Consider the following 72,089-nt stretch of genomic DNA (forward strand, 5'->3'; position numbering starts at 1 on the left):
CGACGCCACCAGCTAGGAAGCCGTACTTGGGAGTTTACCCCATGGTGGAAGTGATGCAACCGTCATCATTTAAACCTCATACCCTGCTCCAAATGTACCTACTGTGGACGGTTGGGACATTTGATTAACATATGCCGCTTTTCTATCCAAAACAAAGCTGTTGCAAACCTTGCTGCTACCCAACTCCAAGTCAACCCTAGTCAAGCTCGTTTCCCGTCTGGTACTTGCTACAACTGTGGTGAGACGAGCCATTTCAGGAACAAATGCCCGAAGATTGTCAATGCAAATCCAACCCTTGGATGAGCATTTGGCCAAGCAAACGATGTTGCTGTCTTATGCCTTTGTTTCTTTTTTTTCTTATATTGTGAAACAATCTGTTTTGTTCATAAATAAAAGTCGTTGTTCGCAATTCTGATATACAAATGTAGTTACATGTGTGTATGGCATTTCCCTATGATACCTACATCAAGGAATTATGTTCTTTATAAACTACTCTTGTGATTCTCCCTTTCAAGTGATCGCTCATGATTTCCTTGAAAATTTTAAGTACTCGTTTCATTCTAGGAGACAAAGTACAAGAAATAAAGCGAAATTTTGAGTAATCGTGCTTTTTGCACATCTGTGCCTTTGAATCCTTGGTTAGATAACTAAGGGTATTTTCAAATCTCATACCCATTACATTCTGATTTTTCAACATGCATAACATAAGTTTTCAAAAACAACCTCCATGATTTCAAAAACATTTTATATAGTCGAAAACATTTTTAATATAGTGTATTTACTTAATATATCAAATGCATGATTTCAAAAACATTGTCTATATTTTCAAAAACAACCTTTATGATTCCAAAATATTATTAATACAGTATAATTACTTATATCAAGTGTATGATTTCAAAAGCATCATTCATGTTTTCAAAAACCTTATACATAATTTCAAAATTCATCTCGCATGATTTTAAAACATTTTTATAAATATACCTACCTAATACACCTACTTTATGATTTCAAAAGTATTATATATATATAAGGTTTTCAAAAACATTAAACACATTTTAGAACCCCATGCATAGTTTTTCAAAAGTATTTTCCTCATACATTGACTTAACCTTCAAATTCCGCTTCATATGTCGCCTTGGCATATCTAGCATCTCAACTTCATAAGCATTTTTACTTCATGTTTTGACTTAAGCACATCCAGTGCAAGTTTTCAAAACATCTTCAATTCCCAAAATCCATATGGGATCTTTTATCTTCACAATTAGATCCTTGTGGATAATTGTCATTCAAATCAGAGTCCTTAATTGGATTCCTTGTATACCTTAATTCGAACATTTCGGTTCCTTACAATTGAAATGTAATTTTCTCTTTAAGATCTTTCTATCTTCATAGTTAGATTCTTGATAACGTTTAAAGTACCAAATGAAATCCATGTAATGGATTCCTAGTGTGCTTTAAATACTTGTGCGCAATTAACAAAATGATAACAAATATTAAAATCAATTTAAGCAATTATATGATTATGTGTTTATGCATTTTGTGTTTTCTTTTATGCATTTTGTGTTTTTGTATACTCTGGATATTCGTTATCCAAATCCTCGTAGAACCTTTCATATCTTTATATGAGGGATTCGTAGTAGGATATTCAAAAAGGCACTACCTTAAATCCTTATTGGGCTTCTACATGATAGACAAGACCCTTGAATTATATAATACCATTCCATGATTCAAAAAGAGACCCTTTGAGTGGTCTAGTCAAAGGATTGATTCAGAATCCGTTTGAGAATGACATGTGATGATATAAGCTGAAAAGACTCCTTGGCGGTCTGGAGATCATTTATTGACTCAATTAAAAAGGACCCCAGTATGGTCTAGTCACAATCATCACAGGCTCGTTCATTGTTTTCCTCCCCTACACATTATAAGATGCACTACATGACTATGCAAGGAATTACGTAATACTGGATGCATACATAATTACGAAGTTCAGTGCACAGAAACCACGGTAAGACTTATCATGTGTAAGAACCAATAGTGGCAACCGTAACAAAATGTGAACAATGTAATAGAGGTACGGTGGACGCACCAATAACGCTTCATATACTTGTATATAAGTGACCCTCTCACATTGCAAGCATGATGTTATTTAAAGTTACTAGAAGTTCAGGACTCTAACCAGTGTTGTTCGATCTTTTCAACCTCATATTTCAAGCTCTCACAAGTTTCCTCTAAGATAAATTTCGGGACAAAATTTCCAGAAGTTGGGGAGACTGTGACACCTGTGTCACTTCAACCATCAAACAAATACCAAACCAATGAAATATTGTATTTCATACTTCAGATTTGTAAAAATATGTGTATCATTTGCACATATCAACTCTTGTTCGATTTCGGGCTCTAAATCGCTTTCTGGAAGGTTATACGCGCACTGATGCGTAATATAACCAGTTTAATGCAACAAACACTCCGGAATAGTGACATAGGCTTAACATACCCTAAATAACCTTTATATAACTTAGAAATAAGTTTTGGAAGGTTTGGTGTGCCGAAATCAAGTTTATTCGCTTACAGGGACTAAATATGACAAACTGCGAAAGTATGCCAATTTGAACTGTAACGAACATTCCGGAACTTGACCATAAGTTAAACATACCCTAAATATCCTTACATTGCTTAGAAATAGGCTTTGAGGTGTTCAGTGTGCTAAAATAAACTTTTTGGTCACTCAGGGACTAAAAGCGTCAAAAAGTGCATAAGTTTGCATTTTCGTGCATGACTTACGTTCTGAATAGATCGGGACATCCAGAAATTTATGCAAGCATTAAAATATTTTATTTTAGTGTTTGGCATGAGAAAAATCCATTCGTCGCGCAATTTGGATCGTTTTTCGCGCTTATGCGCATTTCGTCGTAATTAAGCGAACATCGCGATCATACGACCAAACGAACCAACATCCGGCATATTTTTGAGCATGTTTCATGTCCACAATGTTTAGGCATCATTTTAGGCCCTTAAAGTTGGCTTGACGGGCCTTAAACATGTCGGAAATGGCTTTAAACACCAACAGGGACTGAAACTGTCATTTTTCAAACTTATGTGCAGACCAGAAGGCTCAGGCGGCCCGCGTAAGCCCCCATAAAACCATACGCGGCCCGCGAGAGCATGTCAGATATGCAAAAATCAGTTTTTCCAGCTGTTAACAGCTGTTATACTCTTGTAACCCACTTGCAAATGGTTTTGGGGCATTTCTATGGGCTCTAATGGTTTAGTAAAACGATAGGCACAAGTGTAAGGTTGAGATCAAAGCTCGGATATCGACAAACTATCTTAACGGCTCTCCGAAAACTATAAATACCCCATCCCATTCACTTGCAAAACCCACTTGATTTCTGAGATTTCTTTAAGTTGGGGTGTTTCATCACCTCATACCAGAGAATACTTGGAAAATCAATCTTGCGGGGACCCTTTGTAAGTATTCTTTCGCGTTTTTCATTCGTTTTTGCGTTAAAGTCAAACTGCGTTTGACTTTCTGCATTGACCAGTTTATGGTCAACACGAAGTTCGTTTGAACTTCATAACGTGAGCGTAATCACGATGGTTATAGTCCCTAGTGACTATACCTACTGATTTCCACGTTATCTAGGCTCAGTGACGAGTCGTAGTTTCGGCCAAAATGCGTTTTATCGCGTATTTTGTAACCAAACTACTCTAGGGTATTAAAACCGTTTGTTTTAATACCAAACCTGTTTCTAACCTTACTAAACATGTTCTAGCATGTTTAGCTCGTCGCTTTTAGATTTGTGCTTGTTTAGGGTCGTAAATGTAAGCGATCTAATCAATCGCTTATACTTTCGAACCCGACCCATTTAGTCGATTATTAGGATCCGACCAAACACTTTAGGTGACCATAGTGTATAGGGAATAACCTTCCGAGGTTATACCTTATGGTCACGTCGTTTAAAGAGTTGTGTGATAAGTAGTTTCTATGCCTTAGGAAAATTACCAAAATACCCTTTTGTCGCCAAAATTCATTTTAAGCCTATGCAACGTAACTTTTGATATCTAAACTGATTTAGCAACAATATTAAACATGTTAAGGCATATTTCACTTGTCATAGGACTAGTTAGGCGGTCAAAACGCGTTTTACGCAAACGACGCGTTAAAGTAGCATAAGCTACCTAAACGGGTCATAATGGGTCGTAAGCACTTAGGTTAGGTTTCATTTTAGTATGTGAGCTTTGTTTAACCATATCATATGAGTTGCAATACTCATTTGGTTTACGAAACCTCATACTATCCAATCCCCCGATTTAGGTCCGGTTATTTATGTAGTTATCTATATAGGGTGTCGTTTGATTCCGTGATCCCTCTAGCCTTGCTTGGTTGTTGTTCAAGACTTCTAAGCACCCTCAAGTGAGTACATAGTCCCCTCTTTTACTGTTTTCAAACTGTTTTGGGGTGAAACACATGTGCTTACTTGTTACTTTCGTGCTTTTTCATGTTTTCCTATCATATACTTGCTATGTTCATTAGTACACTATTAGTACATGATTTCATTATGTTTTTGCTATGTGTGCCCATTGTGTGCATACTTAGTACATCGTTTTACATGACATTTTATGCTACGTATGTTCGTTTAGCGCATACTTAGTACATTGTTTTACATTACCTTTTCATGCTATGTATGTTCATCATACTTAGTACATTTTTCATTTCATCACATGCTTACATTTTGGGTATGACATTTGGTTTGTTTAAGTGGGACAATATACATTCATTAACTTTGATCACACCGCTCGTTAGTAGGTAATGGTACCATAGGAATTGACAACTCCCGTTCCTGACATCCTAGGTATGTTTGGATGGAAGGAATGACCGAATTTGATTAAAACATAAAACAGGTAGACCTTTAATTTGTTTAAAGGTTTATCACCACAGTCACAAGGCTTGGATGTATTTATTTTAACAATACCGCATAAATGTTTGTATTCAGTATAGCATGCATTTCCACAAAGCATAACGTTGATTTAAACCACGTTTTCCTTCAATACATTGTTTTGTGCATTTTTACCTATGGTTTAGTTGATACATATTTCACTAACCATACATGACATTTTGTTTACACATTACATTATTGATATTTGACATAGACATTTTGATATTGATATTCACATTTGACAACATTTTGATATAACATTTTGACATGGTTTTCACAAAGATATTTGACAGTTGATTTAGACATGGGCAATTTACATTGGTGGTTTGTTTGGGTAAGTGATTTAAGTAACAAGACGTGTGTAATGTGATACAAGCATGGTGGATACGCCGCTGGTACTTCCTATATATAAGTGTTTGTATTACATTACATGTCGTAGCGTTATTTAAATCATTCAATTTGGACTTATACCTTTTTACAAATAACATATTTTTCACAAGACATTGTTTTACAAAAAAGTTTATTTTATACAACTTATTTTACTTGGTTATTCTTTTAACCATACATTATTCTTTTACTTGTACATATACATGTCTATCATCGTTTTTCAAATGATTTATAAAACAAAACATTTTACAAGGATCATGACTGACTTTTGTTAAACAACTTTTTTCTAAACCTATAAGTCATGAATCCTAAATCAATAAAACCTATGTACTCGCCGTCATTTTTATGCTGGCGTACCTATTTTCACATGTGTTTCAGGAGATGATGCATAGGATTGATCAAGATACACATAGGTGGACTTGGGCCTTAGTGACAATAAAAGATGCAAGACTAGTTAATTATGTTATTTTTCTTTGTTGTTATGACATTGTAATTCAGTTAATCAATAAAACAAAATTTTAAATTTCCATGTGTTATGAGACAATGATTCTGTTACAACACTCCCCGACGATTCCGCCACGTTTTGTTGTTTTACGTGGTCGGGGTGTGACATTTAGTCTCAACTAAGGTGTTAAGATATTAGCGACTGATTATCAGTCACTAAAATATGCCACGTAGAAATCAGTCTCCAATGTTATTAGTAACTGATAAATCAGTCCTAGATATTACATATTTAAGACTGATATATTAGTCCCTGAAAATTTAGTCTTTAATGGTCACATTTCTTGTAGTGGTGTTTCCTGAGGAACTTCCTGGTTTACCTCCTCACCGTCAGGTGGAATTTCAGATTGATCTTGCACCAGAGCAGCCCCGATAGCTCGTGCTCCTTACCGTTTAGCACCTGGAGAGTTGCAGGAGTTGTCTAATCAACTGCAAGAGTTATTGGACAGAGGCTTTATTCAACCCAGTTCTTCATCTTGGGGAGCCCCAGTTCTGTTCGTAAAGAAGAAAGACGGGTCCTTTCGCATGTGTATTGATTATCGGGAACTCAACAAGGTGACTGTCAAGAACCGATATCCATTGCCACGCATCGACGACTTGTTTGACCAGTTGCAAGGGTCATGTTTTTATTCGAAGATCGACTTAAGGTCGGGCTATCATCAGATGAGAGTCTGAGAGGAGGACGTTCCTAAAACGGCTTTTCGAACGCGTTATGGGCACTTTGAGTTTTTAGTTATGCTGTTTGGATTGTTGAACGCGCCAGCTGTCTTCATGGATCTCATGAACCGAGTATGCAAACTATATCTCGACGACTTCGTTATCGTATTTATTGACGACATCCTGATCTACTCGAAGAGCAAGGAAGATCACGAGTGGCACTTACGACTTATCTTGGAGCTCCTGAGGATGGAGCAACTCTATGCGAAATTCTCTAAGTGTGACTTCTGGATTCGGGAGGTACACTTCCTTGGGCACATTGTTAATGAATTGGGGATACACGTGGATCCTGCAAAGGTTTATGCTGTTAGAAATTGGGCGGCATCCAAGACTCCTCCAGAGGTGCAACAATTTCTTGGACTCGCTGGGTACTATCGCAGGTTTATCAAGGATGTTTTTAGAAGATCGCCCAACCTCTTACTTCATTGACACAGAAAGGCGTTGTATACTCATGGGGAACGAAACAAGAAGAGGCTTTCCAGTTGTTAAAGAAGAAACTTTGCAGTGCACCGATTTTATCTCTACCTGAAGGTACAGAAGATTTTGTGGTATATTATGATGCTTCTATTCAGGGTCTTGGATGCGTGCTAATGCAACGTAACAATGTGATAGCTTATGCCTCTCGACAGTTGAAGGTTCACGAGAAGAATTATACGACACACGACTTGGAGTTAGGAGCCGTAGTATTTGCGCTTAAAATCTGGAGGCATTACCTGTACGGTACTAAATGCACTATTTATACCGACGACAGGAGCCTTCAGCATATTTTCGACCAGAAGGATTTGAATATGCGACAGTGTCGCTGGGTAGAACTTTTAAACGATTATGATTGTGCAATCAAGTATCATCAGGGTAAGGCCAACGTTATAGCTGACGCCATCAGTCGGAAGGAAGCGAAACCAAAGCGTTTTCGCGCTCTGTAGCTCACCATTCATTCTAACCTACCTGACCAGATCCGTTCTGCACAAACTGAAGCATTGAAAGAGGAAAACATTGAAGCAGAGTACTTAAGGGGCATGGATAAACAACTTGTAGAGAGATCAGATGGTATCCTCTACTTCATGGAGCGTGTATGGATTCATGTATTCGGTAACCTTAGAGAACTTGTGATGGATGAAGCACACAAGTCTCGATACTCCTTTCACCCAGGTTCAGATAAGATGTATCAGGATCTCAAAGTCATGTATTGGTGGCCGAAGATGAAAGCTCACATCGCGGCTTATGTGAGTAAATGTTTGACCTGCTCGAAGGTTAAGGTGGAATATCAGAAACCATCTGGATTGTTGCAACAACCAGAAATACCCATGTGGAAATGTGAGCAAATCGCAATGGATTTTGTCACTGGGTTACCTAGGACTCAAAACGGGAACGACACAATTTGGGTGATCGTGGACTGTCTTACGAAGTCAGCGCACTTTCTAGCAATCAAGGAAACGGAGAAGTTCTCACAGCTAGCAACTGTCTATCTTAAGGAAGTGGTTTCTAGGCACGGGGTGCTGACTTCTATTATCTCTGACCCGCGTTTCATTTCGGATTTGTGGCGGTCGATGCAAAAATCGTTTGGCTCACAACTCAGCATGAGTACTGCTTATCACCCACACACGGATGGTCAAAGTGAACGAACCATCCAGACACTAGAAGACATGCTGCGGGCGTGCGTTATTGCTTTTGGCAATGGTTGGGAGAAACACTTGCCTTTGGTAGAGTTTTCATAAACCAATAGCTACCATACCAGCATTCAGGCAGCTCCGTTCGTAGCATTGTATGGACGGAAATGTCGTTCACCTCTCTGTTGGGCTGAGGTGGGTGATAGTCAGATCACAGGTCCAGAACTTGTACTTGAGACCTCCGAGAAAATTGTACAGATTAGGAATCGTATGGCGGCGGCGCGTGATCGTCAGAAAAGCTACACAGATAAGCGTAGAAAACCGTTGGAGTTCGCAGTTAATGATCATGTTATGTTGAAGGTCTCACCCTGGAAGGGTGTGGTTCATTTTGTAAAACGCGAAAAGCTTAACCCTCGTTATGTAGGGCCATTCAAAATTCTGGAGCGGATTGGTAAAGTGGCCTACAAGTTGGAGTTACCTGCTGAGTTGGGTAACATCCATAATGTGTTCCATGTGTCGTAATTAAAGAAGTGTTTGTCTGATGAAACGCTGGTGGTACCGTTTCAAGAGCTGAAGATCGACGACAAGTTACAGTTTGTCGAGGAACCAATAGAAAGTATGGACCGTGAGGTCAAGGTCCGTAAGCACAGCCGCATTCCAATCGTGAGAGTTCGTTGGAACTCAAGACATGGACCGGAGTTCAAGTGGGAACGCGAGGATCAGATGAAGCTTAAGTACCCACATTTATTCCCAGAGGACAAGTCCAAGCCTGGCAAATCTAAATCTAATGCAACTAGTGAATTTCGGGACGAAATTCCCATTTAAGTTGGGGATGATGTGGTACCCGCGGAAAATCCACAGTCATCCTGAGTTAACATCTTGCGATTTTGGGTTGCTTATCAAATTTTGGGACGAAATTTCTTTCAAGTTGGGGATGATGTAACAACCCGAGTTTCCAAGACCTTTCCTTGACATGTTACTTGTTACAAACTCTGTCTTTGAAATTTATTTGAGTATGTGTGTTATGTGAGTATGTGTAAATTATGGGTTGATTAGTTGTTACAAACTTATTATAAACTGTTAAACTATTCACAAATTACAATTATACCCGACGAAACATTAGTGCAACAACCTCAAACTGTACTCGACGAAACATGGAGTTTCGTCATCACCACTAGTCGACGAAACTTAGGGAGTTTCGTGGTCCCATGGATGTTTCGCCAAAATGGGCTTTCGGCCCAGATAAGGCCCAACATCGGTCTATTTTGTATTTGCTCATTATACGCAAAACGTCAGTTATCAAACCCTAGTGCTCTCTATCTTCTTCATTCGACGGCAACATGTAGGCTTTCCCTCTTTCTGTTCGAGCATCATCTTCCTCTCATTCTTGTGCAAAATCTCAACACTCTCGGTTAGTATAAATTATTCCTTGTTTGATTTCGTGTGTACATGTTTAATGATATCGTTCTTATAAATCCGAACATGTTAATGAATATTGCCCTAGTAATAGGGCTGTAAACGAGCCGAGTCGAGCCGAGCTAAACCTAGCTCGAGCTCGGCTCGAACTCGATTCAAGCTGGCTCGGCTCGAGCTCGAATTTCAAATCGAGCTGAGATTTGAGGCTCGAGCTCGACTCGATTAGAATTCGAGCTAGCTCGACTCGACTCGATCTAGCTCGAACTAACAAAAAACCGCAAAATTTACTACTTAAAAATGAATTTCTTCATATCTAAGGGCCATAATTGCCATTTAATTTAACCATATGGCTAAATATGCAAGTATAAATAGTTAATTCACTTTGTACATTGTCTTTATCTTCTTTTATAGGGGAAATAATCCCTTAGTTTTTGTTTTCTAAGCGATGTGGGACAAAAAAATGAAGCATGTAAACCTTATCGAGCCAGCTCACGAGCCGAGCCAGACCAAGCTCGAGCTCGGCTCGTTTACAAATCGAGCCGAGCCGAGCTGGCTCGTTAACAACCGAGCCAATTTCGAGCCGAGCTTTCTTCGAGCTTTTTTCGAGCGAGTTTCGAGCGAGCTATGAGCCACGAGTTTTTTGAACACCCCTACCTAGTAACGATTATGTGTACGATTGATTAACATGATTGCGATGGTCTTGATGATTGTTGTTAATTGATAAAAGAATGTTGGTAATCATATGAATTTCTAGGGAATTGATATATAAGTAGTTTTATCGGTCCAATATAATTGAAGGTATATGGACCATGTGAGATCTAATAGTGTTAGTAATCATATAAAGTTGTTAATCTTGAATTAGAACTGGCGGCCCATGTGAGATCTAATCAAGCAATGTAGTTATTTTAATAGTGTTGTCAGTAAGCATAGCATGTGTAATAAATGATGAGATGATGCTTTGTTTGTGAAATCGAAATTTGTGAAGGTAGCGACCCAATTCTTGATTAGAATGCATGATGTAATCTTAGTGCACAAAGACTAATGATGATGATGGGATGAACAATGGAAACTGGGAACATTAGGGTTTGGGGAATGTTGAAACTGGAAGGGTAGCTGACGGAACATAAGTCGACGAATCATAGGTCGACGAAACATGGAGCTTTTCATCAACAAACATCTCCGACGAAACATGGGGGGTTTCGTCGACATACAATCTGACGAAACATGGGGGTTTCGTCATAGGAATGTTTCGTCGCTTGGGTTGTTTATCGGGCACAGTGAACAGTCTATGTGTGTGAATGGATGTGTACCCCTTGTTTATACATTATGATAATTGCATGATAACTATACTCTGTAATGGTAAGTGACATGTGTAAAAGATGTGGACTGTTATGATAATTCGGTACATGCTACATGATGACAATGATCTTAATGCTAGATGTAAACTGTGTAACTATACGTGACTTACCGTGCGCAAACATGTGATTTGAATATCGATGAAACTGATGTTGTTTGGAAACCACGGTAGGGTTTGGGTTGAACAACTGGACAGGTAATTAAAATATACTGAGCAAACCGAGGTGAGTTCACTGCTCTTTTTCAAAGCATGCATCCCGGGGAGGGATATCGGGTAACGTTCCGGGGAGGAATATCAGGTTATTGGGATGTTTGTTATTAAACTCATTTCTATCATATAAGACCCCTTACATCTACCGTTAGTTACCGGGGAGGCAACGAGGTTATTAGTTGATAGCGCTATTAGGTTTGGCACCCTCACACCGTACCGGGGAGGACGGGCATGAACTAATTACCTTAAAGCATGACCAATGTTTTGATAGAGACATTGGGGTTGGGCAAATACATCTTGTAGACATCTGCGGTAATCGAGTTAATAACAACATCAAAGCAAATCATTGTACTGTGTTATACTCATATCTGGTAACTAAACGCGTTAACAAAACTTTAAACTCACCAGCGTCGTCTGACACACTTGTCTGCATGCTTGTAGGTCGTTAGATTCTTGATATGGACTTGCTATCTGGGAGTGCTAGAGTGGTCATGGGTCGAGGCTCTTGGATATATGCTCGCTGATTATGAATATTTGTATTGAAGCAATTGATTTACAATTTACCTTATGCTTCCGCTGAACAACTACTTTGGTTTAACTTATGTCTTAGAATTATATTTTGAAATTAATGGAATGTTTTATTTAAATATTATGCGCAGTTCATTGTGATTGGTGGCTTGGATTCTAGTACGTCACACATCCCGCGGTGATTACGCATGTGGTATTTTGGGGGTGTGATTTAAAGAAACGGAACATAATCCCAGATTGTCTAAAGAAGCACTTTTATCATGTGTGATCCAGAGGTCGGTCTCGAGTGGGCCTAAGATCCGTGGGCGCTATTGTCGGATTATTGAACCAAGAATGTCATTGGACTGCCGCAGATGAACTCAAATGTTATCAAACTTGGACATCAGATGTAAATCTTGAAGAAACGGAACATAATCCCAGATTGTCTAAAGAAGTGCTTTTATCATGTGTGATCCAGAGGTCGGTCTCGGGTGGGCATAAGATCTGTGGGCCCTATTGTCGGATCTGTGACTCCATGGAAGATGTGATTAAGGTAAGCGTTCCGTATCATGTGTCATAAAACGGAACATAATCCCAGATTGTCTAAAGAACCGCTTTTATCATATGTGATCCATAGGTCGGTCTCGGGTGGGCATAAGATCTATGGGCCTTATTGTCGGATCTGTGACTCCATGGAAGATGTGATTAAGGTAAGCGTGCCATATCATGTGTCATAAAATGGAACATAATCCCAGATTGTCTAAAGAAGCGCTTTTATCATGTGTCATAATAGAGTGGTATGAGTCTGAGTCCATTGTAGTTCGTGAATGTTTCAAATCATCATAGAAGACGTATCAAGTGAGTTGTGGTTGATTTATAGGAGGATGTTATGAAACGAATATATGTTTATGCGAATTTAAAAGACAATACTGACAGAGGTGCTGGTCTTTTCTCCCACTGTGCAAATTGAAAAATCTCACCATAGCACATCTAATATGACACATGATAAAAGCGCTTCTTTAGACAATCTGTGATTATGTTCCGCAAATTGGGAACCACATATCCGTGTGTGAAAGCTTGGAAGATGACGAATAGAGATCTGTATCTATCATATCATCGACCAACTACTCGAAATCCCTTTCGTTTCTCGGGTTCACATTCGACACAACACAACAAAAAATAAATTCAAAAAAACAGTGGGCTGACCTATACGATGCGTATCAAGCCCGCCGCCAGACATAACCTGCACCTATTAGTCTGCTATGTCTTTTACTTTATTTCAATATGCATCGTATAGGCCTATACGATGCGTATTGAATTGAAAAAGTGTGTAGATAGACATGGGTGTGCCATTAGAAAATCCCATCATTTATTTATGTACTAGTTTATAACCCTGTGTATTACCCAGGTTGAATAAATAAATTTTATATACTAAATAATAAAATAATATATCTTCAAAACTTCCTTTATTGCATGGGTTGAATTAATGTAATTTTATATATTAAGTTTGGAAATGAGACGAGAAATCATAAATTAAATTACTATAATGAACGACAGGTGCCACACATTAATGTTTTATTATATAGTATAATATAGATTTAGATTGATATAAATAGATTATTCTGTTATAGCAAAATTTGTTAACGAAATTTAACACTTTATTTAAAACTCTGTAAATGTATAAATGATAAATAATATTAGCTAATTTTATTTTAAGTTTAAAATCTATTTGATACAAAACTAAACAAAACGTTCACATATATAGTTAATAACAAATTAGATAACTAAGTTTGAATTTGAAGTAAATAGATAAATATAAAAATAATAATTAAATTAAATAATATTTAATAAAAAGGTTGTCTATAAATAATTAGAAAGAATTAAACTAAAATAATAATTATCCATAAGACATAGCCTAACGTGACGACAAATGTCAATAAAAATGTTTTTTTTAATTATATAGTATAGATTTATGGATGGAACAAAAAATTAGGATTTTTAAAAAGGTGAAATATGACAACTTTAAAAGTTTTTATTTTGGAAAGTGATACCAAAAGTAAAAGAGGGAATGCAATTAGCTAACCCTTATACTGAAACCCGTTTGGGTTATTTTAAAAATAAGGATGTATTAGGATAAATTTGAAGATATTTATTTAAAATAATACACGAGTCAGAAATAAAGATGAGTCAGGATGAGTTTTAAGATATCTATTTAAAATAATTCGTGAATCAGAATGGACATTACGTTGGGTAAGTGAGTAACTCTAAAAAGAGCATCAAAGTCATTTAGTCACACTCTTCATCTTGTTCGAGTATTAGTAGACGTTAGCTTTCACAACTCTAATTTCACAAAGAACAAAAACAAACAATCCAATGTATTAAAAATTACAAAAAAATGAATTTTAAAAGAATCCAAAAATAATAAAAAGAATTAAAAAATCCAAAATATTAAAAAAATAATTTAAAAAATCAAAAAATGAATTTTTTTTTAAAAGATCCAAAAAAATAATTAAAAATTTAAAAATATACAACGAAATCATAAAAAAACAAAAAATTCAGAATTTAAATAACTACAAATATAATAAAAAGTTAAACAAAATAAAAAAAAACATAAATATATCATACAAATTAAAAAGGACTTACAAAAAACACAAAATCCAAAATATTAAAAATAATAAAAAACAAAATCCCTTTTCAAGTGTTCGTGGATGTTAGCAGTCACGACTGCGACTTTACATCGAAAAAAAATACACAAAATCCAAAATATTAAATAATAATAGAAACAATAAAAAATTAAAGAATAAAAAAATCAGAAAAATAAAAATAATAATAATTAAAAAATAAACAAGTAAAATATAATAAAAATAAAAAAAACGTAAGAAATGTAAAAATATCCAAAAAAATTAAAACCTTTAAAATAAAAAAAAATCAGAAAAAACCTTAAAAAATCAAAAGTAATGAAAATAAAAAATAAAAATAAAGTTTTGGTTTTTATTTTATTTAATTTTTGAATTTTTGAATTTTATGATTTTTTTATATTATTTATTTATTTATTTGGGTATATTTATTTAGTTTTTATTTATTGAACACACTTTCTCCATCACCAGCCACTCTTGAAACGCATATGTTTTAGTGTTTCTTTTTTTTATTTTTATTAAAGTTTCTTTTTTGAGTATTTTTATTTTTGTTTTTTTATTTTTTTCAATGTTTCTGATTTTTTTATTTTTTTAAGTTTTTTTTTTATTTTTTGTCTTTTTTTTATTTTCTATTTTTTTTGTTTTTTAGCGTTTAATGACCGAACCTTATCTAGACCCAAACCCATCTCGACCCAAACTCTATCCTAACCCAAACTATTATGACCCAAGCCCATCCTGACATTTTTCTTTGAAAACTCATCCTAAACCAAACTAATTCTAACCCATACCAATCCTAATCATTGCCCAAACCTGCCCAACCCACCCATAGGTAGACCGTATAGTGATTTAGTGTTTTTTAATAGGATTTCATCATAATAACAATGTATAAATTCCAACAGCAAATTTAAATTGCAGTCTTATGACCGCTATTTCATCAAGTTTTTCCTTGATAATTTGGGGAAAAAAAAACATAGGCAAGATAAGCAAAGTACAGCGGAGTTCATATGTTTAAGTATGTGTTTATTTTACATCCATGTCCTAGGCTAGCAAGTAGCGAGGTACATAAAAGTTCACAATTATTACACAGTAATATAAGATATCTTAGTTTTAATCCTTAATATCTAACAAATCTACGGAGCTTAATTGATAAGGTTATTTAGCTGGAAGCAGTTTATCTAGCACTCAATATTGAAATGCTTAGCTCATTGTTAGAAGATGTTCCATGTGAGCTTGAAGATTGAGTAGCATCTTGCTTAGGGTTTCCAACGTAAAATCCTGGTTCATTGGGTAAGGGCAATGGGCCCTCAGTCCCTAACATCAGGAGCACAATAGTCATAGTCGGTCTATCCTCTGGATCACGCTGAACACACAACAAACCAATATGGATTGACCGTAGAACCTGAGGCACATTGATTGAGTCACCTAGGCACTTAGCAACTAGTTGCAAGGATCTACCTTCGTTATGGAGTCTCCATGCCTGTAAAGAATAATGACCACTAGTCATATGTTTTGTTGTTTGTCAAATTGCATTAAAAAAGAGATCAACTTTCTTCGTAATTATATTAAGGCAATTAAGTAAATTTGGGAATATTGTTAAGAACCTTTATTTTGAATAGTCTTGGCAAGTGTTTAATTTGATTATTGTTAAGAGTGAAAATAAAGATAGTTAAAAAAACGGCAAAGTTTTTCGATTTTACACTATTATACAATTTAACTTTAATATTAAAAGGCCCAAACTTACATGTCCAATAAGGTTGTTCCAAATTTTTTTATGGTCAAACCCTCTGTTTTTCTCTCCACACACGATCTCTAGGACTAATACGCCAAAACTATATACGTCTGATTTTATTGAAAAGATACCATCTCCTGCATACTCTGGCGCCATGTAGCCACTATGAGATATCAAAGATAACGTAAGTGATTTACTAAATAATTTAAAATTTAAAATGAGTTTAAGGAAGATGAATCTTACTATGTGCCAACCACTCTATTTGTGTTTGCTTCTATCTGATTTCCTCCAAAAGTTCTAGCCATGCCAAAATCTGATATCTTCGGATTCATATCTGTGTCAAGCAAAATATTGCTGACTTTAAGATCTCTATGTATGATTCTCAACCGAGAATCTTGGTGAAGATATAGAAGTCCACGAGCAATTCCAATGATTATGTGGTAACGTGCAGGCCAATCAAGAAGTTCGCTTTGTGTTTTATCTGTAAATAGTTTGATTTCGAGTTTAGATTTTTCTAAATTATATAAATTTGAATTGATTTTTTTTCTTACTGTACTTACCAAATATGAGGTAATCAAGACTTTTGTTTGGCATGTATTCATATATTAACATCTTTTCTGTTCCCTCTATGCAGTAGCCCAAGAGCTTGACCAGATTCCGATGTTGTAGTTTAGATATCGAGATGACTTCATTCTTAAACTCATGAAGACCTTGAGTGGATTTTTTTGCTAAACGCTTCACTGCTATTTCCTGCCCGTCTTCGAGTACACCCTGGAAAATAAATTTTTAAGATACGTATTGCATTAAAAGACTTCTATACATCCCCACCCACATATTATATGTTATATGTCTTATTTCCTTTCACCATTTTTATTGTAATCATTGAGTAAAGCACGACCCGATTTTGATCTCAAATCATATAAGAACAGAACTATGGTACACTAAGTGAATAAGAAATAATAAGGATGACATGTATATATAGGGTTCAATGGATTGATATGATGAATCTATTCCATGACTACAATGTAACAACGATCTTGGATCACCTGTGACTTGTTCTCACGATAACAGATGTATGTCAATGACTTATGTTGCAACAATTTTGATTTAACTATAGGATTTATAACTTCAGCTATGAATCATCTTATAGTACACATGAACACCATATGTGTTAAATAGAAGAATATGGAGTGATATATTACCTTGTAGACAGGTCCATAACCGCCCTCTCCAAGTTTATTGTCCATTGAAAAGTTGTTGGTAGATTTAAGTATTGTAGACAACCCAAATAGTGGTAGCTCTAGATCTTCGTTACCACTTCCATTTTCAGGTTCATGTCCCAATGCATTTCTAGGTGTCCCTAAAAAAAGATAACCATAACTTTTAGATAACCACAACATTTCTTGGATCATGTCCCAAAATGTTGGGTGAGATTATATAAATTTACTTGCATACTTTATGATCAAGTAAAAAATAACCGAGGATGATTATATTGTGAGGGTATGGATTGATTGCTTGTCTTGAGTTATAAAATTGGATCGAACAACTTAGGTGATTCCTTTATTTTTAAAATGTAACACCAATGAATTGCATAGTTTGTCAACCTCTTGCCTTTGTTAGTCAAGGGAGTCAATATTTGTGATTTGGGGTTAGGAATAGCATCGACTTGAGAATCCAAGGTTACATAATTTTCCAAAGATTGTTTAGGGACAAGCAATGGTTAAGTTTGGGGAGTTTTAATGTGTCTGAATAACAACAACTTTTCAAATATAAAAAAGATCCTTATTTAGTATCGTTTTGTGCATAAATCCTAGTGGAATAGATTAATGTTCATTTGATGATTTGCTGGTTTGGATGAAAAGGAAGGATCTTAGATGTAGACGAGGTTGAAATTTAGAAAGATGAAGAAATCTTGAGAAAGTTAAAGAGGGTATGAGTCGTACCCAGTGAACCGGTATAGATCGTGTCGATAGTCGGCAAAGAAAACAGTCAAAACCCTAATGGCTGTGGACGATTGAAAAAGGAGGAGGAACCAGAGGTTGAAGTTGGTTATAAATACACCGCGGTGGCTGAAAAAGGTGGAGGCAACAAAGGTTGTAATAGACGATTGTAAGGTTTATCTAATGCAAAACAAAGGGACGAAACACAGGGAAAGCGGATTAAGGATCTGGTCCACAAGAGTTCTATCTTATTCGGTTTAAGAGTTTCTCTATTATCAAACTAAGTTTCTATTCATGCTTGGTTTGTTTTGGTTCATCATTTTTGGCTAAATGTTAGTAGCTTTCTAGATGTGATGATTCTTAGGATATTTGAAGTTTAAATGTTTGATTTGTTTATGTAATGTGATTTTAGTAAAGTTCTGTGATACTTGTTCATATGATGTGTATGTGTATGATTGCATGTTAGATATTAGTTATGATGTAGAGTATACATGATTTAAGTGCCCAATTATCGATTATTTAACGTTGCTATTAAGGTATGATTCAAAGAATTACATATTGGACGGCGACCAAATAATGATATTTAATTATTAAATATTATAAATCACAAAAGCGGATTAACTGTGGATATTGAGTATTTGGTGAAATACTATAGATATCAATTGTTTTGCGAAACAGTGAATTCGGCGGAAATCACTGGTGTGGTTTAAAGAGTTAACCAAGTAATAATTTATTGTTTAGATAATAAATTAAAAGGTTTTTAATTGAGAATAAAATAAAAGTCAAGGCGTTTGACTAGTCGTTTTAATTTAGCGGTGAATAATAGTTATTCGAAAAAAATATGGGATTAGTTATTATAACATAACAATTAGAAAGAAGTGTTTTTTTTTATAAAAACAAGTTCAAGGGTTGACCAGTAAAGAGTAAGGAGTTAAGTATTAATTACTTGGATGGAAAGTCAAATGTTGATGGGCTAGAGTGTAATTAGGGGTTCTATGAATAGTACTTTAACCTGAAACCCTAGTTACAACAAGTCACAAAAGAAACTGAACAAGAGAGATCTGGCAAAAACCCTAGCCCCTCTTCTCTCCTTTTGCGACACCGACGACTCGCAACACACTTTTATCGGCCACCATCGCCTCGTCGGCCACCTCCGTCGCTCCGCCGAGCCACACTGCCGCGCCAACCACCATCTCCACCCATCGTCTCACGTCTTGGTGATTCAGATGCGATCTTCGCGTGTGGAATCTGGTGTTGAGTGTTGTTATTGTGATCAGTTTTACTAGCAGAGCCGTTCTTTGCATCCATTGTGCAAGTCTTCTATTCTTGTGTAGTTGTAACCTAAATTCGTTGTCGCTGTGTTTATATATAATTATCTGTGTAGATTATAACTGGATCGCTCGTGGGATAAGTATATCTGTAAATGTGTTTTATCACGCTTCCGCATTTAATTAACATTAAAAAGTAATTATTATTTTTATTTCAATATAAAACTACATTTTATAAATTAAAACGTATACCCTAGATTCCTTACAATGGTATTAAAGCCACTTTTACAACAATTCATATATTATTGTTTAAATTGATCTTTTATTTGTTAAAACTTTTCTTTGACAAAAAGAGCAAGCCTTTATCGTTTTGATGTGACTGTGATTGCGATTGCATAAAGCAATCTCTAGAGACTCGTGTTTATATTGGTTTGTTTGTAATTTCTGTTTGGTTTCAATATTTGTACATTACGGGTTATCTCGTTGTAAGAGTTAGATGTATTTTATGTAAAAGTTGTTTTATTATAAAATTGTAAAACTGGACGAAACAAGATATTGAAGATCGAAGATTGAAGCAAACAAAATCAAAAAAAAATTTATAATAAAAAGTTGTGATTTTAATGAAATATTAAAACATGTGTTTTTTAAGTAGTTTTGGTTATGTTCATATTGGTTCTTGTCATAAATGGTGGTTCCTAAATGCTATATAGGGTCACGCTCGATGAAACATGTTAAATACATGTTAGAAAAGTGGAGAACATGGGAACAGTGCATTTACCATGTTAAATGTATAATAAAAATTCAATTGAACATGCTAAAAATTATTTTTTTTTCAATTTTAAAAATGGTAAAAAACAGTTAAAGGTGGTAAAAAACTATTTTTTTTTACAAAAATGATTTATTTTATTTGAATAGCTTCTATGTATTTTTATATGTAAAAGCTTCAATTCAAAAAAAAAGATAATTTAGCATTTTGGATAGAATTTTATGAGATATATATATATATATATATATATATATATATATATATATATATATATATATATATATAGGGGACCACTAAAATGAAAACCACCTCCAGTTGTAAGAACCGAGAGAACCACTTTCTAGCCATTATATCTTCAAGATCAATGGATGAGATTAAAAGTAACTAAAAATAATATTAAATAATTTTGTCTTATTATGTCTTTAATATTTTAAATTAAAAGGGTAATTTAGTAAAATGACTCTATTTTGTCTTTTTGTCTTTATTGTTTTTTATTAGTTTTTTTGTATTATTATATTAGTTTTTATTTTTTAAACATAATTTTTTAAAAGCATTTTTAAATTCAGATTTTTTTAAAGATTTTTTTATACTATTTACATTTTAAGTTTTACGTTAAACTTTTTACGTTTTACGTTTTTACGTTTTACGTTTTTATGTTTTACGTTAAAAACTTTACGTTTTACGTTAAACTTTTTACGTTTTACGTAAAACATTTTACGTTAAACTTTTTACGTTTTTACATTTTACGTTAAACTTTTTACATTTTACATTTTTACGTTTTACGTTAAAAAGTTTACGTTTTACGTTAAAAAAATTACGTTTTACGTTAAAAAAATTACGATTTTAACTTTTTTTTAAAAAAAAGTTTTTTACACAAAACGAAAGCACTGAGAAATCGCAACACACTAGGTGTCTCAGAAATCGTTGTCGATTTTTTTTATATTTCTCCAAATCCACTAGATAGTAATAGAGCATCATCAAAGCACATCAAAATATGAAGCAACCAAATTTTCACATTAATATTTATACTAACTGGCATATGGAAAGTGTCCTATGAAAAATAATTTAAAAAAAAAAAACTAGACTACATTTGGATGACTTTAATTAACTTTAGTACAAAGCTTCAGTGGCAATTCCAAAAATACGACAATAGGCAATAGGGGTGGATGAAAATTAAATGACTTGGATGCCCACCAACCGAAACCACCACCACTGCCGTTCCATTACTTCATCATCTCATCAGTTATCATCTGTTAAACATCATCATTATCGGAAACCACACCCCCTTCCGCCTGAAACGATCAGTATTGGCCAAAAAAAAAGAAAGAAAGAAAGAAACATGGATCTGGGAATATCTTAAAGAAACGAGGAAGTCGAAAAGATTTACCCGGTTACACAGCTGTCGGAGCTTCGACCCACCTCCGCCGCTGCTCCGATCGGCGAACCAACACCGCCGCCCGTCGATCTATCCCCTCCTCCGACGCGTCTCTCTCTTTCTCGAATCGCATGGGTGTGCTTGTCTCCATCATCACTGTCGCCGGCCCACCACGACAAGGTGGCCGGCTGTCTCATCTCTTGGGTTGTCGCCGGCAGTCTTCAGGTGTCGCAGGAGGAACCCGGTTACCGGAGATCGCCGTCGTCCACCTACCTCTGCCGGAGATCGCTGTCGGCAGCCCTGTTCATTGGAGGGTGAGGGAGGAACTTGAGGAAGAGAGAGAGAGGTATTTGGGTTAGGCTTTACAGGAGTAAGAGAATGAGAGGAGTTATATTTTTGAAGAAAGAGAAAGGGTTGAGAGATTTTAAATAATCTCTGGTGCATTAAATGGAGAGAGAGGGGTGGATTTGACATTTGGGGTAAATGACCAAAATAGCCTTTATGTTGGCATAATCTGATTGGTTAAGAGTGGTTCTCGCGGTTCTTACAACAGGAGGTGGTTTTCATTTTAGCGCTCCCATATATATATATATATATATATATATATATATATATATATATATATATATATATATATATATATATATATATGATAATGTAGCATATAGGGTCGGGATTTATGAAAAACGGTGAATAGTGTGAGAACGGTGATAACGATTTCGGTGTTGACATGTGGCATTAATGCTAAATTACACTAAGTTAATATTTTCAGAAAAACCCACTCACATGAACAACTGGGTGTTCAAATAAAACGCCATAAAAACACCCCATTCAGAAAAACGACATAAAAATACCCGGTTAAAAACGTCATAAAACACCCGATTCAGAAAAACGCCATTAAAAAACTCAGTTGAAAATGCCATAAAACACTTGGTTCAGAAAAACGCCATGAAAATACCTAGCTAAAACGCCATAAAAACACTTAGTTAAGAAAAACGCCATGAAAATACCTAGTCTAAAACGACATAAAACACCCGGTTCAGAAAAATGTCATAAAAACCCAGTTCATTTTTTCGAAAAGTATATCAATAATATACTCGATGGAAAGATTAAAAAAACGCTGAGTTTTATGGTGTATTTTTTAGAAAAATAATCACGTATAAAAAAGTTATTGGCGTTTAAATATGATGGGGGGAAATGACATGTGATTAGCATGTGCACCCTTACTTGGATCTTTTAATTTTACCCATCCTGGTAGTTATAAGGTTCCCATTATTTACAAAAATTTCACCGCATCATCTTAGCCTCAAATCACAAAGATCTTACGGCTGAAAATCATTCTCACTGTTCTCACACTTCAAATCGTTTTCTCTTGATCCAATTCCTATCTATATATATATATATATAGAGAGAGAGAGAGAGAGAGAGACAGAGTGGAGGGTTCAAATTAGAAGTTCTTTGTAAGAAGAAAAAGAAAAAAAATTCAACAAATAAGAATGTTTCATTTAATATTTGCATTTAGCGTTATTGTAACGGTATATTGGAAAATTATATAAATCACTAATTTGTAATCTTCCTCAAAATATATATGTAAGATAAAGTAATTTAGAGTGTAGAATAAATTACGAGTGAGTATGCTAAATTACGAGTTATGTAGGATAAACTGTAAAATAAATTTCGATTTGTGTAAAATAGATTTAATATGTGTAGAATAAGGGAAACAAATTTTGTGTAGATGATGCTAGTCTTTATAACTAATTAATTTGTTAAAGATAATAATAAATGAAGTGAGAAAAGAACTATTTAATGTTTTACAATTATCAGATTTATTTTTTTTTCTTCTCCTTTCTCAAATAATCCTACATCTCTCCTCTCTCTCTCTCTCTCTCTCTCTCTCTCTCTATATATATATATATATATATATGGTGGAGTTCTAGAGTTAACACTAGTGTATTTGTGAACTGAGTGAACAAATCTTAGCCATTAGTTTACATCATCAAATCATAAAATACACTAGTGTATTTTTATCATCAAATTCTGGCTATTAATTTACACTTGTGTATTTATAATCAAGGGTTATGATTAGTTTACTAGTCTTCACAATCAAGGGGTTTCTCTCAAATAAATCTAACCCTGTATATATATAGGCCGGTTATTGTAACGTACGTTACGTACGAGATGCAGTATCAATATGCGATTTTGATTTTTTTTCAGCAACATGCGATCTTTGGTTTTTTTCAACATGCGAGATTTTCTTTCTAGGGTTATAACATGAGAACTTGCCATAACGTACAATTTGTACGTTAAGGCATTGTGTACCATACACTTTATATAGGTTCATTTGGGAAGAAAAAATAATTGAGAAAAAAAGAACAAAGAGTATAATTGTAAAACATTAAATACTTTTTCACTCATCTCACTTATTATCATCTTTCACTAATTATTTAGTCATAAAAACTATCATCCTTTACACTAATATTTTTTGATTACACACATCAAAAGTTACCCTATACCTTTCCAAATTTACATTACACATGTTGAAATTTATCCTACACAACCCGTAATTTATCATATACATATTGTAATTTATCCTACACTCTAAATTATTTTATTTTATTTTTTTGACAAAATATTTATTTTGAAGATAAGTTTCAAATTTCAATGTAGTTAGCTACTAAAGGGAAATGCTACTAATTAATGATCTTTGTAGGTTTACCATATTACCCTTATAGTAACATTAAATACTTATATTAAATGAAGTAAATGAAACATTTTGAAATTTCTTTTTTTTTTTCCTTCTTAGGGTGTAAGGGGTGCTCACCTAATAGGTGAGTCCCCCCTCTTACACATAACCAACCAGAATAAGCCACGTCAACTCCCCTCTAACACTCCCCTAATACCCTTTTTTTGATGGCGGCACTCCCCTATTAGGGGAGTTGATTTTTTTTTTTTTTCTAAAATGATGCATGTTTACAAATTAAAAAAAGATTAATAAAAATAAAAATTAAATAAAAGACATTTCATTAAATTAAAAAAAAACATTCGAACTAGAAAAAAAAATACATTCAAACTAGAAAAATATAAAAACAAACTACTCGTCGTCCGAATCAACTTCAAGGTGAGGCAAATCTAAACTTCCGAGATGCTCAACGAGATCGTGTTTTAGCCTCCAATGCGTGTCTTCGTCAATGAGCTCCGTATAGGCTGTATCATCGAAGACGGGTTCGACTGGAGGATCTTGAATATGTACCGGTGCTATCGCCCTTCCGTCGTCTTTTATAATCATGTTGTGTAAAATAAGGCACGTATACACGATGGACCTTATCTTTCTCACCGTTTTCGAACGCATTGGACGATTTAGTATTCCCCACTTCGACTTTAACACACCAAACGCCCGTTCCACATCTTTTCTTGCGGCCTCGTGTTGCCTCTTGAACTTTTTTTCATTCGGGTCGTGTGGATATGGAAAAGACTTCACAAACACGGACCAGGTAGGGTAGATCCCATCAGTAAGATAATACCCGCGTTTGTATAAGTGGTTGTTCACTTGAAATGGACAATTTAGCGCCGTTCCGTTTCGTTGAGCAAGAAATAACGGAGATTGTTGCAGCACGTTGATGTCGTTTTGTGAACCCGCTGGCCCACAAAAAGCATGCCAAATCCACAAATCTTGAGACGCTACCGCTTCTAACATAACCGTCGGGTATTGATGATCGCCTCTCATGTATTGTCCACGCAATTCTGTGGGGCACATTCTCCAGACGAAGTGTGTACAATCCAGACTACCCAACATACCAGGTAGGTGATGCCTCTCCTCATGAGCCTGATACAATAGCGCGATGTCGTGGCTCGTTGGTCTACGTAGGAATTCACCGCCATACCTTTTACATACCGTCTCGCAGAAATATTCAAGGCACTCACGAGAGGTCCTTTCAGACATATTTAAATACTCGTCCCCCTCGTCTGGTGGGTTACCGGTTGCAAGTTGTTTAATTGCCAAAGTAACCTTTTGCAACGGTGTAAAACTTTTCTTCATTCTCCCGTCTAAGCCTTCTTGAAACCACTCGTCATACGCTTCCACGTCACTAACAATTTTTAGGAACAAAGACTTGGACATACGAAACCTGTGACGAAAAGTATCTTCATTAAATTTTGGATTTTCATCAAAATAATCGGCCATGAGTGTCTCGTGGCCCCCCACACGATCTCGACGGACATAATTTTTTTTACCAGACGATGCCGTGTCTAGTAGCTCCGCTTGTTGGATGAGATTTTGGAAGAAAATTAAGCTACTATCGCTTGACGATGCATCTCCATCGTCGGGAAAGTCGGGTAGGGTAGAAAGAAACGGAAGCTTGGAATCCATTTTGTGTTTGAAAGATTTGAGTTTGAGAGTTTTGGTGTGTGTTTGAGAGTGGTGAGTGTGGTAAAAAAAATGATTTAGGTTGGTTAGATATATATTGTTTAAAAAAATTGAATTTTTTTTTTATAAATTTGACCGTTTGTCAACGGTCTCTTTCGAAAAATGTGCCATCTTCACGCGGTGAACCCACACCCAAATCACACCCCGACTCGGGACCCCGCAGTGATGGCGGCGGTGTTCCCGATCGGGGAAACCCATCACCAAAACCCCTCCCCGCTTACACCCCGTACACCCTTACATAAAGTATCTTCTCATTTGAACTCTCCACTATATATATATATATATATGTAGAGAGAGAGAGAGGGAGAGAGAGAGAGACAAACACTTGTCATAGATGACCCTAGGTAAGAATATTTTTAGGGGCCCATTTTTACTAGTCGAACAGGACCCTGGAATACTTAGAAATGGTGAAAAAAATTAGGATACCCCTGATTTTTTCTTCTAGTTCCGCCACTGATCTCCACTAACCTGTCAACACCATCATGCACCATTAGTATTTAGATTAAAGCATCACTATTGCAGTCAGAGCTAACCAACACCACAATTATCGGACCTAACCACCACCGCCGTTGCTGGAAGATCTTGTAATCGGTCAAAGTTTGTTGTGATTTCAGATCACATCTTTTTTAGATTTTCAAATCAAATTCGCAAATATCATATATGATTTCAAATCTCGTTTGTAGATCAAGTTTATTGCTTCAAATTGAGTTCATAGATATGGTGTGGATTTTGTGGATCTAAATGGATTTATGATTTCAAATCGAGGTTATAGATCTCTGTATCATCGCCACTTTGAAGATTTAGTGGAGCTAGATCTTGTATGGGGATGGAGGGTTTAGGGAAGATGTTGTTGAGTGGTGATGTGGTTCGGATATGGGATTGTTCCATTTTGTTATGGATGGTAGGTGTTATTTTTGATAGAAGTTGATGTTTTTTTATGTTGTTGAGTTTGTTGGCTTTACTCGGGTTTGTTCGTAGGTTGTGGGTCACAGTTCGTTAGTAGTTGATTTAAATGCATCGAATAAGCTAATCTTCAAGTGTCACGTTTATGCATGGCTGGATATTTGAAGACATAGGGATTTATTATTTTAGTTTATTTAATCATTTTTAATAAGTTAGAGTTAGTTTGACCAAGATGCATGGAAGAGACTGTTGTGTTTTATACACGTGTGGTAGAAGAAGTCATGGTTTAGCAAGTATTTAGGAGGAATATCTTTTATTTGTTTTTTTTTATTCCGTAGGGTTATGTAAGGCTATATATAGCCATTATCAATGAATAAATTATGCAGCTTTTCATTCACTTTTATGAAATTTCTATTTCTTAGTTTCAATTATTCACACACAAATATTCATAGAGTTGCAGTAAATATATATAAACATATATACGAGACTTGTGAGGTCCTGTACCATACCTAAATTTGGTATTAGAGCAGAGCTCGAGTGAAGCTGGGTTGAATTCTGATCGCTAGAAAGAGTTATCAGAGGTGTTAAGGCTACAGCAATCAGAGGTTACCGGTGTTCAGTGATCAGAGGTGACAGATCAGCAGCGATCGGAGAGAACAAGGTGATCGCAGGTCAGCGGGTTCGAGGGTTTATGTTCTAAGGGATCAATTGGGTAGCAGAGACGAGTCGTGATTCAGGCCAAATCAGCGGGCTTGTTAACCCAGTTCTTGATCGAAGAACGAAAGGACGGATTAAGTGACCAGAAGGTAATAATCAAGGGTGTAAAACAGTAGGAGAAAGGTAGCAAAAGGGGTTTGCAGGTAAAACTTTCAGCAGTGTTTTAGTTGATTATTAATCTTTGGTAGAGCAAGATTTTACAACTATGGCTAATACGGAGAATCAATCTTTGGTCACCGTTAAGGAGAACAACACCCTTTCTCTTCAATGCCCGGTGTCGTCATCCACGAATTATATGGTATGGGCCATGAAGATGAAGGTTATCTTCAATGTTCACAGGGTGTGAGAGCAAATCAAACCCGGAACCAACATGGATGCGAAGAAGAATCATGTTGCAATATCTCTTTTATTTCAATCTATTCCAGAGGAAAAAACGTTGCAAATAGAAAATCTCAAAACCGTGAAGGAGATGTGGGTGGTATCAAAACCCGTCATTTCGGTGCGGAACGAATTCGAGAAGCAAGACTTCATACTCTTATAGGAGAGTTTGATAATCTGAAAATGAAGGATCAAGAAGTTGTTGATGACTTTGCTATTAGATTGTCGGGATATACTTCGCGAGCCGCCGCACTCGGCTCGAAAATAGAAGAAACAAAGTTGGTGAAGAGATTTCTTATGGGGTTACCTAAATGGTTCATTCATATGGTGGCGTCTATAGAGCAACTTGTAGACTTGAAAACCATCGGCTTTGATGATGTTATGGGCCGGCTAAAGGCATATGAGGAACCGGTCAAGGATGAGGAGACTCAAGCCGAGCATCAAAACCAACTCTTGTTTGCAGGTTCAGAAGAGAAGGCAAAAGAAAAGGAGCACAAGTGTGAGTATTGTGGTTGTAGTAAATCGAACCGCGAAGACTATTGGCATGGCCAAGGTGGAGGTCAGGAGTCCGAGAGAGGTTGAGGAGACGGTCAATTACAACGGGACAAGAGCCGTGTTAAGTGCTACAAGTGCAACCAGATCGGGCATTATATATCGCAGTGTCCAAAGTGAGAGAAAACAGAAGAGCTCAACTTGAACCAATGTGAAGATGATGAACCGACATTGTTGTGAAGAAAGCGGTACGAACAAACACCGATTAAGGGGGTGATTGTTGGCTTTACTCGGGTTTGTTCGTGGGTTACGAGTCATAGTTAGTTAGTAGTTGGTTTATTTGCATGGAATAAGCTAATCTTCAAGTGTCACGTTTATGCATGGCTGGATATTTGAAGACATACACATTTATTATTTTAGTTTATATAATGGTTTTTAATAAGTTAGAGTTAGTTTGACAAGATGGAAGTGACCATTGTGTTTTATGCACGTGTGGTAGAAGAAGTCATGGTTTAGCAAGTATTCAGGAGAGAATATCTTCTATTCGTTTTTTATTCCGCAGGGTCATGTAAGGCTATATATCGCCATTATCATTGAATAAATTATGTATCTTTTCAATCACTTTTATTAACTTTGTGTTTCTCAGTTTCAATTGTTTACACACAAATATTCATAGATTTGCAGTAAATATATATAAACTTATATACGAAAGTTGTGAGGGCCTGGACCAAACCTACGGAGTTGTGATGTTGTGGTGGGTGTTGTTTTTTATGGCAGGTGTTGGTTGGTGTTGGTGGCAGGTTATTGTGATGGTTGGTGTTGGTGGCAGGCTATGGTAGCTATTAGTGTTTGTGGCAGATGATGGTAGTTAGGTGTTGTTGGTGGTGGCATGTGGAGAGCGGTAAGATAGAAAGAGTTAACGAATTTTTGAAAGCATATAGAGATATTATATATATATATATATATATATATATATATATATATATATATATATATATATATATATATATATGGTATATGGGTGGGAGTTGGCTACAAAGTCATTTTTCCTACAAAGTGTAGGAAGTGATCTTGTGATGACATGTGACATCTAGAGAATTTTAATAAAAGGTTACAAAAGTAATTTAATAAATAAGTTATTTTTGGAAGTGATAATATTAAAACAATAAAATGAGATTTTTAAGGAAACTCATTATCATTAACAATTCAAATATATCAGTTACGTAATTAATCATTCATGCATTATTCTATCATCATTCAACGATTTTGTTCATTTTCACATAACATGCCAGTTGATCATTTATTAACAATTTCTTAACCATGTGTTTTACTACTTACAAGTTCACTCACATGTGTTATAACAGTTTATGTTTTAAGAAGGTCATGTAGACGATTTTTGTTCAACTTCACCTAACACGCTAGCTGATCCTTCATTAACAATTTATTGACGATGTGTTTTACTAGTTACAAGTTGACTCACAATATGTTATAGCAGTTTATGTTTTTAAGGGGGACATGTAGTTATAATTATTGGCGTTGTGTTTAATCAGTTGTTTGGTTTCGTCACGATGTGCTATAGCAGTTTATGTTTTTAAGGGGGACATGGTGTGTTATATTGTATATTCTTGACGATGTGTTTTACCAGCATGTTTACTCACAACGTGTTATAATAGTTTATGCTTTTAAAAACATGTAGTTGTAGTTATTGACGTTGTGTTTTATAAGTTATCGGGTTTCATCATGATGTGATACGAGTTTTGATTCACGAAGGATATGTCTTTGTATTTTCCTGACGTGTTTTTATAAATACTAAGGTTCTTCTTGATGTGTTATATTGTATAATTTTATTTATAGATACTAGTTCATCAAGATTTATCAAATGCTCTTAGAATGTGTCATATCACAAAAAAAGCATTACTACATCATGCAATGGCATCTAATAACCTATATTTAAATTTTATCATATTAAATTACTAGCAATTAAATCCGTAGTTAAATTTATCATATTAAATTACTAGTAATTAACATTTTTTCTAATTAATGAGAGCAATTGATAAGATTATATAGTAATGATTAAGCACGACTTACTAGTTTGTTCTTCCATTACAAAATATAATAATGTTTAATTAATGCCATATGAAATTGTTATGACAAAATTTATCAATTATACTAAACCTTTACATGTATATACGTATCTGTGTTTGAATTACCTATTGTTGGTTTGGTATATTTGGTTGAAATTTTAGAAGAAATATGTGAATTAGGTGATATTTGCTTATGGTATATTTATAATATCGAAAAGGTGTTTCAAAGACCTTTTAAACAAAATTTGGATTATGGCTTTTTATTACAAGTTAACAACACTTATCTTTACGAAGTTAGAGAAAGAGAAAGAGAGAATTGTGAGAAAGATGTTATGTGTTATGACTTAATGGTTATTACCTTATTTAAAAGAAATATTTGGTTGAAATTTTAGAAGAAATATGTGAATTAGGTGATATTTGCTTATGGTATATTTATAATATCGAAAAGGTGTTTCAATGACCTTTTAAACAAAATTTGGGTTATGGCTTTTCATTACAAGTTAACAACACTTATCTTTACGAAGTTAGAGAAAGAGAGAGAGAGAATTGTGAGAAAGATGTTATGTGTTATGACTTAATGGTTATTACCTTATTTAAAACTAGTTAAATGACTCATTTACCCTCAATCAATCATCCTATTTTTAAAACATTCACATCACCAAAATACCATCAAGATGATCTCACTATTAAACACACTCATCTAATGGTCAAGATCACTTCCTACACTTTGTAGGAAAAACACACTTTGTAGAGGAATCTCACCTGACCATTTTAGTCTTCATATACATATATATATATATATATATATATATATATGAAGACTAAAATGGCCAAAATACCCTTATAATGAATTGTCATTTTGGACAAAGTTTATGGCGGGGAGCAAACTTGGAATAAAATGGAAACCAAAGAGAGGAAAATAATAGTTTCTAAACTATTAGGCAAAAACGTTAAAATAGACAAACCACAAGTAGCAAAAACGAAGTTAACTCTTTATTTTATTAAAGTGTTGTAGTTTTACTAATTATATATATATATATATATATATATATATATATATAGAGTAAGGTTAACATACAAAAAGCCTTATCATACATCACGTAGGAGACAATGGTAACCGTTGGATCAGGGGTATAATCACGCATGGGACCACATAATCACGCATGGGACCACATAATCACGCATGGGACTATAATCACGCACGTTCTATGATAATAACGCACGTTATATTTTTTGTCATGTATGTTAATGTAGGTTAAGCCTTGAAGTACATTATACTTTCTCTATATATATATATATATATATATATATATATATTAATGATAGAAGCTAATGAATAGTGATTGAAATATTTATATATAAATATATATTGTAATTTTAAATACTTTTATTATTTATCATTTTTTTGTCAATAATTTATTTTATTTTCCTTAAACTTTTATAAAATTTAAAATTATTCTATAAAATTAATTACTATAACTGAGGGGAGTTTTGTCGGTAATCCGTCGCTACATGGTTGTGGCCGGTCCACTAAAAAAGTAGCCATTTTGCTACCAAATTTTCCTACGGAAAAAATGTGTCACAAATTCGTACAAAATTGTGACGCATTTATGACAACAAAAAAAACCCAAAATTTTGTAACAAATTTGCTACACAATAGTGACAAAAAACAAAAAACACAATAATTTTGTCACAATTTCGTTTCAAATTTGTTGGATTTGTTTTGGAAATTATTGACTAACTAGTTGGTTTATCAATATTAACAAATTTGTTGGATTTGTTTCGCAAATCTTCATGTGCGGCGGCGTGTGTGCGCGTGTTTGATTTAGTGTTTCGAGACTGTAATGAATTAAATTCCGTCTGAATTTGATAATAGTTGTGTGGTGTTTGTGATTAATTTAAGGTCTGAATTTATGGTTTAATTTGTGGTCTGTATTCTGTTATAGGTTTCTGATTACAGATCTACTCGCAGAGGAGATCAGAGATTATTATTTTTTGAGTGAGATATCAAGGTATATTTCGGTTCGAAGTTCCATTTATGTTGATTACAGCTCGTATTTTGTTAACCTAAGTCATCTTTACTGGATTTATTATCGATCATCGTGTCTAACTGTCTATGCAACTATGTTGTTATGTATCTGAACATGCATAGTTTTGGCTTTGATTGTTGATATTGATACGAAATTCGTTCATTTGTTGTATTGAATTATGTTCAGTTTATGTTGATTAGAGCTCATATTTTCCTAATCCAGGTCATATATTTTGTTGATATTAATACAATATCCGTTCGTTTGTTATTTTGTATTTAATCATCTATAGTTTTTGTTGATATTAATACAATATCCATTCGTTTGCTATTATGTATTTGATCATGCATAGTTTTGGTTTTGATAGTTCATTTTGGTTTTGGTTTTGATTATTGATATCGATACGATATTTTGTTTTTGAAGTTGAATTGTTTTGGTTGTTGATATTGATAGGATATTCATTATTTTGCTGCACATTCATGTTCATAGTTTTTACTTAACTTAAGACTTTTAGAAGCAGTTGTATTGAATAAGCTTAATTGTGTTGTTTAGGGCTCTTATTTTGCTAACTTAGGTCATAATTTTTCAGGATTTTTCATTGATCAACGAGTGTATGCTATTCTGTATTTGATCATGAATAGTTTAGGTTTTGATTGTTAATATTGATATGGTTGTTCTATATCACTCGTATCTCTTTCTGAAGACTTTTAACCCTAATTATGCATTAAGTAATTTGAAGACTTTTAGCCCTAACTATGCATTAAGTGAATCAAACTTCTTCTGAATTTGATCATGGCTGCTCTATATCACTCGTATCTCTCATTCTTGAATCTTGACAAGAATGAGCCTCCAATTCTAAGTCATACCACATCTTTATCCACCCTTCTGTATTTGCATTCCGCTCGGTTCATTTTACCTGTTTCTAATGCAAGTATAATTGCAAAATAGATCGACAAAAATATCTCCCGATAGAGACCAGATGTACACGAAGAGAACCACTAGTAATGGTCTTTTTAACCCGACATTTCAACTATATGTCAATGATTTCTTGGATTTTGCATTCACCAACCCACCTAACATCCAAAGAGAACTTGTAGAAGGGGTTGAGATTTTTAAAATTAGATGCCCATGTGGCAAATGCCAAAATCTCCGTTTCAAGAGCAGAGATGAGGTTGAAACCGAAGTCTCTAACGATGAAAACATGGAAGAGCATGACTTCCTTCAAGTTAATGAACGATTTGAGTTGCCAAATGTAGTAACTAATAGTGAACGCATGTGCTTAGTCACAAATACAAACACATCAAAGCACATGACTATTGAGGATGATGAAATATTAGAAGGTGAGCAATTTGAAGAGGAAGAATTTGAAGATGAAGAGGATACATCTCATGATGACGATGATCAAATGTTTTTTTTCTGACCACTCGTCAGATGAGGACGATTGTTAGTAACATTGTGTTTTGTTCCACACTTTAAACTATTTGTGATTTATTATATGGTATGTCAACTTTAAATTATATGCAATCATAAGTTCTATCAATGTTTGTTAATTTTATATTATTTATTTGACAATTCTTGTTCTACTAAATGCAGGTGTATATATAGCATGGTACGTTGTCGTGGTGGTAATAGTAGTCGTGGTGGTAATAGTAGTCGTGGTGGAAAAGCGACGATATCAATTGCGCTCGCACATCATCTCGACACACAGGTGGATCAATGGGCTTTGATGAGTATGGTGACAATTGGGTATGCTAATATATATATCCGTTTCACTAATTGTTTGTACTTCAACACTTATAACATTAGTTATTCTCTATGTTTTGTGTAGAAAAGGACATATGATTGGGAACCTAGTTGGAAAGAACTCTTCCTACAAACCCACCTCACCAAAAAGTGCAAAGAAAAGTTAAGGAAATGGGATATTAGCATACATGACATGAAGAATTTGGAGTTTTGTACAGACGAATCCAGAGAAGCATATGTAAGTTATCTTATACACTTAAAACATATTAAAAATGGGCAATTTTTTCGGGTCTTGGGTTGTGTTTTTTTTTAAATTTATATATTATATTGTATTTTATATTAATTTTCTAAACAATTCTAAATTCAGTTGCCATGTATCGTACAGATTAATATATTGTATTTTAGCGGAGATTCTCAAAAGCTAGTTATCGTTGAGTATCACTGCCACTGTCCTTTCACATTCATCGAGTACAACTCACAGTTGCGTTATTTTACTATATTTTAGGGTGGCTACTTGGAGGCGATGCATGATCTTCACGGGTCGGACTTCACTTAGGTTCCTGATGACCCTGAGGTGTGGGCTCGTGTGCAGGCAGGAGGTCGCAGGAATCGGGTATATGGGGTAGGATCTTCGGATTTGCATTACATGGTGAACGGGACGTCATCCTCTTCTAGCGGGCATCATCATCTATTGATTACCAACGGTCCCAAGAAGAGGTAATATAAACTTAAATAAACTTCTCAGTAATTTTATGAAATATTACCTCTGTATTGCCTGTTTAGGCACAATTCCTAACAAAACCTTAAAAAGCATGTTCATCAAAACCATCAATTAGAAGACTCATAAATCATACTAAAAATATTATTATTTTTTCTCATTGAAGTAGTTTTTGATGATGAACACCACATTTAAAGCAAGAGATTTTGAGGTGGACTGGCAAATGCAACACATAATAATGTTAAAAAGTATATGACTTTAAAGTCAGGTATTAGTGGGCTCCCTTTTTCTTGCCATAAGAAATGCCTTTGAATACATTGTTGATGCAGATTTTGTGTCCGATGCTTGTCGAATAGATTAGTTATTATTTTATGCTGAATTTGTAATAGTTAGTGAAACGGTCAAACGAACGTGTATAGACCCGCTCGTTTGAAGTGGTCAAACGAGAGGGTTGTTGGTTTGACTGTGTGTGTGTGTTGCTAGACAAAGTTGCTGTGTTGTCATTGGTGTCGAAGGATAAGGCATCGAAGGATTATGAATATCCTTCGATGAGCTCGAAAGATACCCATCGAAGGATGGACCTCGAAGGATATCGAAGGATATCATTCGAGGTATGTGAGTATCTTTCGAAGACTGTCTGATCGAAGGATGATGTTTCGACCAGTCAGTCTGATCCTTCGACCTGCAGTGTTTGTTTTGGTATAAATACCAACACTTTGTCATTTGCAACACAAGAGTGAGAGCACAAGTGTGTGCTAGAGAGAGAATGGAGGTCTGGGACCTCACCGGGAGAAATCACCACTTGGTTTCTCCCCGGATGTATACTTCTTTGGTATTAGTTCGGTTGTCATGTAACCGGGCCGACTTGTAATGTTTACTACCGGATTAATACAAAGTTTGTTATGTTTATCCTCTCTTATCTCTTCCATCTTTGAACATGAACATGAAAATCACGGGTTGGATCCCGAAACACGGACCTACAATTGGTATCAGAGCCATGGTGCCCGATTTAGTAAAACTAACAGTTTACTAAGTCACATGTGCTCTAGATCTGTGATTTTTGTGGGTTTTTGTTCAAGATGTAAAAAGGTGAAAATGAGAAAAACCCAGATCTGGACCCGGATATCCAGATCTGTGCTAAACCGGGTGTTGGGTTTTATGTTTTTCTCTAAAATACTCAAGTTTTCTTCATCAAAACAACGTGTACAAGTGTTTTCGTCGGATCTGCAGATCTCACAGTCCTCCGTGTTCTTGATGTTCTTGACAGCTTAAAATTTCGAAAGATGCTGTTTGTCCTCGAAAGATTGAACAGTTTTTCGAAGGATGAAACAAAATTCAAAATTCAAATTTTCATGCTTCGAAATGTGCGAAAGTTGGTCACCTACCACATCAACTTTTCACCAACCTGTCGTACTTTCTGTCCTTGTGTCAGAACCATCGAAAGATATCTTTCGATCTCGAAAGATCATCCTTCGAACAAGGAGATTCGAAAGATGAACAGGAGTGCTCGAAAGATCATCAGTTCTTCGAAGGATCAAAAAGACTTCGAAGGATCAATTCTGAAGTGTACGAAGGATCAGCCATGTCCAACTTCGAAAGGTGTTCGAAAGATCTGTGACATGTGCTCGAAAGATGCTCGAAAGATATGTGACATGTGCTCGAAAGACTTCGAAAGATCATCTTTCGAAGCTGTCTTGGTGTTTATCTTTCGTTTGATGCAGATGTTTCGAAGGATCCAGATGTTGTGGAATTTTATGAACTCAGACAGTGTATTGGGGTTAATCATTTAATTCACTTGGAGTCGGGTCGGGTGTTCGCAAGGATTATTCATACCGGGCTTCAAAGTTTCAACATCAAAATTCGTACGGGATTTGGGAACACGCGGGGTGATGCAGCATGATGAACACAAGAGATGATGAAGACTTGATGTTTGAAAATGTGGGGTAGTCACGGTTACCGATGCAATGACAAACATGGTAACGTGACTATTATGGGCCAAACACAACAGTTCCGCTTGGTGGAGGGAATTGGTGAATATTTGACGACAGTTTCTTTGAAGTGGAAAGAATCTGTTAAGGTTTAGAGATTTTGCCAAAGAAATGGGGGGATAAAAATTTTTTCATTTGTTGAATTTCTTCGGTAAAATTCTAAACGCAATCTCAGGTGGTAGAGTTTATGATCTTCTGGTGACTCAAACGGTTCAGCGTGGAATGTCTTGCACAGACACTTGAAGATCAAGACTTGATGCAGTTGTTTAAGAATGGAACCTTTATCATATGCCGGTTGGAGTTTTGGAAGATCAGCGGAAGATCGGTCAATTGATCCTTTTGAGGAAATTGCACAACACTCAACACGGATACGCGTACTTTGAGGGGGAAATCTTATACAATGAGCATCAGGATGCTACTTACCTGGATCATCGGTCAAGGGGGAATTCGTCAACACAGAGAAGATGATTACTTGACTGAAGATCGATGATTGCAGTTGCATTTTCAGCATTCGACAGCAACGGACAAGGGGGAATTTGTTGATGCAGATTTTGTGTCCGATGCTTGTCGAATAGATTAGTTATTATTTTATGCTGAATTTGTAATAGTTAGTGAAACGGTCAAACGAACGTGTATAGACCCGCTCGTTTGAAGTGGTCAAACGAGAGGGTTGTTGGTTTGACTGTGTGTGTGTGTTGCTAGACAAAGTTGCTGTGTTGTCATTGGTGTCGAAGGATAAGGCATCGAAGGATTATGAATATCCTTCGATGAGCTCGAAAGATACCCATCGAAGGATGGACCTCGAAGGATATCGAAGGATATCATTCGAGGTATGTGAGTATCTTTCGAAGACTGTCTGATCGAAGGATGATGTTTCGACCAGTCAGTCTGATCCTTCGACCTGCAGTGTTTGTTTTGGTATAAATACCAACACTTTGTCATTTGCAACACAAGAGTGAGAGCACAAGTGTGTGCTAGAGAGAGAATGGAGGTCTGGGACCTCACCGGGAGAAATCACCACTTGGTTTCTCCCCGGATGTATACTTCTTTGGTATTAGTTCGGTTGTCATGTAACCGGGCCGACTTGTAATGTTTACTACCGGATTAATACAAAGTTTGTTATGTTTATCCTCTCTTATCTCTTCCATCTTTGAACATGAACATGAAAATCACGGGTTGGATCCCGAAACACGGACCTACATACATGACACAGATTTAAACTTCTTGCATGTGATCTTAAATTGGATTCATTATCTGCTTTGTGTAAAGATGCCTTTTGTTCAGTAGGAAAAAAAAGGAGGCAGAAATCTAATAATGAGAATTTGATGCTCAGTTTGTTTTAGAAATTTCCTTTTTTTCTTTTTGCAATTTTTATCGTAGGAAAAAACTTATATGACATGGACACTGGTGAATAAATATACCAAAACATTATTATTCTCTTGATTTTTTTTTTGTTTAAATTTTTAATATGAGTGTATACATAATTCAGTCAGGTAACTAATTTGATATTTAAAAGGCAATTATAGTGTGACATTTTCTAGGATGAAGTAATATAGTAAAAGACACTGTACAACACAATGTCACAATGACAGAAAACACATCAGCAGTTGTAATTAAATGTGAAATGATAAAAGTTTTGATTTGTTTTATGTATAGACAATTGTTCTCAACTAAGATCTAACAGCTCCATATTGGCTTTTTAAGAAAGCGCGATTTACACATTTACACGTGCAGGTGCACACACAAGCGCAGAGCTAATAACAAACCTAAACCATAATAGGATTAGGGCCTGATGGAGAGATGTAAGCAGCGGGTCCAGCACGTAATTAGTTCAAAATCAGCATGAACATGACTTTCATATTATTTTTTTTTAAGTTTCTAATCTCTTTGCCCTAACATATTAAGGCTCAATTCAAGCTATGCGAACATAATTGGAAGACATTCAAGCTCGTCTTGAAAATGAGACGAAGCCCATGGGAGGCTTTGATGGTGTGCGGGGAGGACCTCCGCACAAGGCCCACGATTTCGAGGGGCGTGCGATTTAAAAAAAAATCCGATACGTATGTGTTATCTTTTTTAAACAGTAAACACATACCACTTCCAATATAGGCTCATTTACAAATTATTTTTTGTGGTTTAGAATTTAGCCCACTTGAAATTAGGTTTATTGAGCCCAATGCTAATTTGATTTTTTTAAATAATGTTGGTGCACTTGTGTCTGTACTTTGTCTGTATTCGGTCTGTATGTACGATGTTCTATTTAGTGTTGTAAGTTGACCAAGTCAACCATCCTCCGGTTTGACTTGGACAACAGTTGGTAAAATAGTGAAAGGTGTTCTGATCGAAGGATAGCTCCTCGAAGGATGCTGTTGATCCTTCGAGGTGCACGAAAGATATGGTTCGACTGATTAGACCTCGAAGGATGATCCTTCGAGGTCAATGCTGATCATTCGAACAACTTGTGATCGATAGATGATCCTTCGGACCATCTATCGGATCCTTCGATCTGGCATCATGGGCTGGGTATATATATACCCATGCAGTGTATGTGTGAGTTAGTTCTGCCATTTTGCACATCCGAGAGATAGAGAGCTTTGAGAGCATTCTGTCCAAAACTCACACACACACTTAGAGAGTTTATAGAACATTTCTGTAAACATTGAGCTTGTAACCGAACCTTCATTTGCATTAATACAAGTTGTGTTAATCGGTGAAACCTTTGTGTGTTTGTGTTTATACTTGTCTCATCCCGGTTTGCCTACTAGCTTGGATTCCGCACTCGCTAGTGGGTTAGTATAACAAGGTTTAGGTTTGTTCTCGATCCTCCGAGAGGGACCTACAAGTGGTATCAGAGCTTGGCTCTTTACCTTGTTTAAAACCGGGTTTTTACAAGTTTTGGTGTGTTTGGACACTTGGTTTTGCACCTGTTTTTACTTAGTTTCTTGCATTTTCTTTGAGTAAAAACGTGTCTAAACTAACCGGGAGTGTTTAAAGTGGGGTTGGGTAACTTAAAAACTTGTTTTTGAGTGTTTTGGTGATTTCCGGCATACTCCGGTAACTATTCCGGTCACCGGACTGTGTGGATAAGATTGTCCATATTTGGTAAACTTTCAGGTCATTTCAAAGTTGGTAGAAATCTGTGTCAGACCTTACCTCCTTTTGCCGAAAGTTGACTTACCAACCTGTCACCTCTTCACCAACCCATCACTTTGTGTCAGTGTGTCAGAACCTCTCGAAAGATATCCTTCGACCTCGAAAGACTATCTTTCGATCAAGGAAGGCTCGAAAGATTATTATCCTTCGACCCATCCTTCGAAGTCCGAAGCATATCTTTCGATAAAGGAATCTTTTCGAAAGACAGGTGTCCGAAAGATAAGGATTTAACTCGAAAGATAAGGATCTTTCAAAGGGGAATCCTTCGAGTTCTTGAATCTTTCGAAATCATTGTTCGAGATTCAACAGTGATCTTTCGAGTACTGTTGATCCTTCGAACAAGGTTATATCTTTCGATTGTGGTCTGTTTATTGCTAACAAGTTTCTGTTTTCTTTTAAGATCTTTCGAACTAGGGTCCTTCGACTGTGTGCTCATCATCTTTCGTGACTTGGACATAGAATTTATTTTTCTTGTTAAAGATGAATCCGAGTTGGTGGGGAAATCCGGCTCCAGACAGTGGAAAATACATGAATACCAGTCAATCTCCATCATGGGCCGAATCTCCAGTATCTACATCCTCACAAACAAATGCCACTCCAGCTGGTCAATGGGCGTTTGTTTCAAATCAAACTCCGAGTATTCAAAGTCTTCTACTAAGCGAAAGTGAAACCGGAAGTTTGAACAGGCCTCCAAAGTTGATGCATATTAATGAATATCCGGGATGGGTTGATCGTTTCCATACATACATTGTTGGTCAAAATACAGAGTTGTGGTTGCGGTTCACTACGGAATTCGATCAAACTATCGTGGTTGCTGCTTCTTCGACAGCTACTTTTGCCGATCTTCCTGATGATCAAAAGAAGACGTATGACTTAGAAAAGAAAGCATACGCTATTCTCACTCAAGCACTGAGCAAGGATATTTATCATCAGTTCGTCAGTTTCAAGACTACGAAGAAGCTGTGGGATGCATTGAAGACAAGAGGAGTAGGTAATGAAGCCACACGTCAACTACGACGAGATCTACTGAAGAAAGAATTCGATGGCTTCACATGTATGGATAAGGAGTCCTTGGGAGATATGACAAGCCGTTTCTATCATCTACTTACTGAGCTGACCAACTTTGAAGTCACAACGACTCCAACAGAGGTGGTAAAGAAGTTTGCCGATGCATTGCCTCCTCAATGGAATAACTTCCTGGAAATCTTGAAGTACAACGGAACGTTGAAAACTACAAATATCAACGATTTCGTGCAGCTTCTGGAGAACAAGGATCAGGAAGAAACGTTGAAGGCAAAGAGAGTTGCAGTGCCACAGAATCCAGAGATGTATTATGGCACCTCCACTTCTTCATCTGCAAAAGCCGGTTCACATGCTCCACTTCAAACGGCGTTTGTCACAAGCACGGATATGTATGGCAATCCAGTGCAAGTTCCTGTAAAGCCGCCTCCAACCACAGATCTGTATGGAAATCCAATACAACCACCTCCTCCTCCTCCTGCTCAACAACCACAATATGCGTGTTATGGAGGAACATCATCTGCTGCAGGTCAACAATCAAAGCCAAATACAGTACAGCTTGACACTTCAAGCTTCTCTAAAGTCAGTGTAGAAGTAGCTAAGGAACACATGGAGCTACTTAACACTGTAGTGAGCGCGTACTGTGGGTTGATAGAAGGTCAGATTGGAAACATTAATCTGACACAAGAAGATTACAGGCAGATTGATAAGGAAGAGATGGACTTGATGGATATCAAGTGGGCCTTTGCGAGTGCTGTGAGAAGAGCAAAGGATTGGATGGAAAGTACTGGCAGAACCAGCTTGGAAAGTAAGCGAGACACCAAGTATGGGTTCGATAAGCAGGCAGTTAAGTGCTTCAACTGTGGTGAACGGGGCCACTTTAAAAGGGAATGTACAAAGCCAGCACAGCACGGGAATCAAAATCCCTTCAGAAACCGAGGCAACCAGCAGAATCAGAACAGAAACACTGAGCGTTCATTGGTGCCTGCAAATAACCAAACCAACCGAGCACTTGCAGTTCAGGTGGATGAAGGTTGTGACTGGTCAATCCAGTTGGGTGGTGATGCTCCTGATGGAACAGCATGTTTTGCTCAAATTGTGAAAGAGTTAGTTCACACCAGTGGTAGAGAATCTTCTGCCAGTGGTGGTGAATCGTCTGAAGATGAAGACTCTTCTGGTTATAGCAGGAGTGCTGATGAAGAATCATCCAATTCTGGTGATGATTATATGGGTGAGACATCAAATGCAGCAATCGATGCAGATATTGATGAACTTTTGGAGGAAGCTGCAGCAGAAACTCAAAGAAGATCTATTCTGGTGGATCAAGCTGCTTATACTTCATCTTCTCTCCATTCAGCCTTTATGGCTAATGTCGAAGGTTCATCAAGTCAGGTATGTGTCGATGAACCCACTGCTGTTAATTGTGATGAATGTGCTAGGTTGCATGCTAGATGTGCTGATCTGGAGAAAAGTATGTCTGAGTTGCAAGGCAAACATGATGCTTTACAAGCTAGTTTGTTTGACTTGCAAGACAAACATACTACTGTGAATGAGAATTTGAGTGACTTGCAAAGTAAGCATGACGCTTTGCAAGAAAAATATGATGTGACCTTTCTCCACAATCAGAAATTGACTGTGGATCTCTCAAAATGCACAGAAGCCAACATGTTTCATGAAAACCATGAAAAAGAATTTAAGTCAATGATTGAAACATTAAAGAAAGATAAAACTGAATTGACAAAAATGGTTTCAAGAAAACAGACGGACATTAATTTGTATATCTCTCGTCTTGAAACAATGCAAAAAGAGATGGCTTGTGTGAAAACCGAAAGTGATGCGATCCAACTCAAGCTAGACAGTTATTTGAGCTCTAGCTATGTGTTAGATCACATCATTGATGTTCAGAAGGAAAAGAGAGATGTCACATGCATAGGCTACAAGAAGTGTCCACCACCAGTGAGACATAATTATGACGCCATGCCTGATGAAGAGGACAGGGTATTCTTTGAACCTTCTGTGCATCTAGATGTTAAGGAGTTTGCTGCAGGACTCGGATACCAAAAGGAAGTATCCTCAGATTCAGATGTGTCAGCAGATACATTTGTGAGTGCTGAACAGAATCAAGATCCTCCAGTTGTGATTGAGGATGCTGATTCGTCTGATGATGAATCTGATGATACTGTCCCAGCAAAGTCTGATGCGGTAGTCAAAAATGAGAACATACCTCTTGAGAATCACATTCTATGTGATCCCCCTGTACAACCCGCTAAGACTATTGCAACTGAGTCCTCATCTGCAGAAGAGCCGGAGAGTGTGAATTTGCTGTACACTCTAGTTGGTGATGATAAAATTTACTCAGACAAAGATTTTCCCATTAAGAATGTTAATCAATCCTTAATCTGCAAAGTCTTTGAGAATTCGACGAGTAAGTTCTTGGGAAAGGCAGGACCTAAAGTTACAGTTACACAGTGTCCTCCTATTCCAAAGGCTGAAATTCGAAAACAATTTGGTAACAAGAAATTACCAACAGTGCCAACACAGCAAAATTACACCAAACCCAAAGGTAAAACACCGGCTCAAGCTAACAAGAAGCCGAACCAAAAGAAGAAGAAAAAGGTTAACTTTGTGAAATCGACGGGAATGGACAAAATTGAAAAGTTTGAAAATCAATCTAACTTAGATTTTGTCAAGAAAGCTATTGTCGAGAAAAGAAATGAACCAAGCAGTTCAAAACCTAGTACCTCGGGTTCACAAAGTTCAACTTCATCGGCTAGACGATCACATGATTCTTCGGGGTTTGTAGAACGAAGATCATGTTTTGAATGTGGAACCATTAGACATATTATTCGTAATTGTCCATATCTTCATAAACAAAAAGGAAAGGTTGATGATCCCCGTGGCAAAACTGACCATAAGCCAACTGTTTCCACAAAACAAGATCCCCGACGTGTAAAAGAAAGGGAAAAGAAACAGAAAAGGAAACAGGTCAAGAAAATTGAAAAAGCAATTAAAACTGATGTGGTTCAAAAACAATCTGTTGCTGTAAAACCAGAAACTTCTACAATTTCAAACAATCAAGAAGTTAAAATTTTAAAGAAAGATACTGGTAAAACAAAACAGACATGGAAACCTAAATCGGTTACTGAATCAGGGGGACCATCACAATTCACCAACCATCAAAGACAAGAAGTTATTGTCATTGATGAAAATGGAAGACCCAAGACCACAATGGCTTGGGTCCCCATCTCCAACTAATTCAATTGAGTTCATGTGCAGGGTGCTTCAGGAGGAACTATCAGTAGTCATTGGATTGTTGATAGTGGGGCATCCAGGCACATGACGGGCGACATGAAGCTTCTCTACGACGTTAAATCTATTAGAGGAGGTTATGTTGCTTTTGCTGGAGATAAAGGTGGATACATTACGGGTGAAGGAATGATATCTAACGGGATTGTCAGCTTTGACAAGATCAACTTTGTGCAACAACTTGATCACAATCTTCTTAGTGTTTCTCAAATCTGTGACAAGCAGTTCTCAGTACACTTTGATGCTAATGGATGTTATGTGCTGAAACCCGGCTTCAAAATTCCAAAAGAATGGATTCTCTTGTCGGCTCCAAGGATAAATGATTTGTACGTCCTTGACATGAGCCAGGCTATTACAACGTCTGCACAAGCAACTTGTTTCGTTTCCAAAGCCACAGAAAAAGACACTATCTCTTGGCACAGACGAATGGGTCACATTCACTTACGCAAAATGAATCATTTGGTTTCAAATGAATTGGTGAATGGTGTTCCCCTCAAAAATTTCCATCTTCAAGACGTCTGTGTTTCGTGCCAGAAAGGAAAGCAAACAAAGAAGAAGCACCCTACAAAGAAGATCAACACGGTGGCAGTTCCTCTTGAACGTTTGCACATGGATTTGTTCGGTCCTGTCAAGCACAAGAGTATTCGGGGTGACCAATACTGCCTCGTGGTTACTGATGATTATTCAAGATTTTCTTGGGTTGCGTTCATGGCACACAAGAGTGAAACCTTTGGCATCATCAAAAACTTGATCATTCAGATTGAGAATTTGTATAAGTTGAAGGTTAGGCGGATACGTAGCGACAATGGTACTGAATTTAAAAATCATTCCATGGCGGAGTTCTGCACTTCAAAGGGTATTCTTCATGAGTTTAGTGCAGCTTATACTCCTCAACAGAATGGTGTCGCTGAACGTAAGAACCGCACATTGATCGAGACTGCTAGGACAATGTTAGTAGAGTCGCAGCTACCCATTCCATTCTGGACTGAAGCTGTGGCCTCTGCATGTTACACATTGAACAGAGTCCTTACAGTCAAAAGACACAACAAGACCTGCTTTGAGCTTCTTCAAAAACGGAAACCAGATTTGTCTTATCTAGAACCGTTTGGAGCTCCATGCACGATCATCGATCCTAATGGAAAGTTTGGGGCAAGAGCAATTGATGGATACTTTCTTGGGTATGCCACCCCTAACTTACGAGTCTGGAATCTAGAGACTAAAAGGGTCGAGGAATGGTCTGAGGTCAGAGTACAAAGGCACACCTTGCCAGTCAAAAATCCGGGTCAACCTTGGATGTTTGAGTACGATGACTTTTTCAATTCGATCAATGTTGAAGCCGTTGAAGAAAATGCTGCGGCTAGGATGTTTTTCGAGAGTGACAATGCAACAGTTTCACCGGTGGTTCGTCCAATTCTTGTTAATCAAGAACCATCTTCTTCGGTGAACAATAATACTCTCAACAATGAGGATTTTCATGATGCAAACGAATTGAACGAATCTTCAGAGGATGATAAATTTCTAGATGCAGATCAAGAAGCCCCAACAACAGCAGTTCATGGTACTTCAGAGGGTACTCCTCCAGTGGATGCCCATAGAACAGCTGAGACTACTGCATCATCCTCTTCGTCAATTCCGGGCCTTGAATTGGTTGTTGATCTTAACCTCAACAATCTGGGTATAAATGTTCCAGTTCCAGATAATCCAGAAACAAGGATTCATAATACCCATCCTCAACAAAACATTATTGGAAATGTGCAAAGTGGCGTTCAAACAAGAAACATGTTGCGAAACAACAACAATGCAGGCTTGTATGCTGCTATTCGAGAATCCGGGCAACAAAACGACTGGTCCTTCGCGTGTTATGTCTCACAGGAAGAACCAAGAACATGGAAAGAAGCCTTGAAAGATAGCGCTTGGGTTGAAGCAATGCAGGAAGAACTGCAACAGTTCCAGAAGCTGGGTGTCTGGAAACTCGTAGAGAAACCTGCTGGATACAAGAAGATTGGTACCCGTTGGGTGTTTAAATGCAAAAAGGATGACCGCGGAGTTGTTATCCGAAACAAAGCACGTTTAGTCGTTCAAGGTTTTCGTCAGATTGAAGGAATCGACTACAACGAAGTCTATGCACCTGTTGCACGTCTCGAAGCAATTCGAATCTTTCTAGCCTATGCGTCCTTCAAAGGATTCAAGGTTTATCAGATGGACGTGAAAAGTGCATTTTTACATGGTGTGGTTGAAGAAGAGGTGTACGTCGAACAGCCTCCAGGTTTTGAAGATCCTATCCATCCCGATCGGGTTTGGTTGCTAAACAAAGCTCTTTATGGTCTTCATCAAGCACCGCGAGCTTGGTATGCAACCTTATCTCACTATCTGCTGGAGAACGGTTTTCGTAGAGGTCTTATCGACTGTACTCTTTTCATCAAGGAACAAGATGGAGATCTTCTTCTGGTACAGGTATACGTTGATGACATTATTTTTGGTTCTACTAATGATGTCTTGTGTAGGGAATTCGAGCGCATTATGCAGGATAAATTCGAGATGAGTGCTATGGGGGAAATGACTTTCTTCTTGGGCCTACAAGTACAACAAACGGAGTCTGGGATATTCATCCATCAGACTAAATATGTTGGTGACATCTTGAGCCGGTTCCAGATGTCTGATGCAACGCCCATTGGTACCCCATTGCCAACTAATCACGGAATTACTCCAGACTTGAAGGGAGAAGCTGTTAGCCCTTCTATCTATCGCGCCATGATCGGATCTCTCATGTACCTCACAGCATCAAGGCCAGACATAATGTACCCAACGTGCCTGCTTGCTAGATATCAAGTTAACCCGAAGGCCTCACATCTTGCTGCTGTTAAAAGGATTTTTCGTTATTTGAAGGCGTACCCTGACACCGGTCTGTGGTACCCTAGGGATAATAACTTTGAATTGGTAGCTTTCAGTGATTCTGATTTTGGCGGATGCAAAATCGACGGTAAATCAACAACGGCTGGATGTCAGTTCTTAGGAAATCGCCTAGTCACATGGCAGTGCAAGAAGCAGACGTGTGTAGCTACATCAACATGCGAAGCTGAATACATTGCTGCCTCAAGTTGTTGCTCCCAAGTTCTTTGGATCCAACAACAGATGCGGGACTACGGTTTTGAATTCCTAACTACTCCTATTTACGTTGATAATTCTGCTGCTTTAGATATCACTAAAAATCCTGTGCAGCATTCAAAGACCAAACACATCGAAATCAAATATCACTTCATACGTGATTGCTTTGAGAAAAGGCTAATCGATGTTGTTAAGGTCCACACCGATGACCAACGTGCCGACTTATTTACCAAAGCTTTTGACAAATCTAGATTTGATTTCTTATTATTGGTAAACGGCATTAAGGTCAAGCAAGAGTAAAACCAACATCGGAAGATCATTTTTGTAAATATCTTTGTGTGTTTTAAATTTGTCTTAGTTTATTGATTTTAGGGGGAGTAAATCCAAAAATCTGAAAATCCAAAAACATCGAAAAATTTCAAAAACACAAAAACAATAGAAAAACAAAAATGAGTTTCCTGGCGAGCAAAAGAGAAAATGATAGTACATCAGTGGTCTATCCAAACCTCTTTAAACCTTAAATGAAAAACGATAAGCAGATCTATATAAGATGTATCGGTAGGCTCACAATCATTTTAAAGTGTGCAGGGTGATATAAATCTTAATCGACTGAAGATCAGGTGGGAACCATTCATTGGCATATGGTCTTAGTACCGAAATTTCGTTTGATAGATTGCCGAGGTTCTGAGATATTCGGTCTTTATGCTGCTTATCATCTGGGTATCATGGTTGTATCTTTTACCGAAAAATAACGGGGATGCAAGTCTAGATCTTCCATGATACTATACATACGTGTACATATTGCATACTGCATTCGACCTCAATAAGTGATAAACAATCACATGTCCAAATCAAATAAGTGATAAAAATATCACATTTTTCCGGGTGTCAAGTTCGTCTCTCTGCTGTACGGAAGTACTGACATGTTCACGGACTTGCACCTGTGCCCTCATGCATACGAAAATCAAGTTCCTCATCAATAAGTGATTCTATCACATAGGGCTTGTTTTCAATTCAAAATAAGTGAGTATCTCACATTTTATACGGTCAAACAGATGATAATCGGTATACTCACCGGTAAGATGAACTCTCGTGCATACCTTGATACGGGAATGTGTCGTGATGTGGATGAACACCGGTCGGTAAGTATAAATCATACCTTAACGTATCCCCTCGCCATGATTACATCTGATAAGTTGAGCTTAAGTGGACAACAATACCGATAATTGTTATAGGATGCTTATCTTAATGTTAACTAACTGAACAACAAGAGTGTTTTGGCATGACCGTACACTGATATGATTCTCTTACCCTCGAAACTCGCAAAAAGAATGTCTGTATATATTTATTTACTGCTTAACTTTTATTGTTTTTCTTTTAAACAGTTTCGTCGTTTGGTGCATATCAGCACGACATTAGCGGTGATGTCGTTTGATAACACTCAAAGGATTTTAAATTGTGTCTTTTAAATTCAAAAATACCAAAAAGATTTTCTTTCTACTTTATTTTCGATCGTACGATGTTGGAACTCGAGTCTTTGTTGCCTGAAACCTGAACGAAAACCGAATTGACTAAATCTTCATAAACGGTCGAAATTTTCAAGTTTTGAAGGTTGAAAACTAAAATTGACAAATTTAGTAAACTTTCAAACTGTCGGACGGTGTTTGATTGTGACATGGTCATATGTGTGTCATTTGTTTATGATTAACTATATTCCAAGCAGTTGTTCTCATTACGCGTTTAGATTTCTTGCATGTGCAGATTCTAAAGGCTAGGAGAACATGGTCGATGACAAGCTTCGAAATGAAGACACGACGTGAAGGCACTCAACTGATGAAGATGATCGAGTTGCCGCTGGCCATCATCAACACCACAAGGATCTCACTTCATAAAGATAAAGTATTTCACGAGCATAACTCAAGGGGGAGCTTATGTTAAGGGGGAGTTTGTCAACACACTTCCTACATGATTCGGGTAGTTTGTTGATACACTCTCTGCTTGCAAGACGTGAAGACTTTGAAGATCCTCCGACATTGAAGACTTGATAGGACATCAGAGTTTTGATAACTCGAAGACCAAAGACCGTCGAAGTTCAAGACGAGTCTACAACCATAGAAGATAAAGACAAAGCTACAGCCAAGGGGGAGTTTGTTGGTGTACTTGTGTCTGTACTTTGTCTGTATTCGGTCTGTATGTACGATGTTCTATTTAGTGTTGTAAGTTGACCAAGTCAACCATCCTCCGGTTTGACTTGGACAACAGTTGGTAAAATAGTGAAAGGTGTTCTGATCGAAGGATAGCTCCTCGAAGGATGCTGTTGATCCTTCGAGGTGCACGAAAGATATGGTTCGACTGATTAGACCTCGAAGGATGATCCTTCGAGGTCAATGCTGATCATTCGAACAACTTGTGATCGATAGATGATCCTTCGGACCATCTATCGGATCCTTCGATCTGGCATCATGGGCTGGGTATATATATACCCATGCAGTGTATGTGTGAGTTAGTTCTGCCATTTTGCACATCCGAGAGATAGAGAGCTTTGAGAGCATTCTGTCCAAAACTCACACACACACTTAGAGAGTTTATAGAACATTTCTGTAAACATTGAGCTTGTAACCGAACCTTCATTTGCATTAATACAAGTTGTGTTAATCGGTGAAACCTTTGTGTGTTTGTGTTTATACTTGTCTCATCCCGGTTTGCCTACTAGCTTGGATTCCGCACTCGCTAGTGGGTTAGTATAACAAGGTTTAGGTTTGTTCTCGATCCTCCGAGAGGGACCTACAAATAATAACAAAACATAACGGGAGGGCACATTTTTTCAATCTCGAACATGGTACGTGAATTTTCAGAGATGCCTATGGACGAAGGCATGAGAAGATCTTATGGCTCGTCTTGAAATTGAGAGAAAAGCGAGAGAAGATCTTCAACAACACATAAATGAAGCTGTGAAAAGAGAGCTACAAGACTTCATGAAGAATTGGCGTTCTAGTAATTGGTTATAAGTTGGTATCGTTTTAAACATATATGCATGCTAAGAGTTTGTCTTGTGGTTTAGACATACTAGATATTGCATTATGGATGTTACAAGTTGGTTAGCTTTATTGTAGATTTTCAAACATGTTTTATAATTTTCTAGTGATTTCGTTTTGTATTTTTTTAGTAAAATAAGATTTGAATGCTTTTAGCTTTTTTATTTTATTTTAAATGTTTCGTTACAAATTTGTTACAATCAAAGATCTGTTTTGTTACAATTGTGTTGCAAGCATTAAAACATAACAACTAAGAAATGCGTAGGAAACGCGTAGCAAAATTTGTGACACAATATTTTCGTAGGAATTATGTTAAAATTTGCGTAATAAATGCGTAGTAATTAGTTTCCGACGAGGCTTTTTCCAACATCAAGGTTTTGTTGTAAATGTGTAGCAAATCTCGGTTTGCTACGCATTGGACGACTTTTCAACAGTAACGAGTAATTACTTTGTTGTAAAAATACGATTCATGAATAGATAATTACCTTGATGCGGGTGCTTCTTCCAATAAAAACGATAAAATATGCATATTGAAACTAGTACGACCAAAACCACAGATGCTGATGCTATGGGTAGAATAACTCGTACTCCTCTCCCTGCACTTGAACTTGTAGTGTTTTCTATTGAGGCTGTGGCTCCTCTCCCTGCACTTGAACTTGTAGTGTTTTCTATTGAGGCTGTGACAAAACATAACATCTTAAGTTGATATTTAGACAAATAACTATGAAGTTAGTAATGAATATAAAACGACTCATTTTGAATTACCTAACTGAGAAGATGAAACTCGAATATAAAGAGTGTCCACATTTTCAGCAATCGTTGTGATATCAATTAGGGCACCAAACCATAGCAAGCAACCACTCCCAGTCCCTGAGAAATTCGAACTTGTGTAAGCAGTACATGAGCAATTGTTTTTACACTTCTTCTCACACTCTACAAGGGTCATGGTCTTGTTGTACCATGACCCCCTAGTGTCGGGTAACTTCAAATTTGAATATTTGTTGAACCCTTCCGTGGAGTTACAATCCAAAGGGATAGTATGTCGACACCCTTGTGACCAATTTTTACTATTCCACTGATCAGGAGATGTGGGTACAAACCCCTTAAAGCATTCACAAACTGAGGTCTTGGCATTATTGCAGTTCCCGAATGGCCCGCACACCGCATATTGATAACATTGATCATATCGTCCGGACTGGTAAGGTTCCCATTTTTGTTTGCTATCGGTCCAAAACAAGCGCTCTACAATACCATACGAATGCAACACCAGCCGAGTAATAGCTGAAGAATCTTTAAGATTATTTTGGTAGTAAACTTCTCTCGGATTAAGAAAAAAAGTGAAGTTGAAAAACTTGTTGGCTTTTAATTCAGGAACTCCCGTAAACCTGAGTCCGTTCCATGGACCTCCTCTGTATATTAATTCCTGGCCTTTAAATACGAAAAGCTGAGGGTAACCTCTGGCATCAATCTTCATAGAATAGTCACCAAAAGCGGGATCATCTTCGGATTTCCACGACGTGAGGTGACTTTCAATACCGGTAATCAAGTTCCAGCCCAGCTTCATTCCCGGAAGTAAAGTGTCTGTCATAAAGTCGAAACTTTGCCATATCAGGTCTTCTTGATTGATGCCCTCACCTTCCTCGTGAATTATAAGGTTGCCCGTATCTAGAAGCTGGACAACCGGATTTTTCACTAGCTTCATTGATGAGTTCGCTGACAACCATATGACATTGCCACTTATGGTGTTTTTGAGAACTAAAACTCCCTGAAGGGTGAGAGTTAGCTCTCCCGAGGTGTCTTTGAGCGGTGTGTTTCGGTTGGCTACCCATATATAGGTTCGTTTCGGTATTTTGTTGTACCAAATTCCGACATAATGGCTCATGGAATTAAGGGGGCTAAAGAAACCAAGTTCGAAGGTTCCCTTAGGCGAAACGATGGTTTCATTATATCTAAGCGTTTGGGTTGCAGACATGGTGTCTACTGCAAAGATACAAGTTATCGATGAATAAAGTACAACAACGAAGCCAAAGATTAACTTGGTCTTCATCACTCTTCTTTCCTCCATCTTCCTATGATCAATAACACTTTTACAATGTTAACAATATATAAGCATTTTGAAATTGAATCAGTTCTAAAAATTTAAAGACAAATGTCCGTTTTAAATTTTTAATTTTTGTGGGGTCGCAGCAGTCATTTACACCCAGTCTGTATATAGATTATAATAATTTTAAATAATAAAGGATACTATTAATACATTATATTAACTAGTCATTCTTATTTCTCCAAATTATAACTTAATAATATTGAAGGATGTCATATTTTTTCTGTAAATAATTATGTCCATAATTCTTATTTCGAATTCATATATAATTTAAGCCTCTTTAAGGGCATCAGATATTAATCGTTTCTTGTTGTATGATCATTATCTAGGATCAAGTCTCATTGATAGTCTGTTTTCATATCTCAATCATAGTTCAACACCGATAGTGGTCGGCGTCTAAAAACATCTCGCCATCCTCCAATAATGAAGCTGAACACTTTTAAAGGCATCTACTATCACCAACCAGGCTAAGTACGCTTGCTTTACGATTTGTAATAGTTATGATTCTCTGAATAATTATCTTTTCCGGGTTAGACATATTGTTGATTATGATATCAATATTTTTATATTATAAGAGAACGGAAAGATGGGGATGAATGCAATACGGAGAGAGGTAGAAAGGCAAGCACTGTACGGGGCCTCTCTGATGCCTACACTTCCACTGAGGGAAGGGGGGGGGGGGGGTTCCTATATTGTTGAACAATTCTAATTCTAGATCAGATTCAATGTGGTATATGTAAACTCCAAGTGGTATAAGCAAGTGGCCCAATTTGTCAATCTCTTACTGTAACAAGACTAATATTTTACTAATCAAGTTTCAACATACATGTCACACCCCCAAAATCCACCTGCGGATAACACCCGCTTCGGGGGCGTGACTGACCAGGATCCAGCCACCAATTATACCGAATACTTAAGTTGTTAACAAAAGTAATACTTACTATTCATAAGCTTAGCAAATATTAAGTTCAGAGTTTAAAGTTTTAAGTTCAAAACAGTAATAAGTAGCGGAAGCATAAGTAAGGTAGTTTAGAACAAAGTTCATGTTTCAAAATAAGGTAACACCCAACACAAGGGTGAATAGACACTACACGTTCCCAAGCTGCAAGCTCCATCGTCACTGGTTACCTGCAAAGCATGCAGTAAGGGGTCAACAATAATGCTGAGTGAGTCCACTAGTTGTCCAGTTTTAATTACCAAAAACTTTGTTTCGCCGGTTAATTTATCCGTTTATACATGCCCTGGGGAGCTACCCCAAAAGTTAGCTACTAAACTGTTTTTCCAATACCGAACACTAGGTAACCGTTGCGTATCCGCAGGATGCCCCGATGTCAATGTTCTATCATCATTGACGGATTTCTGAGTACATTAGTTCACGACCGTCCCAAACCAGGGCACGGTGTGAGGCTGGTAAACACCTAAATAGCGCTATCAACTAATAACCCGCTCGCCTAACCCGGCGACTAATCGGTATTTGTAGTAGGGACTTGAGTGATAGAGTTTCGTTTAGTGCCGTTAGTTGCAATCCGTATAAACAGTAATTAACCAAAAGGTTTCCCAATACCCGGGAAGGAAAAGTAAGTTTTGTTCCCAATTACTAGGGAAGGTATGTAAATGGTATCCCCTTTTACCAGGGGATAGGATTGTTTTAGTCTCGTGTCCCAAACCACCGGGACGCATGCTTTTAAGTGGTGAACTCACCTTGGGTTGCTCGGTAGGTTTAGGTTACTTGTCAATCACGCTGGTCACCACGTCCTAACATGGTTACCGGTATAGGTCAGGTTCGGTGCACAAGCATTCACGTAAAACACATATAGGCACGTATCAAGCATATAAGTAAACAGTCATTGGGTTATTGGGCCGGCCTAAACAAATTAACAGTCAACCGCATCACATAGTCCATTTAACAGATAGTCCAAGTTAACACAGAATGGCCCAATAACCAAAATGGACGGCCCACTCGCAACCAGCTGGTCTCGAGTCGCAACCAGGTGGTCTCGGCTTGTCTCGTTATGGTTGCGAGTCGCAATCGTGGTCTCGAGTTGTCACGTGTTGGTTGCGAGTCGCAACCGTCGTAGTCTCGAGTCGAAATCTCGTAGTTTCGACTTGTCATGCTTTGGTTGCGAGTCGCAACCGTGTGGTTTCGAGTCGTAATGCCGTCGTTGCGAGTCGGAATGCTGTCGTTGCGAGTCGTAATCTGTCACTTTCATATACACGTGATGATGCAGAAAAGACAGTCCAAATTGTACATATGAAATCAGACCCATATCCGGAAACTACCAATAAGGTTTCTACAAACACTTTTCCTCATTTGACCATTAAACCATATAGATCAAACTTTGCCATTTTAAATCTTCAAACCATCTTCAACTAGTTCATCAAATGTTCATAGTTTCCTAGGGTTTTCTCCTTAACAAAATCATACATTTATGAACCAAAAATCACATATTTCTAGCAAGATTATCATGCAAGGACAAGTAAAACATACACTTTATAATCTTGAACATAGTTTTGGTTGGCATAATCATTCCTAAATCACTATACTTTAGCCATCTTTAAACATGTTATATGAGGGTTTTCACATATGACCAATCTTCACAAATCTTCCTAAAAATCATGTAAAATACTACTAACCAAGCATTTTTCTAGTTCATATACATATCATTCAAGCAAGAATACAAGGCATTTCTAGTTCATAATATTTCACAAATCTTATACACCAAGGAGATAACACTAACCGGTTATGAAAGGAGGGCCGAAAACAAAGAGAAGGGAACCGAGAAGATGGAGTATGCGAGTGATAGTCTTGACCGAGTCCTTGTCCGATATCCTTGCTTGAACCGAGATCAAGGAGAAAGAAAGTGGTGTTTGTAGAGGGTTTCTAGTGAGAGAGATTAGAAGAAGTGTTGGTGTGTAAAATGAAGCAAGTGGGGAAAAAGGGTGGGATTTATACAAGGGGGTCACGAGTTGGGCTTGGGGGTTTCGGCCCAACCGGTTTCGGCTCACTAGGCCCACTCGAGACCGAGTGGCCCACTCGCAACCGCCCGGTTGCGAGTCATGGTCTCGGGTCGTGGTCTCGACTCTTATATATACATATAATACATACATACATCACATGTCATGCAAAAATCACGTTTCCATTTAATAATATTTATATACACACAAAATATTACAAGGTGATCGTTCGGAAAAACCTCGAGTGTCACATTATCCCCAAGTTTTAAGAACTTTCGTCCCGAAAGTTGAAGCAGCCACTGCCAAGCTAGCGTGTTTTAACGGGGTGTCACATCATCCCCCCGTTAGTTTGGAATTTCGTCCCGAAATTCGGTTGTAGCTTCAGTGCTGGGGTTTTCGTTTGGGAATAACTGGGGATACTTGGACTTCATCTGGTCCTCCCGCTCCCAGGTAAACTCTGGGCCGCGCCGTGAGTTCCAACGAACTCGCACAAGGGGTATCTGGCTACGTTTGAGGGTTTTGATTTCTCGATCCGTGATCTCAATCGGTTCCTCAGTAAAGTGTAGCTGTTCATCAATCGTCAGTTCCTTAAAAGGAATTACAAGTGTTTCATCAGACAAACACTTCTTCAAGTTAGATACGTGAAAAACGTTGTGCACTGCACTCAGCTCTGCAGGCAGGTTCAATCTATAAGCAACCTTACCGATTTTCTCGGTAATTTCGAACGGTCCAACATACCGTGGATTCAGCTTGCCTCGTTTACCAAAACGAACCACACCCTTCCAGGGTGAGACTTTAAGTAGAACCCGGTCCCCGACCTGGAATTCTAACGGTCTCTTACGCTTGTCAGCGTAGCTTTTCTGACGGTCACGAGCTGCCGCCATGCGTTGCCTGATCTGGGAAATCTTTTCCGTTGTATCTACCACTAGTTCTGGGCCTGTGAGTTGACTGTCACCTACTTCCGCCCAGCAGAGAGGTGATCGGCATTTACGACCGTACAATGCCTCAAAAGGTGCCGCCTGAATGCTAGTGTGGTAGCTGTTGTTGTAGGAGAATTCCACCAACGGTAGATGCTTCTCCCAGTTCTTGCCAAAATCGATCACACATGCTCTAAGCATGTCTTCCAGGGTTTGGATGGTGCGTTCAGACTGCCCATCCGTTTGCGGATGATAAGCGGTGCTCATGTCCAAACGTGAGCCAAAGGATTTGTGCATAGCTTGCCACAATTCGGAAGTAAAACGAGCGTCTCGGTCGGAAATAATAGAAGTTGGCACCCCGTGCCTGGAGACTACTTCCTTTAAATAGATTTCTGCCAAGGTAGAAAACTTGTCTGTTTCCTTAATGGCCAGAAAGTGTGCAGACTTAGTCAAACGATCTACTATCACCCAAATAGTATCATTCCCGCGTTGAGATCTAGGTAGCCCTGTAACAAAATCCATGGAAATCTGTTCCCATTTCCATTTCGGGATTTCGGGTTGCTGTAGTAGGCCTGCTGGTTTCTGATACTCGATCTTGACTCTTGCACAGGTCAAACACTTGCCAACATAGGCTGCTATGTGGGCTTTCATGCCAGGCCACCAGTATGTGGTTTTCAAGTCGTGGTACATCTTATCTGCACCAGGATGTACTGAATAACGGGACTTATGGGCTTCGTCCATCACAAGCTCTCGTAGGTCTCCGTAAAGTGGGACCCAAATGCGCCCTGCCACATAGTAGGCGCCGTCTTCTTTCTGTTCTAGCTGTTGTCTTGATCCTCGCAGGGACTCAGCCCTGATGTTTTCCGGTTTCAGAGCTTCAATCTGAGCATTTCGAATCTGGGTAGGGAGACTAGACTGGATGGTAAGTTGTAATGCTCGCACGCGCCGTGGTATAGTGTCCTTTCGGCTGAGGGCGTCTGCCACAACATTGGCCTTGCCCGGATGATACTTGATGGCGCATTCATAGTCATTCAAAAGTTCGACCCATCGACGTTGTCGCATGTTTAACTCCTTCTGCTTGAAGATATGTTCGAGACTCCTGTGATCGGTGTAAATGGTGCACTTGGTACCGTACAGGTAATGTCTCCATATCTTAAGCGCAAATATTACCGCTCCCAGTTCCAAATCGTGTGTTGTGTAGTTCCTTTCGTGCGTCTTAAGTTGTCGAGAGGCGTAAGCAATAACTTTCTCGCGTTGCATCAACACGCAACCGAGCCCATGAATAGACGCATCGCAGTAGACCACAAAGTCGTCAGTGCCTTCAGGTAACGAGAGAATAGGAGCACTGCAGAGGTTATCCTTAAGCCTCTGAAAAGCAGATTCCTGTGCTTCATTCCACTTGTAGGTGATGCCTTTCTGAGTGAGCGTAGTGAGGGGTTGTGCAATCTTTGAGAATCCCTGAATGAATCTGCGGTAGTAACCTGCCAATCCCAAGAATTGGCGAACTTCAGTCGGAGTCTTAGGGGTAGGCCAATTCTTTATAGAGTCGATCTTAGCTGGGTCGACGTGGATTCCATCCTTGTTAACCACGTGCCCAAGGAAATGGACTTCTCGAAGCCAGAAGTCGCATTTCGAGAACTTGGCATACAGTTGCTCGTTGCGAAGGAGTTCGAGGATAAGTCGTAGGTGTTGTTCATGCTCTTCCTGACTTTTCGAGTAGATCAAGATGTCGTCTATAAAAACGATCACGAATTTGTCGAGGTAGGGTTTGCATACCCGGTTCATAAGATCCATGAACACTGCAGGGGCGTTGGTCATTCCAAAGGGCATAACGAGGAATTCATAGTGACCATAACGAGTTCTGAATGCAGTTTTGGAAATATCTTCGTTACGGACCCTTAACTGATGGTAGCCTGATCGCAGATCAACCTTAGAATAGTAGCTCGATCCTTGCAGTTGATCAAACAAATCGTCGATTCGCGGGAGAGGGTAACGATTCTTGATGGTAACCTTGTTCAACTCACGATAGTCAATGCACATTCGGAACGTGCCATCCTTCTTCTTAACAAAGAGTACCGGTGCTCCCCAGGGTGATGAACTAGGGCGGATAAATCCTTTATCCAATAGTTCTTGTAGTTGCGTCGAGAGTTCCTTCAATTCTGCGGGGGCTAGTCGATAAGGCGCACGAGCTATAGGCGCTGCCCCGGGAGCTAGCTCGATTTGGAATTCGACCTGACGATGGGGAGGGAGTCCAGGTAATTCCTCAGGAAATACCTCGGGGTAGTCACGCACTACTGGAAAGTCTTCAATCCTCTTTTCCTTTTCCTGCGTGTTGGTAACAAGTGCTAAGATAGCGGTGTGCCCTTTCCGTAAACACTTCTGGGCCTTCAAGAACGAGATAACGCCTGAGACTTCTCCGCCTTTGCCACCTTGTACAATGAGGGGTTTGCCAGAACGGCGAGGAATACGAACTGCTTTCTCTTGACAAAGGATCTCAGCGCGATGCTTGGATAACCAATCCATACCAATAACGACGTCGAAGCTTCCAAGAGTAACAGGGAAAAGGTCGATACTAAATGTCTGACCAGACAACTCTAGTTTGCAACCCTTGACAACGTGTGAGGCCTCGATGTTTCTACCATTAGCTAACTCGACGATATGAGGAGAACTTAGTAACGTAAGCGGACGCTTAAGCTTCTTACTAATACGTAGGGATACATAACTAGCATCGGCACCGGAATCAAATAACACAGAAACATAACGATCATCGAGTAGGAACTTACCCGCCACGACATTGGGGTCATTCCTTGCTTCACCAGCTCCAATCACGAAAGCTCTTCCTCTAGCACCATTCCCAGCATTGTTGTTCTGATTGTTGTTCCCAGCTCCCTGATTATTGTTGCGGTTCTGATTCAGTTCAGGGCAATCCTTCTTAAAGTGTCCCTCAGCTCCACACTTAAAACATGCCCGGTTGTTTCCCTGCTGCTGTTGCTGTTGGGGTTGCTGCTGGTTCTGTCTAGCTGGGAACTGACTTCTGCAATCCTTGGCCTCATGCCCCATTTTGTTACATCGCTGACACTGGCCCTTCACACACTGCCCGCTGTGATGTCGATTGCACTTGTTGCACTTGGGGTGGTTTCCACGATAGCCACCCTGTTGTTGAGCGCCCTTGTTGTTTTCGGTTTTCCTTTGCTGTGCTGGGGCCTGAGTGGGGTTAGCATCCTTGCTTTGACTTCCTTCCCACTTACGTTTGCTGTCACTGGAAGTTCCGACAGTAGCACTGATCCTTTTGGGCAACCGGCCCTCTTCTACGGCTTGATCAGTGAGTTTGTGAGCAAGTCGAACAATCGGCTGAATGGTAGTGTGGTTGGCTGAAGTGACATGGCTTCGAATCTCTGGAGCCAAACCTTTGATATACAGTTCGATCCTTCGGTACATTGGTCGAGACATGTTTGGGCAAAGAGCAGCGTAGTCATTTGACAGCTTGGTGTATGTTTCAATTTCTGACCCAACCATCTTGAGCTCATAGTACTCATTTTCAAGCTTGTGGATGTCATCCCGGTGACAGTATTCATCCTTAATCATATCCTTGAAATCCTCCCATGCCGTAGCATTTGCAGTTTCCAAACCAAACATCTGAATCTGCGCCTTCCACCAAGAAAGCGCGCTTCCTTCAAGCGTAGCAGTAGCAAATTTCACCCAATTTGCAGGCGGACACTCGCAAACAGCGAAAACAGCTTCAATTTTCTCAATCCAATGCAGAAGACCTATGGCACCCTCAGTGCCGTTGAAAGGGAGAGGCTTGCAATCCATGAAAGTTTTGAAAGTACACACTGGTGGTTGCGCAGGTGCATGCTGACCTGTTCGTGAGAAGCGAAGCGTATAGGTTTAGAGGCGAAAAGTCGACGTGGCGGTAGGATCTAAACATCCTAAAACAACGAGCTTACCTATAGGGTGAGCTGCGAAAGCTGCAGCCACGGTGTTGAGCAGGTTAGTGAACTGAGCCTGCGTCATGTTAATGTTTCCTCTTCCGCGTCCACTCATTGTCTTCATAACCAGAAAACACAGTATGAGTGTGATGCCGTAGTGTAGCGAGAATGAGATAGAAGAGAGAGGTGTATCTATCTAGTTAGGCACACTAGTACGTATAGCATAACAGGAAACATAAAGTAAACAAGTAAACACTGGTCCGAGCTATGAAGTCAAATGTGTCGAGCCTTGCACTTGGAGTGTAGTGTCGTCGCGAGTCACAGGTTATAGTCTGGTTTTCTCCAAAAAGATTTTCCCCTTTTTAAAACCAAGTTCACTATAACCAATGGCTCTGATACCAATCTGTCACACCCCCAAAATCCACCTGCGGATAACACCCGCTTCGGGGGCGTGACTGACCAGGATCCAGCCACCAATTATACCGAATACTTAAGTTGTTAACAAAAGTAATACTTACTATTCATAAGCTTAGCAAATATTAAGTTCAGAGTTTAAAGTTTTAAGTTCAAAACAGTAATAAGTAGCGGAAGCATAAGTAAGGTAGTTTAGAACAAAGTTCATGTTTCAAAATAAGGTAACACCCAACACAAGGGTGAATAGACACTACACGTTCCCAAGCTGCAAGCTCCATCGTCACTGGTTACCTGCAAAGCATGCAGTAAGGGGTCAACAATAATGCTGAGTGAGTCCACTAGTTGTCCAGTTTTAATTACCAAAAACTTTGTTTCGCCGGTTAATTTATCCGTTTATACATGCCCTGGGGAGCTACCCCAAAAGTTAGCTACTAAACTGTTTTTCCAATACCGAACACTAGGTAACCGTTGCGTATCCGCAGGATGCCCCGATGTCAATGTTCTATCATCATTGACGGATTTCTGAGTACATTAGTTCACGACCGTCCCAAACCAGGGCACGGTGTGAGGCTGGTAAACACCTAAATAGCGCTATCAACTAATAACCCGCTCGCCTAACCCGGCGACTAATCGGTATTTGTAGTAGGGACTTGAGTGATAGAGTTTCGTTTAGTGCCGTTAGTTGCAATCCGTATAAACAGTAATTAACCAAAAGGTTTCCCAATACCCGGGAAGGAAAAGTAAGTTTTGTTCCCAATTACTAGGGAAGGTATGTAAATGGTATCCCCTTTTACCAGGGGATAGGATTGTTTTAGTCTCGTGTCCCAAACCACCGGGACGCATGCTTTTAAGTGGTGAACTCACCTTGGGTTGCTCGGTAGGTTTAGGTTACTTGTCAATCACGCTGGTCACCACGTCCTAACATGGTTACCGGTATAGGTCAGGTTCGGTGCACAAGCATTCACGTAAAACACATATAGGCACGTATCAAGCATATAAGTAAACAGTCATTGGGTTATTGGGCCGGCCTAAACAAATTAACAGTCAACCGCATCACATAGTCCATTTAACAGATAGTCCAAGTTAACACAGAATGGCCCAATAACCAAAATGGACGGCCCACTCGCAACCAGCTGGTCTCGAGTCGCAACCAGGTGGTCTCGGCTTGTCTCGTTATGGTTGCGAGTCGCAATCGTGGTCTCGAGTTGTCACGTGTTGGTTGCGAGTCGCAACCGTCGTAGTCTCGAGTCGAAATCTCGTAGTTTCGACTTGTCATGCTTTGGTTGCGAGTCGCAACCGTGTGGTTTCGAGTCGTAATGCCGTCGTTGCGAGTCGGAATGCTGTCGTTGCGAGTCGTAATCTGTCACTTTCATATACACGTGATGATGCAGAAAAGACAGTCCAAATTGTACATATGAAATCAGACCCATATCCGGAAACTACCAATAAGGTTTCTACAAACACTTTTCCTCATTTGACCATTAAACCATATAGATCAAACTTTGCCATTTTAAATCTTCAAACCATCTTCAACTAGTTCATCAAATGTTCATAGTTTCCTAGGGTTTTCTCCTTAACAAAATCATACATTTATGAACCAAAAATCACATATTTCTAGCAAGATTATCATGCAAGGACAAGTAAAACATACACTTTATAATCTTGAACATAGTTTTGGTTGGCATAATCATTCCTAAATCACTATACTTTAGCCATCTTTAAACATGTTATATGAGGGTTTTCACATATGACCAATCTTCACAAATCTTCCTAAAAATCATGTAAAATACTACTAACCAAGCATTTTTCTAGTTCATATACATATCATTCAAGCAAGAATACAAGGCATTTCTAGTTCATAATATTTCACAAATCTTATACACCAAGGAGATAACACTAACCGGTTATGAAAGGAGGGCCGAAAACAAAGAGAAGGGAACCGAGAAGATGGAGTATGCGAGTGATAGTCTTGACCGAGTCCTTGTCCGATATCCTTGCTTGAACCGAGATCAAGGAGAAAGAAAGTGGTGTTTGTAGAGGGTTTCTAGTGAGAGAGATTAGAAGAAGTGTTGGTGTGTAAAATGAAGCAAGTGGGGAAAAAGGGTGGGATTTATACAAGGGGGTCACGAGTTGGGCTTGGGGGTTTCGGCCCAACCGGTTTCGGCTCACTAGGCCCACTCGAGACCGAGTGGCCCACTCGCAACCGCCCGGTTGCGAGTCATGGTCTCGGGTCGTGGTCTCGACTCTTATATATACATATAATACATACATACATCACATGTCATGCAAAAATCACGTTTCCATTTAATAATATTTATATACACACAAAATATTACAAGGTGATCGTTCGGAAAAACCTCGAGTGTCACAATACATTTCATGTCAGATGATACTTATTGGAAGAACCATCTTCAAAGCCACCTTGCGAATTTGACTTGACGTAATATTCCTCAATATGCATGCGAATCTAGTTGACTGAACATAAGATTCCTCGATATGTGCGTCAATTATTTAACACGACACAAGATTCCTCGTTATGCGCATCAATTATATAACACGACGTAATGTTCCGTAAAAAACTTTCTAAATAAACCACTTTATATTTCTTCATTTTTCATTCATCTTTCTTTGTGTCATTCTCTTCGTTCAAATTCTATTACTTAGCGATGTATTTTTGGGACAACAACTATCCGAGTTGTTACACCCCGGTTTTCAACACCCCGGTCATTCTCTTCGTGTCATTCTCTTCGTTCAAATATATATGAAGCTTGATGCATATGAAGTTTTCATACATATGAAGGTTCAGACGTATGAACCACTCTCTGTGTACAACTTCCCGCACATGAACCCATAGAATCCTACATTTCGAAATACGGAGCATATTAGATCTAGTCTCAACTGTAAAGTAATGAAGGAAGTTTAGCAGACAATTTGAAATTGTTGATTGGTTCTATTCATTGAGTTTGATTTGACTGGAATTAGTTGCTTGTTTGTTTGGGAAGATTGTGTGCGACATGTGAAAGAATCTAAGGTAGTATTCGTTTCACATAATGGAATGGAATCTTGATGGAATTGAAATGTGGATTTTACTCCTTATTTTGTTGGTTTCAACTTGAAAATTAGTTGGAATTGAACAACAATATAAGGGAATCTATGTTACAGTTCATCCAAATTATAATCTTATACAATTAGCAACTTAGGTTGCCTTTAGTACACATTCGCATCTTTTCGTTGAAACGCACCGATTCATTAAAAATATGCACCTTTTCGTTCAAAATTTAACATGCAACCAAACCGATGCGATGCATCAAATAAAACTAAAAGACAGAAAGATTAAAATGAAAATATACAAACACAATCAACACGAGGATTAAAACAAAATTTACACCGTTTCATTTTGTAACCGTCATCCAAAACTAAACCGCCATACGCAAAGTACCGTTTCAAAAGAAAAGAAAAAAATAACTGACGTTTCGAAAACCGTAACTTGACTGGCATTTCCACCTACTTAACGTTGAAAGTTTAGGATGTATAAATATTAAACGGCGGTGGTAGCGGTGAATCGCCGGCGGTGGTTCGGTGGTGGTGTTGTTGAGACGGCGATTCATTGGTGATGTTGTGGTACCGACGACAAAATGGTTGTGTTATGGTGGCGTGCTGCTGTCTTCTTCTCCTGTCCTTGGTTCCATGGTATGTGTGTTACGTGTGGGAGAAACTGTCATATTTGTTTTTGAATTATTGTATTTGGATTGTAGGTGTATAGTGGTATTTGAATTGGGTTTGGTACTTCACCGCCCTCTGTTTTAACATCTCTCAAACATAAGAAACAAATGGTGTGTGGTGTGTATTTATTATACATATATTTTAGTTTTGTGATAAGATTATAATTTCACAATTTTATAGTGTTGGTTGAAGTTAGAAAATATTTAATTATTAATATGGTATAATATTCAGAAAATGAATTTGACCCATTAGAGAACCAAACAATTAAAACCATGTTTGAATGTTTGATAATGTGACAATTTTGTTCTTTTGGTCGAGATTATATACTTTGTTAAGTATTCGTAATGTCTAAAATTCTAGACTGAAATATATTTTAAATTTGTTGAATTCTTTTGGCTTTGTTAAAGCCTAAATATTTAACCGAACTGTTTTACACAAATAACAGTCAATCCGACGCAGTGTATTTGTTCAAGCAAGCAGCAAGCATGGGAGACGAAGAGCGCACTATATATGGAGGAACTAAGGAAAATCAAGATGAAAATGTTAATGTCGTGGATACCATTTTTGTGTCGATGAAGCATTGGCACAAAAGCGCCTTTACCGAGTCTTAATGAGAATATCAAGCTCGAAAAAGTCTTAGGCGAGCTAATATGATCTTTAGAACACGAAGACGAGAAAGAAAAGGTCGTCTTTATGGCTCCACCACTTCACTCATTACCCATCTTCTCACCTGTCAAACCTTCGTATTTATCACTTTCGTAGTGGGGCTGGATATGGCACCCTTCCAAGTTCCAACACATAAAGCCCCATGCCGCCTTGAAACACAATTACGCTCGGCGCTATGGGGCTTTATAATTCACCCAATTATATGTATAGCGCTTGACTCAATTGTTGCTCTCTCTCTCTCACACACACACACATATATATACACACTCACACATACATATATCTATAATTGAAGGAGTTATACAACCCTCTTTTCACTACACACTCAAGTTATATAACCCCCATCTCTTACACATTCTGTAATGTCGTGGTGTAGGCTAGGAGTAGAGCAAATTGAAATAAAATATTTTGCTTAAACAAAAAAATTTCGCATAGCATGTAGTGATATTAAAGACTTTAATAATCAACATCCCGCCGCAACGCGCGGGGAACATCAACTTGTTTCATTACATTTTGCAAAACAAACACATCTATATTACAAATCAAATTTCAGTTTCTATACGAATTCCCATTCCAGTTCCATGACAATCAATGAGTACAATCAATGACACCAACACTATCTACAGGTTTCTTTTGGAAGTGATAGAAGATGGTAATGAAACTAAAAGCCATGGATTTATAGGTGACGACTGTTAACACTAAGTGTTTTTTTTTAGGAAAAAAGAAAGGTACGGGTCTCGAATTAAAATAGGGTGTACCTATTGGCATACCAATGTGCCTATATGCACACCAAAAACTGTTTTTTTGTCCCATATACACAGCCTGCAGTGTCGAGCTGTGGGCAAGGCGTGACGTTTTGGTCCGCTCAATCAGACAAAGACTGACGGGTGTCTGACGGGTCTGTTGACCGGACCAAAACGCCGAGCTTTGGTCGCGTTTTAGTCCTGTCAACCAGACAAAAGACTGACCGGGTGTCAACCGGGTGTCAGTCTTTTGTCTGGTTGACAGGAACAAAACGCGGCCAAATCTTGGCGTTTTGGTCCGGTCAACAGAACCGTTAGTCTTTGTCTGGTTGACCGGACCAAAACGCCACGCTTTGGACACAACTCAATACTGCAGGGTGTGCATATAGAACAAAAAAAACATTTTTTGAGGTGGCTATCTACACACCAAGGTTCTGTTTGTTTTTTGGCCAGAAGTACTTCTGGCCACTTATGTCTGCGCCGCGCAGACGCGGGCAGACGTTTGGATGCTGCAGATTGTTTGTTTTTTCGCAGACCTTTCATTAAAAAAGGTCTGTGAGACCTCTTCACCACACAGACATATTCCCATGTCTTCACCACACAGACACAAACCTCTTCTTGGCTCTTCTTCCACACCTCCACCCCCACATCCTGCCACCACCTCCACCACCACATCTCTGCCACCACCGCCACCTCACGTTCACCCATCTCCTCCACCCGACACCCCAATCACCTCCACCATCAAAATCGATCTCTGTTTCAGAAATCCCCAAATCGATCGGTGAAATTAGGGTTTCAAAAACCCCCAAATTGATCTCTGTTTCAGAAACCCCCACCGTAACCGCCGTTGTCACAGGAACCGTAACCACCGCAGTCTTTCTCTCCTCGTACTCTCTCTCTCTCTCTGGATCTCTCTCTCTCTGTTTCAGAAACCCCCAAATCGAAGTGGTAGCGGTGGTGCTTGGTGGTTGCAACGGGGTTGGTGGGGGAGGAAGGAGGTTGGTGAGGCAGATGGTGGTTGAACGACGGGGGTTGAACGACGGGGGTTGAACGACGGAGGTTGAACGACGAAGACGGGGTGGTGCGGTGGTGGTGCTATCTTGTAGAGAGAGAGAGAGTTGAGGCAGTGTGTGTTGTGTGTGTGTGTGAAAAGTGTTTTGTAGAAGAAAAAAAAAACAAACCCTCTTCTCCTTGCAGACATTTGGTCCACCTCTTCTCCTGCAGATGCCTGCAGATGTGGTCCGTAGACTGCAGACCTTTTCCCGCAGAAAAAACAAACAACACCCAAGTGTGTAGATAGTTTGCTCGTCTACCTGCCATTAGTTTGTAATCGTATTGAGTAAATGTATGAAGGTTTATTAAAAAAATTCTATATTATTAGAAAATTCAGAAAAAAATAAAAATAAATAAATAAAGTCATGGCTGGTATTTTACACAAGTGGGCCAATTATGTTTTAATGAACGCCAGTGCATTCAACAAGCACATGGGCTGGTTGTGGGCTGTTACAATTTTGGTTACTTCGGCCACTTGTGTTATAAATTTATATTTGGATTCATATCCTCCAAGTTAAATCAAAGTGTCAAGACTTATTAAAATACGTGGGCCAATGATAGTTAATACATTGAAAGTTTGGATAGGTTCTTACGGATTTAATTAAATTCAAGTGGGCCAGCCGATTGATATTTGGTTCAATATTGGACCAAGGATTAAGGATTTAACAGGGTCTTTGCAAACTGAGCTGCAAGTTTATAAAAGATTTGAATTTGGATTGGTTAGGGTTTGATTTTTTTTTTTAAATAAAATTGTGTCAGGTTATAATTGTTAGAAGTTCTTTGGGACATCAGTTAAAGTGTCTTAGAAGTTTGACCGGGGTGATTCAAGTAAAAGTGATTTGGTGACGTGTTGATAAAATCAAAACTGAAAGCTCAAAGAGGTCAATAGTTACTAAAAGGCAAGACACGTCTCCATTAATGTTGATTCAGAAGATTATTATGAGTGGAAATTGAAGTTTGAGTTGTTCATTAATTAGTTTATTTAAGTTTGTGGGTTTTATTAGCTAAAAAGGGTACACACGACCAATTCAAGAAGGTTCAACCAAAGAATTACAAGTTAACAATTTGAATAGTCGACAAAAAGTTGAATATGCCTGCCAAAAGAAAACATTTATTCTTAACAAACGCTTTGATAAGTATCAAACTCAAAAGAAATTAGACGGAAGCCAGAAAGGAATTTAGAGAGAATTCAGACTCAATATTTTTCATTCATATTCTCGTTAAACAAAGATGGAAACAATTTAAAGGAAAATTACATCACCACTCTTCCCTAAAATTAAGGATGACCACTCCTATATTTCAGACACATCATACCCACTTTCTTAACAACCACATACTACACTAACTAATTAAATAAAAATATAAAATAACAACTTATTTATAAAACTTGAATCCCACGATCACAGCCATGCATGAACATGTAATGGTGACATGGTAAGGGAAGGTATACAACATTCCACCCTCCTTAAACAACCCTTATCCTCAAGGATTAAGCTGGATCATTAACGGTGCACCAAGGTGGTCGCCACTCGGTTCTCCCAGCAGCATTCGGAGCAGTTTTAATGTAGCTCCACGGTGGCCGCCAGTCACGGTTTGGGGTTGCTCCATTTATTTGTGTCACTTGCTCTGTTGTCGTACTCGTATACACGACCTTTCTCAGCCCAGAAGAAACCATTGATGCCTGAATCAGAGATGGGGTAGGTTTTGGTTTGGATGACGGCTCGGTCGTAGTGGCTTTTTGCGGTGATGCCGGTACGGGTTTTGAAGTCAATGGGGTTGGTATAGAACAGTGGTTATTGGAGGTGGGGCGGCGGAAGTTTTTTTTCGGTGGTTGATTGGTGACAGAAACTTGTTTTGGTGTCATGGAGGAAACAACTGGTGGTGGAGGTGATGGTACGGGAACGGAAATGGGTATTGGTTTGGCTGCCAAAACAGGTGATGCGGTGACGGAAACGGGCGGTGGAGATGGTGGTGATGAGTTTTGGGTTTGGGGGGTTTCCCACGCGGTTTGGAGCGATCGAAATTCGTTAAAGACAGTTTGCAACTGAGATTCAAGCTTTACAAGGGATTCATTCATCCATTGATAAAACTCGGCTTCGGATAGAGCGTGAGCAACCATGGTCCGAGGGGGATCACGACAGCTCTGATACCACTGATAAGTATCAAACTCAAAAGAAATTAGACGGAAGCCAGAAAGGAATTTAGAGAGAATTCAGACTCAATATTTTTCATTCATATTCTCGTTAAACAAAGATGGAAACAATTTAAAGGAAAATTACATCACCACTCTTCCCTAAAATTAAGGATGACCACTCCTATATTTCAGACACATCATACCCACTTTCTTAACAACCACATACTACACTAACTAATTAAATAAAAATATAAAATAACAACTTATTTATAAAACTTGAATCCCACGATCACAGCCATGCATGAACATGTAATGGTGACATGGTAAGGGAAGGTATACAACACGCTTTACCAAGAAATATCTTCTCATAAAATACAAAACTTCAGAAGCACTTTGGGATGTGCTGAATGAGAAATTTGGAAGTATTGAAAAGGAAGAATCAAAGATGCAGAGGGATTGTGATCTGAGATTTGAGAAATCCTTTGTTTCTTATTTCAGAGATGTCATCACAATCTGAGGTTTCTTGCAACTCTCTTTAAGGTTCAATCAAGTTTTTGTTGATGTCATCAAGTTCCCACTTGATTGACGATTTGGGTTTGGGTTTGCATTTGCATTTGATTTAATAAATCCCCCCTGAATTGATACTTCAGAACTTTATCTACAAGGTTCCTAACACAATCCTTTGATTTGCTAAACCGCAATCTTAATGAATATTAATGAATTCGAAACTAAGCAATGTAGATTTTCCATTTCGACGTTAATCAAATCCGCGTTCGGTTTTAACGCACTCCCTTCTCGATCCATTGATCCTTAAAAACCCAACTAGCAATTGATAGAATCTTCAAATACCACACTGGTCATCTTCAAATTAAGGAATACTCATGAAAATCTGAAATCCCGTTTTCCGTAAATCAACGTTATGCACAACCATTTTTAATGAATGATCAGTGTAAACGATAATCTCCACAATCCGCAAATCATCATCGGATCAAAAATTATCTAGTAACACACTAAGATCTTCAAAGTACAATGATAAACGTTCTTCAAAGATCAATTATATAGTCTTCTCCGTTTCAAGCATCATTATTTCCTGACGATGAGTTTAGAAAATAACTCATCTGCTTGAAAATCCACTATGTAGTCTTTCCAGACAAAGCTACCACTATCAATCTCATTCATTGTTTTACCAATATAATAATAAATTGAAAACTCCTCTGAAAACTGATGTTCGATAAAGACCGCTTGATAGTATTTGCAAACCAGCTTGACGATGACCTCAATTTGTTTTCAAACCGAAGAATACGAGATATTATACATTACCACATAATTTGAATCAAAACCACCCGAATACTGTTGCATATCTTCTCTGTCACTTTTCCTCTAAATTTCCAAAAATGTTTGAAATTTCAATATATGATGTGAAATTTTTATCCCCCTCATTTTTTTGGCAAATTCTGACCACTATAAAATCTACACTAAATTTCCAATAATTTCCCCCTCAATCTTGGCAAATTCGGATATCTACTCTCTTTAAAATGTCAACTTTGCGGAATATTTGTTTTTTTGTTCCATAAAAGTCCGTTTATTATCAGTTGCGGAATTTTACATTTTGGTCCATTAATAGTCACTTCTCCGATTGATGTACATTATGAAATGGTTTCCATGACTACCGCACTATCATTAATCCTCTCTGTGATTTCATCACCGTAAACTTTCTCAGAATCATCTGAGGTGTCCTCGAATAATTCGTATTAAAGATTAAAATCTCGAAAAAATTTCTATCACCAATTTTTTGGGACACTCGTCTCGTTCCCGCGAACAAAAGATGTCTTTTTTTTTTTTTTTTTTACATTTGTGCACGCATGACTTCTCCCTGAGCGTATGACTCTTGCGCATGTATGACTTTTACGATTGTTCTCCTGCGCGCGTATGACTCATGCGCTTTAGCTTTTGGTGGGGCGCACGTAAGACTCGCACACTCCAACATGCTATTTGCAATATTTCAATCCAAAATCTTATTTCTTTGAATTTGATGACGAAATCACTTTTAACATGTGCGAAAATCAATTCTGATCAAGAATATATCTTCAATTTGACATTTCAACCACGAATTGATCTCCAATTTTGATTTTTACGTCTAAAACACACAAATCATGAGCGTTGGTGATTCAATCCAAAGTTTGATCGAGTGAACAATTCAATTAGTCTTTTAATTCCCTTAGTCTTCTGATCAATTAAATTCTAGTTGAATCCTTCATCCCCTTGAACCACCATTAGAGCTTTTTCTTTTGGAGTTGAATTTGATGATGCCGAACTCTCAATCGGGATCAACTTTGAATTAACTGAGCCTGAACTTAGATTATGTGGTCGGTGTTGATTACTTCTCTAGTAATAATCACTCCTTTCGAACGGATTATAGTTAGCTTCAACTTCTCTGTAGGTACATTCCCTTTTGAAATGCCCTCGTTCACCACATTTAAAACACGTAACTTTCGATTTACAAAAACCTATCTTCGAGCGTGTCTCCTCAAGATTGTTTCTCCCTATAATCTAAATCAATATTTGAGCTCTCCTCTGGCGCTTGCCATACACCACTTGATATCAATTAACTCCATCTCCTCAGGATCAATTTGATCATAATCCTATTTTGTAAGATTATAATTTCCGATTCTTCCTAGAACCAAACTTTTGTCGGACTGTAGCATTGAGGCGAGGAGTGCAACATGCACTTGGACATTCGAATGGGGAGATCCTTAAGATTTATGAGATTCAAAGCGACATTACATTGAAGATTCTCAAAGCTTTGGTTTTGATTTTGTTGAGGTTGTGGTTGTTTATTTTGTTGAGGTTGAAATTTTTGACTCTGAAAGCTTTGAGTTTGTTGAGTGAATGGAAAATTTCCTCCATACCTTGATTGTGGGCTTTGATTAGGTGAAGAAAATTTTCCATAGCTACTTCCAACAAATGCATTTCCATTCCCAACAACTTTGTTTTCTTCAAGTAGTACCA

The 72,089-nt window shown here is 37.9% G+C and overlaps 2 protein-coding genes across 2 annotated transcripts; both read right to left on the reverse strand.

Moving 5' to 3' along the window:
• Positions 1-15,161: 15,161 nt before the first annotated feature.
• Positions 15,162-52,554, reverse strand: LOC110889935 (G-type lectin S-receptor-like serine/threonine-protein kinase At4g27290). The gene is made up of 7 exons (XM_022137505.2): positions 51,211-52,554; positions 50,931-51,122; positions 17,207-17,364; positions 16,565-16,775; positions 16,248-16,485; positions 16,017-16,167; positions 15,162-15,752 (listed from the first exon to the last, which is right to left on the reverse strand). Exons 1-7 carry the CDS (start codon positions 52,508-52,510, stop codon positions 15,447-15,449), a joined length of 2,556 nt encoding a protein of 851 aa, XP_021993197.1. The 5' UTR covers positions 52,511-52,554; the 3' UTR covers positions 15,162-15,446.
• Positions 52,555-68,435: 15,881 nt separating this feature from the next.
• On the reverse strand, positions 68,436-69,065 carry LOC110887989 (proline-rich receptor-like protein kinase PERK8). The gene has a single exon (XM_022135541.1). The coding sequence runs from the start codon at positions 69,063-69,065 to the stop codon at positions 68,436-68,438; it is 630 nt and encodes a 209-aa protein (XP_021991233.1).
• Positions 69,066-72,089: the final 3,024 nt, after the last annotated feature.

This window comes from Helianthus annuus, chromosome 11, assembly GCF_002127325.2.
Source record: "Helianthus annuus cultivar XRQ/B chromosome 11, HanXRQr2.0-SUNRISE, whole genome shotgun sequence".
Classification (NCBI taxonomy): domain Eukaryota; kingdom Viridiplantae; phylum Streptophyta; class Magnoliopsida; order Asterales; family Asteraceae; genus Helianthus; species Helianthus annuus.

Excerpts from the sequence above, each read along its gene's own strand:
- LOC110889935 (XM_022137505.2), bottom strand. The coding sequence starts at position 52,510 with ATGGAGGAAAGAAGAGTGATGAAGACCAAGTTAATCTTTGGCTTCGTT. Across the intron at positions 17,365-50,930 it reads GAAGAAGCACCCGCATCAAG|GGACACCTAGAAATGCATTG; the intron begins GTAATTATCTAT and ends ATCTTTTTTTAG. Across the intron at positions 16,168-16,247 it reads AATAGAGTGGTTGGCACATA|TGGCTACATGGCGCCAGAGT; the intron begins GTAAGATTCATC and ends GATATCTCATAG.
- LOC110887989 (XM_022135541.1), bottom strand. The coding sequence starts at position 69,065 with ATGGTTGCTCACGCTCTATCCGAAGCCGAGTTTTATCAATGGATGAAT.